Source organism: Lycium barbarum, chromosome 7, assembly GCF_019175385.1.
Source record: "Lycium barbarum isolate Lr01 chromosome 7, ASM1917538v2, whole genome shotgun sequence".
Taxonomy (NCBI): Eukaryota; Viridiplantae; Streptophyta; class Magnoliopsida; order Solanales; family Solanaceae; genus Lycium; species Lycium barbarum.
The window spans coordinates 3,513,960-3,586,048 of NC_083343.1; the positions used below are offsets into that span (position 1 = coordinate 3,513,960).

The 72,089-nt window shown below is 34.0% G+C and overlaps 5 protein-coding genes and 1 long non-coding RNA gene across 6 annotated transcripts; 4 read left to right on the plus strand and 2 right to left on the minus strand.

The window, feature by feature from the left end:
• The first annotated feature begins 3,102 nt into the window (after positions 1-3,102).
• On the plus strand, positions 3,103-6,159 carry LOC132602058 (uncharacterized). The gene is made up of 2 exons (XM_060315080.1): positions 3,103-3,215; positions 4,837-6,159. The coding sequence occupies exon 2, from the start codon at positions 4,839-4,841 to the stop codon at positions 6,027-6,029; it is 1,191 nt and encodes a 396-aa protein (XP_060171063.1). The 5' UTR covers positions 3,103-3,215; positions 4,837-4,838; the 3' UTR covers positions 6,030-6,159.
• Positions 6,160-8,427: 2,268 nt separating this feature from the next.
• Positions 8,428-13,006, plus strand: LOC132602925 (pentatricopeptide repeat-containing protein At4g30825, chloroplastic). Its single transcript, XM_060315741.1, has 3 exons — positions 8,428-10,305; positions 10,651-12,258; positions 12,615-13,006. The coding sequence occupies exons 1-2, from the start codon at positions 9,050-9,052 to the stop codon at positions 12,197-12,199; spliced, it is 2,805 nt and encodes a 934-aa protein (XP_060171724.1). The 5' UTR covers positions 8,428-9,049; the 3' UTR covers positions 12,200-12,258; positions 12,615-13,006.
• A 1,443-nt stretch (positions 13,007-14,449) lies between these two features.
• On the plus strand, positions 14,450-23,432 carry LOC132602926 (V-type proton ATPase subunit H-like). Its single transcript, XM_060315742.1, has 12 exons — positions 14,450-14,606; positions 17,346-17,458; positions 18,094-18,219; positions 19,151-19,253; positions 19,325-19,397; positions 19,672-19,737; positions 19,843-19,960; positions 20,789-20,950; positions 21,120-21,245; positions 21,384-21,509; positions 21,777-21,956; positions 22,852-23,432. Exons 2-12 carry the CDS (start codon positions 17,423-17,425, stop codon positions 23,098-23,100), a joined length of 1,365 nt encoding a protein of 454 aa, XP_060171725.1. The 5' UTR covers positions 14,450-14,606; positions 17,346-17,422; the 3' UTR covers positions 23,101-23,432.
• A 520-nt stretch (positions 23,433-23,952) lies between these two features.
• On the minus strand, positions 23,953-39,306 carry LOC132602927 (DNA-directed RNA polymerase 3, chloroplastic; the record flags this gene model as incomplete). The annotated part of the gene is made up of 20 exons (XM_060315743.1): positions 23,953-24,634; positions 24,754-24,857; positions 25,864-25,978; positions 26,076-26,123; positions 26,903-26,992; positions 27,679-27,753; positions 28,386-28,538; positions 29,005-29,089; positions 29,947-30,017; positions 30,189-30,239; positions 30,453-30,869; positions 31,555-31,683; positions 32,359-32,472; positions 33,645-33,762; positions 34,238-34,296; positions 34,634-34,703; positions 35,409-35,542; positions 35,643-35,846; positions 37,667-38,083; positions 38,959-39,306. Coding segments are annotated over 20 exons (2,913 nt in total), but the record flags the coding sequence as incomplete, so codon positions are not given.
• A 9,697-nt stretch (positions 39,307-49,003) lies between these two features.
• On the minus strand, positions 49,004-49,453 carry LOC132602060 (uncharacterized). The gene is made up of 3 exons (XR_009567584.1): positions 49,355-49,453; positions 49,151-49,249; positions 49,004-49,065 (listed from the first exon to the last, which is right to left on the minus strand). It is a non-coding gene; the product is annotated as an uncharacterized LOC132602060 (long non-coding RNA).
• Positions 49,454-64,854: 15,401 nt separating this feature from the next.
• Positions 64,855-68,323, plus strand: LOC132602061 (putative leucine-rich repeat receptor-like serine/threonine-protein kinase At2g24130). The gene is made up of 2 exons (XM_060315081.1): positions 64,855-67,420; positions 67,775-68,323. Exons 1-2 carry the CDS (start codon positions 64,870-64,872, stop codon positions 68,170-68,172), a joined length of 2,949 nt encoding a protein of 982 aa, XP_060171064.1. The 5' UTR covers positions 64,855-64,869; the 3' UTR covers positions 68,173-68,323.
• The last annotated feature ends 3,766 nt before the right edge of the window (positions 68,324-72,089 follow it).

Here is a 72,089-nt window from a genome sequence, read left to right on the forward strand (position 1 = left end):
AAATGTCCTCCATTCGGACAATTCTTGGTTTGACTACTAGTCTTGATTTGGAGATTGAGCAGATGGATATGAAGACTGCTTTTCTTCACTGTGACTTAGAAGAGGAGATTTATATGGAACAACCTGAGGGCTTCAAGGCAAAAGGTAAAGAAAATTTTGTATGCAAACTTAAGAAGAGTCTATATGGATTGAAAGCAAGCTCCCAGATAGTGGTACAAGAAGTTTGAATCTATTATGGGGGAGCAAGGCTATAAGAAGACTTCTTCAGATCACTGTGTGTTTGCACAAAAATTTTCTGATGATGACTTTATCATCCTCCTGCTATATGTCGATGATATGTTGATTGTAGGCAGGAATGCTTCCAAGATTGACGAGTTGAAGAAACAGTTGAGTAAGTCTTTTGCAATGAAAGACTTGGGTCATGCTAAGCAGATTTTGGGCATGAGAATTACTCATTCAAGAGATGAAAGGAAGCTTTATTTGTCACAGAAAAAGTACATAGAACGTGTACTGGAGCGTTTCAATATGAAGAGTGCTAAGTGGGTTAGCACACCTCTTCCCGGTCCTCTGAAATTGAGCAAGAAGATGTGTCCTACAACAACGGAGGAAAAAGAGAGAATGGCCAAGATTTATTATTCCTCTGTCGTCGGAAGTTTGATATATGCACTCGACCAGATATTGCTCATGCAATCAGTGTTGTTAGCAGATTTCTTAAAAATCCAGGAAAAAAGTATTGGGAAGCTGTGAAGTGGATACTCAGGTATCTAAGAGGAAGCTCAGATGAATGCTTGTGTTTTGGAGGATCAAATCCAATTTTGAAGGGCTATACAGATTTTGATATGGCGGGTGACCTTGATAACAGAAAATCCACTACTGGATATTTGTTTACTTTTTCAGAGGGAGCTATATCATGACAGTCGAAGTTGCAGAAGTGTGTCGCACTGTCTACAACTGAAGCAGAGTATATTGCAGCTACTGAAGCTGGCAAAGAGATGATATGGCTCAAGATATTTCTTTAAGAACTTGGATTGCAACAGATGGAGTATGTTGTCTATTGAGACAGTCAGAGTGTAATAGACCTGAGCAAGAACTCCATGTACCATGCGAGGACAAAACACATCGACGTCAGGTATCATTGGATTCGTGAACAAGTGGAGAGTGAATTTCTACAGGTCCAGAAAATTCACACGAGTGAAAATCCTGCAGATATGTTAACCAAGATGATTCCCAGAGACAAGTTCGAGTTATGCAAAGAACTTGTCGGCATTAACTCTAACTGAGAAGACGGAGATGCCTCCTTCAGTTGAATGGTTCTGGAGGGGGAGATTTGTGGGGTCCATCCCCATGATTTGATAAGGAAAAATCTGCAAAAAAAGAATTTAGCACCAGCCAAATTGCAACTTTTGTCAAAAATAGTTGCAAAGGGTTGAATTTGGTACCGGCCAAATTAAATGCAAGGATGAAAAATGGCACATTTCATCCCTATAAATAGGAAGCTCTCCATCATCTTTAAACACACCAGAAAAGAGAGGAAAATATATAGAGAGCAAGATATTCCATAGACTGTAAGAAAATAGTTTGTGAAGAAAAATAGAGTGTGAGAGATATTATAGTGAGGTGGAAAAACCAAAAGAGTGTTATTTCTTTTGAGTGTGTAGTGGTCTTTGGAGTATTTATACTCGTGACTCCACAGTGTAAAATTCCTTACTATAGTGATATCAGTTGCTCCCCTTGGCCGTGGTTTTTCTCTTATTCAGAAGGGTTTCCACATAAAATCTCGGTGTCATTATTGCTGCATTTCTATTCTTGCTAATTTAACAATAACTTAGTGTTCCACGTTTATCACTAATATCGTGAATATTATTTTTGCGGGTCTATTTTATTCCCAACATGAAGCTCAGTCAAAACCAAACTCAAAGCCCCTTAAAGCATGTAATTCACATAAAAGAAAGGACGACGCCAAAAGTAGTCAACATTGAAATATAAACCAAAAATCACAGTGCAATAACATAGTAACAGTTAGGATATACTATTAACCATGCAGTTTGATTATAGTATTATGTTTTATTCTTTATGGAACAATTGTTTCTTTATTTATTCAATTCAATAAAGTCTAATTTTAAATAGATCATTTGTTCATATGTGTGCCCTTCACTTATATAGTAGACGATTTGGTGTATGGAGCTTTAGCTCATGCACAGAAGATTGAATTGTCGGTTCTTAAAAGTTATAAAATTAATGTTCACAATCAAAGATGAAACTGGGAAAAGTATCTTGATGATTGTAGCATAAGATTAAAATATAATCTATCTTGATTATGGAAATTGTTTTATTCTAACTTCTTATGCTAGTACATTTTGTATGTATTGAACGGACCAAGTAGAGATAAGTGCTTTTGTACGAATATATAAAACAACCTCTCTAGCTAATTACATGTACTTATACTCTTAATCTTGATATGATTGTTATGATCAATGTGTTGTGTTAATTATTTTGATCCATTGAAAGGTACGACTAAACTGCGAGTCAATGTATTCCTGGTAAATTGGATAATGGCAAAGTGCATTTGTAAAATAACAATTAGTTGATAGAATTCATGTCTCGACCTTGAGATTGATGATACCTTTTTATGGATGCTTATAAGTTTTCATGTGAAAACCCTGCAGGTGGATTTTGTATCCGTCACATGAAATAAGTTAAGCAGAAGTATAAAGGATTAAATTACTCAATGAATTAAATTTCAGTAGTTTAATTTATTTGATTGGTATCTGTAATCTTAACATGGGGAGTTAAATAAGTTTTAATAAAAGATTTCGAAATTAAACAGAGGAGTGCAATTACAGTTTTTTAGTGGAATAAATTATAATTTATTGTGGTAGGATTAATTCACTCATATTCCGAATTAATACCGCAATAGGAAGCCTTGTTATTAAATCTGTGGTCCCTGTTGTGTTGGAATATTCTAGAACAAGAAAAATAAAAGGACAAATAATATCCTTGGTGGGTAAGGAAAGGGCTACACATTTTTTGCTAGGGTTTAACCCTAAAAACGTGTGTATATAAACAAAGTCATTTAACCCTAAGTGATATTTGTTCTTTAGCCGCACTACTTGCCACTCAAGTATTTCGTTCATAGAAATTTAGGATACACAGCAGAAGATCGTAGATCTGGAAAGCACAGCTGTTGTTGAAGATTTGTGTAATAGCTTCAAAAGGTTAGTGTTTCAATCTCGTGTTTGATTATGTTTGTCTAATTTATATGTAAAAATATGATCTTGATTGTTTGCTTCCGCTGTATATATATGCCTGTATTCCATCAGTAACAACAACATAAAGCTCACCTAGAAAAACTCAAGGTCACTTAAAGCATGTAGTTCACAGAAAATCGAAGAAAGAATGAAGCCGAAGTAATAAATCAATGAAGTGATAAGAATGATGATTCCCAACAACCAACCAAGAAACAAAGATTGACCAAAAAATCACCAAGAGAGTTATGGGTTGGATTTTAATTAATTAAGATATAATTTAAAATAGGTCAATAGGATGATGGCACTTGTCGCTCCGTTAAAATGAGGGGTACATTTTGGGTCAAAGTATAATGAGAAGGTTATATTTGGACCCAAAGTATAACGGCATGGGTATATTTTGACCCAAAATATAACGGCAGGGTTATATTTGGACTTTAAATATAACGAGGGGTATTTTTGGCCATTTTTCCAATAGTACAAGGTATTTTGGCCCTTCTATGGTGGATTTATCCTGAAATGAACTGATATAGATTGTTGAATGACCAATTTGGCCCTGTACAGGCTGCCAGGCAGGCATGTTGACCTTGAGTTGCCTGGTTATTCCACTTGTATATTAGCAATAGACATAGAAGTAGAAATAATAACTTCATTATTTGGTAAGTTCATAATAACTTCATTTTTTGGTAGGTTCATAGTTACATCATTCTTTGGTAAGTTCATAATTAGATTAATAAAGGAAAAAGTTCTCTAGAGAAAATAGGTAAGATCTTCAAGAATCGAAAGATTACGATAATTTTGTTTGGAAACACTATGATGGAATAATTTGGTAGGGTGAGAAAAATCTCATATGAGACTTTCCTATTTTCCACTCACCAAAACATCAATATCATATCAATGGAGTTACCTTAAAATTCTTTTGTTTTATTTTTATGTATTAATAGTGTGAGAAATTTATACAACACAAAAATGTTTTGAACAATGAAATGAGGATCAAAATAGCATTGGTCATATATCTATCGGAAAAGAAAAGAGTGCTCTATAGTATAAGATCTCATTATAAGAATATCAGAGAACTCAATTGTCCACGAAATGCACGTGTGACTCACGGAATGCACGTGCGACACACAGAATGCACGTGCATCACACACAAAAGTTTTTTAACGAAAATATATTTTTCAAAACTTTCATAAATTATTGTTATTTTGATGTAGAACGGTATGACTGACTCTAACTTTCACACATCGCATCACAGCTATATATATATATATATATATATATATATATATATATATATATATATATATATATATATATACATATATATATACATATTGAGATGAGGTATACGCGTAAAGTGCGTGCCCTAATACTCGTATCTAAATAATGTAAACATGTTACCTTAAGTATCATATTAATGGAGTTATGATAATTTTATTTTTGTGTATTAATAGTTTAGGGAATCTATACACTTTCCATAAATTTGATTTGCTCTAAAGTAATATAGATCTCTCACTTCTATATATTTGTCTTTCAACATTTGTTTTGTTTATTAGTTTTTTCTCTTTTAGTGAACTGAAATTCTCTGCAGAAATGGGGAAAATGGCATATCGAACTGAAAAAATAGAGGGAATAAAAATAAAGGTGTTCAAGTGGATACAAAGTATCATAAAAAATCATGTTCTTGATCATCATCACCAATTAGGCTCATCATCAAAATTTGGGTTTCTGGTTTTAAGGTTGAAAAACCAAATTAAGAGTGGAAGACCCAAAAATTGTTGCTCCAAGAATCATGAAGGACAGACAACAAAGACAACTTTCAAGACAAGTGTTCAGCCTTTCAAGATTTGTGAATCTCCATATGAGTTAGTTGAAAACATTGAATTAGCTTTGGGGTTATCAGATTTGTTCTTTAACGACACAATTCCTCATTTAGCTAACACAATTTTTGATTATTTGTCGAGTAGCTTTGAGATTTTTGGTAAAAAATTGGACTTGTTGGGTACTAATATGGATGATGATGAGTTCCACAAGATTGTTGTAGCTATAGATGTGGATATGCAGAGTGAACGATTTGAAATTAGGTCACAAAGTTCTAAGGATATTTGCAGTTTTAAATTAACCGATCTGCACGAAACGTTGGTGAATGATGGTGACAACTACGGTAGAAAGGGTGTATATTTTTTACAAGTTGTTGAGGTTCAAGAATCTTGTGGCGGGGTTAGTAAAAAGAAAAAAATTGATGTGAATATGCAAGGTGAAAAAATTGAAACCGAGTCACAATTATCTAATTATGTTTGTAGTCTTCAATCAACTGATCCATGCAAAACGTTGGCAAATTATGATGACAGCGAGGACATAGAGCGCGAATTTAATTTACAAGTTGATAGTGGGATTAATAAAAAGAGGGGAATTGGTGTACAAAAAATTCTTGTACTTGAATTAAAGTATAATTTTGATGATTCTGATATTCAAGAAATCTTGGATACTCTCTTTGATTTCTTGACCAAGAAGAGAGGATTTCGTAATAAAGTTGAGGTTTTTGATGGGAAAATTCAAAAATTTAGGGAAGTGAAAAGTGGATTGAAGATTGTCAATTTGAAAAAGGAGAATGTTGTGAGTTTTGAATTGGGAGATATATGCCCTGTTTGCTTTGAGATTTTTGAAGAAAAATCAGTTGTGGTGATCACACCTTGTTCACATCTATTTCATAGGAGATGCATATTTCCATGGCTTTCAGAGAACGACACTTGTCCTACATGTAGAGAAATTTGTGTTGTATGAGTAGCTTTTCATGCTTATATTTTTTTATGATCTTTTTCCAGCTATTAAGACAGATTTATGTACAACCAAAGTCATAACTTGTTTGGGATTGAGGCTAAATTATTGTTATTATTATTAATAATAATAATATTGTTGTTGTTGTTGTTATTTTTCTTCTTATTTGGTCTCCATTTCTTACGGTCTAATAGTATTAGAGCAGAGCAATAACGGGTGAAGGTGGTTAGTAAAATGTTATTTGTAAAAAATTGTATTGTATGTATAGATCGGATATTATTGTTCATCTATTTATATTAAGTCTTGAATATCCTTAATGAAATTTCTGCCTTCACCCTTAGACTGTACCGGTGAGAATCTCCACACAATGAATGTGTCACGACCAAAATCTGTTGGATCGGTTCCACCACAACATCTAATGAAATAAACAATAATTTGGTGCATTCAGGATGGTACTATGTATATATATTTTTTTGCATATGTATGCAAAGTTTTATTGAAATAAGAAATTTGGTTCAATTCACAGAATACGTCCTACATCCTTCTATGTGCATGAATAGTTCTTGAAGTTTATATAGTTATAATTTATTTATTTATTATGTAGGATCAATCCTATTAGTTTTCTAATTTTCTGTTCTAGTTTATTTACTTCTTGATTTATATTTTTCCCTTTTCCTATTTTTCTGTAAGTAGATTCATCAGTCTTTGACATAAGAAACAAAGTTGTTAAACATATTTATTATCAACTCTAAAAATAATTATTACGTAACATCTACAATTAGCAAAAACCTTTTTGGGGGATTAGATCACATTAAGTTCTAAATTATTCTATCTAATATTTTTGAACCATTTTAGAAGCTAGATGCACTAAAATATTAAAGTAAAACATTTTGCATTATATTTTAAGTGTTGCCTAAAGATAATGTTGAATGCATTTTAATACTGAAATAATAATATGGAAATAGCTTTATGTGATTAGGAATCTTTAAGAATTGAAAATCTATAGGAAATTAAGATAATATTGTTGGATATTTTAGAAAAATTATGGTGGATTAGTTGGGTAGGGTGAGGAAAAGCTCATGTTTGATTTTCCTATTTTCCACTCACCAAAATGTCAGTATTGATGGAGTTATTATGATATTATTTTGTTTTAGTTTTATGCATTAATGGGATAAAATTTTATACATTTGGTGTAATTGGATTTGTTCTGATGTAATGTATATTCTCTCTTTTCTTATCCCATTATAGATGTTTCATAAAAGCGACTGATGCAACTCATTCTCGTAAAATCAATAAGATTGCAATGGAGCCATAAGTACTCCACTTTAATTAGAGGACTTGGTTCGAGTTTTGGGTATGTAGTCACTGGTTACGAGCGCTTTTCCATTAATGTGGAATTTTCCGGCGCAGATCGAATTTAATCGAGCCTCAAATCTCAATGCAAGTATCGACGGATGGAAAGACAAAATAAGCTAGTCCAATCTGCCGTAGATGTGAAATTTGCTAATTTTCATTCTCACCTTTCTCATCACATGAATGAGAGGCTGAGAATGAAAATTAGCAAATTTCACATCTACGGCAAATTATGTGGCCCAAATCATTGATTCTTCGTTTGATTCAATTATTAAGACAATCAAAAAGGTGTTTTTTTGTTCTGGGATTACCTACTCTTCAATCCAAGTTTTTAATAATACTGGTAAGTATGATGATATTAGGCAATGCAACTCCCGTGACTTCTTATAACAACCACCACTAACTTAAATGTACAATTAGTAAAATAAGTAGTGGGTGATTATTGGTCGATATTTTGGGCGAAACCAATATTCAGGGTGGATGGGTGGTATCTACATGGCCCGTGCGCAACACGGGCATAGGTCGTCTAGTATATATATATTCCCGGCGCAAAAGCGGTGTGATGGGCAATGCACTTAGGGCCTAATTACATATTCACCGTGGCATATCGATTCACAATTACTAGCAATTTTAATGTCATGAATCAAATTTAAAAGAACAATTCGAACTGAGGCAATCTTTCCGCATTCGCTCGAGCCGGCGTTTAAATTTTCCCAATAAAAATAGAAAATTAAAACTCCATATACTACTTCCTCCGGGTCAAAAAAAGAGTTCACTTACCTTTTTTTCTTGGATAAAAAAAAGATTTCATTTAGCAAATTAAGAAAGAATTAACTCTTTTTTTTTTCATATTTGCCTCTATTAAGTGTTATATGATCAAATCACAATGCTTATTTAATTAGAGATAGTTTAGTTAAATTATCTATTTTTATTTAAAAGTTAGTATTTTTTAAGAGGTGTGCAAATGACTAAGTAAATATTTTTTTTTTTTTTTTTATGTAGAGGGAGTATAATACTAACAAGAAGACAAAAGGCAACTAGTTTCTGTGTCGTCTTCTAACAGCCACCACTAGCTAATCTACTCTCAAAATCAAAATCCCAAAATTCTCCACTCCACTGCTTCACTTGTTCAGTTTCCATTATCCTCTAAAAAAAGCTTCTCATTTTTTATTTTTTTCATTTTTTTGCTCCATCTTCAAGGCAAGCCCTCAAAAAAATCTAATCTTGATAAACCCCAACAATCCCGTTTAGCTAAATTTTCACCTTTTTTTTTTATTTATTTATAAAATTTTGAATCTTGATAACTCCCACCAATCCCTTTTAGCAAAATTTTCACTTTTTTTTATACATCAAATTTTGAATCTTGATAACTGCCCACCAACCCCTCTTAGCTAAAAAATTTCACTTTGTTTTCTAATAAATTTTGAATCTTGATAACTCCCCATCAATCTTTTTAGCTAAATTTTCACTTTGTTTTCTTATAAAATTTTAATCTTGATAACTCTCACCAATCTTTTTAGCTAAATTTTCACTTTGTTTTCTTATAAATTTTTAATCTTGATAACTTCCCACCAACCCCTTTTAGCTAAATTTTGATTGTGTTTTCTAATAAAGTTTTAATCTTGATGAATTAATGCTGAAGTTATCAACTTTTATTGAGGCCACCTTGTTTAATGGCCTCTTTAAAATTATCCCTTTATGTAGACAGCTCATGGGAATCCAAGAAACTTAATTGCACAGTGAAAGGTTTGAACTTTACTGATTCTAAGTGTTGGTTTCCTTCTATTTTGGGTAGTGGTGCATTTGTTGTTAGTCCATTTTGTATGTTGAAACACATTAGGGTGTCAAGATTAGAAACTGAGGAATTAGAGAGTTCTGAATTGAGTTTAAATGGTGATGGGGTTGATGGTTTTGAGGGTAATGTAGGAAATGAAAGTTTTGTTTCTGAAAGATCAAATCTTGGAAGAGATAAAGGGAAGTTTAATGTTTGGAAAAGATTTAGGAGAGTGAAGAGAGTGTCGAAAGACTCGAATTATAGGTCTAGTTTTAGAAAAGATAGGAAAAATGGGATGGAAGATAAAATGAAGATTGTGTTTGATGAAAATAGTGATGAGGATGTGATATATAGCGAAAACGGGGTTGATTTTCGGGCTGAGAATGTGGGGCCTGACTCGAGTTTGGATCAATGCAATGCAATATTGAAACAACTCGAAAAGGGTGATTACGATGGGAAAGCGTTGAGTTTTTTCCGATGGATGAGGAAAAATGGGAAGTTAAAGCGAAATGTTACTGCCTATAATTTGATACTCCGCGTCTTGGGGAGGAGAGGGGATTGGGATGGGGCGGAGAAAATGATTAAAGAAATGAGTTTTGAGTCGGGTTGTGAGCTTACGTATCAGGTTTTCAATACACTTATTTATGCTTGCCATAAGAAAGGGCTCGTGGAGTTGGGTGCTAAGTGGTTTAACATGATGTTGGAGAATAAAGTTCAGCCAAATATAGCTACTTTTGGAATGCTAATGGCTCTTTATCAGAAAGGATGGAATGTTGAGGAAGCAGAGTTTACGTTTTCAAAGATGAGGAATCTTAAAATTATGTGCCAGTCAGCGTATTCGTCTATGTTGACGATATATACACGAATGAGATTGTATGATAAAGCGGAAGAAATCATTGGCTTTTTGAGGGAAGATGAAGTAATTCTGAATCTTGAGAATTGGTTGGTTCTGCTTAATGCTTATTGTCAACAAGGCAAGTTACACGAGGCTGAACAGGTCTTAGCTTCCATGAAGCAATCTGGTTTTTCGCCAAATATAGTTGCATACAACACGTTGATCACCGGATACGGGAAGGTTTCCGATATGCGTGCTGCACAACGCTTGTTTGGTGACCTTAAAAGGGTTGGAGTGGAGCCTGATGAAACAACTTACAGGTAGGCGGGTCAAAGTTACTCGGGTTGGGCTGAATTTAGGTGGGTCAAAGTTATTTGGGTTGGGCTAAAAAGCGGGTCATAAACCAACCCGCCCAATTCTTACTAAGTTTTAATTTTGTTCTTCTATAATTTTAAGTATCTAGTAAAAAATAATAATATTATGGCTACATATAATATATCAAATAAAATAATGTCTGTTTGTAAATATTTTGACAAGGTTTCTATGGGTCAATTTGGGCTACATATCAGTTAGATGAGCTGAAACGGGTTGGGCTAAAATGGGCTGAGCTAATTGGGTTTGGCGGGTCATGTTTCCATGGGCTAATTTTGCGACCCTACTTACAGGTCTATGATTGAAGGGTGGGGTCGTGCGGACAATTATGATGAAGCAAGGAAATACTATGTGGAACTGAAAAGGCTTGGACACAAACCAAACTCGTCTAACTTGTACACATTGCTAAATTTACAAGTCAAGCATGGAGATGAAGAGGATGTTGTTAGAACTATTGAGGAAATGATGCAAACCGGGAGTGAAAAGTCGACCATCCTCGGCATTCTTTTGCAAGCATATGAGAAGCTTGAACTCATTCACAAAGTTCCTTCAATTTTAAGAGGTTCTTTATATGATCATGTTTTGAGAAACCAAATATCTTGTTCAAGTCTAGTAATGGCTTATGTGAAAAACAGCATGATAGATGATGCGCTACTAGTTTTACGGGAAAAAAAGTGGAAGGATGCTTTATTTGAGGACAACTTGTACCATTTGTTAATTTGCTCGTGCAAAGATATCGGACATCCGGAGAATGCAGTGAAAGTATTCACGTGTATGCCGAAATCTGATAAGCCTAACTTACATATAATATGCACTATGATAGACATTTACAGTTCAAACAATGATTTTGTTGAAGCTGAAAAGCGTTATCTAATGTTGAAGAATTCAAATGTCAAACTGGACATGATAACTTTCAGTGTTGTGGTAAGGATGTACGTGAAATTCGGAGCTGTAGAAGAAGCCTGCTCTGTTTTGGAAGCAATGGAAAAACAAAAAGACATTGTTCCGGACACATATTTGCTCCGTGATATGCTCCGAATCTACCAGCGAAGTGAGAAGAAGGACAAATTGGCGGATCTTTATTACAAACTCGTGAAACTAGGAGTCGTGTGGGACCAGGAAATGTACAGCTGTGTCATAAACTGTTGTGCCCGTGCGCTGCCCATTGATGAGCTTTCTAGGCTTTTTGATGAGATGCTTAAACATGGGTTTTTACCTAATACGGTCACGTTCAATGTTATGCTTGACGTATATGGAAAGTCCAGGCTCTTCAAAAGGGCAAGAGAAGTTTTTTCAATGGCCAAGAAGCGTGGTTTGGCTGATGTTATCTCTTACAACACTCTCGTAGCTGCGTACGGGAGAAGCAAAGACTTCAAGAATATGTCGTCAACCGTCAAAAAGATGCACTTCAACGGCTTTTCGGTTTCTCTTGAAGCCTATAATTGTATGTTAGATGCCTATGGGAAAGATGGACAAATGGAGAAATTCCGTAATATCTTGGAAAGACTGAAGGAATCTGGTCATTCTTCTGATCACTACACGTACAACATTATGATAAACATTTATGGTGAGCTTGGTTGGATTGAAGAAGTTGCAGATGTATTGGCAGAATTGAAAGAATCGGGAAATGGACCTGATTTGTGCAGCTATAACACATTAATAAAGGCATACGGAATTGCTGGTATGGTTGAAAGTGCAGTAGATTTGGTTAAGGAAATGCGCAAGAATGGAATTGAACCTGATCGTATAACTTACACTAACTTAATCAATGCCTTACGGAAAAATGATATGTTTCTCGAGGCTGTTAAGTGGTCTTTATGGATGAAGCAGATCGGATTATAAGATCCATTTTGGCAAATATTGTTATTATTCATCGTGGACCATTCATCTCCGGTTTAAAGGTAATACTACATGTTATATACGCACAAATGTTCATATTGATAGTCTTTAGATTGTTCTGTATAGTTTCTTGTTGATAGCTAGTGTACTGTCTGCTAATAGTTTGTTGCACTGAAACTGAGCCTTCCCCCTTCCCCATGAAGTAACAAACATGAACATATTTGGCATATTCAATGGCCGTATAATCTAGTCTACAGAACTTTTACCAGGTCATGCATATGTTAGTATCCAAAGTGAATCATCATAAAGGTTTTTTTGAACTTTCTTTCAACCTGATCTGCTATAACTCCTGTTACTGCACGTCTTTTATTGCAAAATTCGTTCTTTGTAACAGTGTGATTCATTTTGGCATTTTCAGGTCAAGGCTTGTATTCTTCTTGTATAGTTTGACACTAAACTTTCCAGCGGGGACTTTACTGAGTAAGCTAGAGCACGCATGTCACAGCAGGTCTATAGAAGATCACATATATGCCAGTCGTCTACTTGCGCGCCCGAGTTTGTGTAAAGTAATTCATAGACAACTGTGGTTTGATTGTCCATAATGCACCGGGTAGTGTATAGTCATAACTCTTTCAATAAGGAAGATAGCTTACTGTGATAGCTTTATCGATCATCTGTATCTCCAGGAAGTTGTCTCACTGTTGTAAAAATCAACATGGTAAAGGCTCTAAGCCTTTTTGAATGTTTTAGTTGCTATGTGGCTGAGCCATTTTGGGTATAGTTTCAATAAAATCTCTTGCCATTTTGTTATCTCCTTTTGAAATTCATATCTTTTTCTCGGATCAATAAAAGCGCACGTTTTTAGAAGCACTGTGAAATTAATCGAGGTGTGCATAAGCTGGCACAGACACCACAATTATTAAAAGAAATATACTCAGAATCAATAAAAGCACAAGTTTTCACTAACATGCAATCTTTTACTGCAATGTAATGGTACTGAATAGTCAAGTTGTATGGAATATGTTGAGAAGTACAACAGATGTGAGTGCATTCATGATTTAAGTGAATGTGGAGTGTAACTGCAACTATTACTCATTTGTGATACACATAGAAGTTTTTATTTCTTTTTTAATATTACATATAATCCGAGGAAAAAATAATGAGTATATTCACATCCATTACTAAAATAATACACACAGGTATATCTGAGGCGCGACAAGAAAAATATCACCATGACAATTGAAGTTTTCCACGAGGGAAATAGTGAAGGTTTGAAAGAATTAATGTGATAATGCTATCTGCAATTAGTTCTATTAAATTGAATTTTTCGTGCTTTAATCGATTGACTAATTTCATGTACCAATTAAATGCAACCTAGGTAACGTTGTTTAATTAGGCTGTCACTTGCGATAGCCATGTTTGTCACAATGAGTAGTGTCAAAATTGAATATTTTTTCTTATAACAAGGCTAAAAGTGTAAATTAAACTTCAAATCCAATAATGGAACAAAATGTATTTTTGAAAAATAAGGACAAATTTAAAGGATAATAGCACTTTTGGTCCCTATTAGTGATAACATTTTACTTTAGTCCTTGTCTTATTTGACTGTACATATTTAACTTTATTAAAACATGTGTTTTGGTCCCTTAGTATGTTATTATATATTTGAGATATTAGAATCATATTAGATGAATTGATTAAATGACCATCTACAAAATATACCAAATCGCTTTTGTGTTATAATGTCAGAATCGCTCATGTATATAGAGGGTCATATCTTTATTCATTTTGTAAAAACCCCTTCTTAACTAATTTCTTCTTTATTACTATCAAATATGGAACAACAATACAAGTTTAATATAACATATAAGTAATTAAATAGTGAAATAATTAATAATCATGGTAATTTTATAAATAATTGAAGGCCAAATATACTTAATCGGATACCACAAAAAATAAATCATAGTTTATTAATAATAGGGACAAAAAAAAACAATTAATCCTTATTTGAAACTGCAAAGAGGGGAATACATTTCACATGATGTATCTATTTGCCTTTCCTTTCTTTTCGTAATATTTAATTTAAGTCGAAAATTTATCGGAAACAGCCTCTTTTACCGGGAAAAGGTAACACTCTACAAGGGTATGTTGTTGTTTCTTTTTGTAATAAAATTATACACGTGGAAATTGGTCTCTAGCAATTTCTTGATTGTTTTGTCCCTTTATAATTTCCTTTTTTCTATGGTCCTCCTCATTCATAGAGTTTGATCTCACCTTCTTGACTACCCCCCCTACCCCACCCCACCCCACGCCCAAGATTTGTAGCCTACGTGACAACCTTATACTGAAGAGATCGCTTTTTTTTTCTGTTCTAAATCACATTTTGGTGTCACTCCCACGTGATAATAAGGTAATCTTTAAATCTATCTTTTCTCTCTTAATTTCACTGTAAATCTCTTCCTAATGGACAAAATAATTATGGGTTTATGTTTTAATTAACAATTATGGTCTTGGATCTTGGTTTTTCTCATGTTTATGGGTTAAAGTTTGAATCTTGAAGTGTTCTTGATAATGGTGTGATTGAAGTGATTCAATTAGTGATTTTTGTGCTTTTTTGGGTCTGTTAATGTATTGTATGCTTAGCCAAAATGGTAGAATTTTCTGGATTTGTTCTTTGATTGACTATTATGGTCTTTTTTATTTTGATAAGTAAAAGAAATAAAAAGTTGGTAAATTGAATATTTATGGTCTTGGATTAGACCTAAGTTTGAATCTTGAAGTGTTCTTGATAATGGTGTGATTGAAGTGATTTAATTAGTGATTTTTGTGCTTTTTTGGGTTTTTTAATGTATTGTATGCATTAAAAAAAAAAAAAAAAAAAAAAAAAAAATGTATTGTATGCTTAGCCAAAAAACTCGGAAACAGCCATCCTACCTTGGTAGGAGTAAGGTCTGCGTACACTCTACCCTCCCCAGACCCCACGTTGTGGGATTTCACTGGGTTGTTGTTGTTGTTGTTGTTGTATGCTTAGCCAAAATGGTAGAATTTTCTGGATTTGTTCTTTGATTGACCATTGTAGTTTTGGATCTTAGATTTTGGCTTTTGGGGGGGTGGATTGGGTATTTTGCTTATTTTTTGTTTGGTGAATGTTTAAAAATGTTTGAATCTTGAAGTAGTGAACTTAACTAGATTGGTTAGTGGAGAATGTCATGATGGAAGTGATTGTTATGCTTTTCTGGGTTTGTTTGGATCAATGATGTTTGACTTTTATGTACTCACTAAATAGTGGGATGAATGTTGAACCTGTAGCAATGAGATTTTGGGGTCAACCTTCTTAACACTTGTGTAACCTTGTGGTTTCTGTCAAAGCTATGACCTCCAATCTTTTGTCGTTCCTGAAATTTCTGTGACGATCTCCAAGATTGAAGTAGAAATTTATTCCCTGAACCTTTTTGATCTGTGCACTGTCACTCTCTTAATGCCTTATCTCTTTTTAAGTTTTTTTTTTTTTTTTGGGAGGAGAGCTAAGGTGTTTTATTAATAAAAGCGCCAATTAGGCACACAAGGGTTTGGCCTAGTGATGAATGGAGTGGTTTAGGAACTGAGAGGTCTCAGGTTCATCTTAGTGGAGGCAAAAACACTAGGTAATTTCTTCTCATCTGTCCAAGCCTTGGTGGATAGAGTTACCTGGTACATGTGCTGGTGGGAGGTAACAGGTACCCCGTGAACTTAGTCAAGGTGAGAGCAAGCTAGCCCGGACACCACGGATATCAAAAATAAATAAATTAAAAGCTCCAATTATTGCATTTTATAAGAAGAGATATGCAGAAATTATAGAAACCCTTTAGCCATGCAGGGAGCTCAAAAAGTCTTTAACATTTCTCATACATTGCTTACAACATCAGATTTACTCCAAAATAACAGAATATGAGACATAAGCCTTTCAGTTGCTAAATTATCCTCCAGGCGTTCTTAATCTTAAGTTCCTAACTAGTTGATATATCCTTTATGGATCTTTTCCTTTCTTTGTGCTCTATTTTTTACTAATTTTGTATATGAGAAAACCATACTATTTTTCTCTTCTTTTTCTTGATAACCGTGGTGTCCGGGCCAGCTTGCGGGCACCTCGACTAATTCCACGGGATACCTGTCACCTCCTACCAGCAACAGGTACCAGGTAACTCTGTCCACCAAACCGTCCACCAAACCTAGGACAGATGGAAAGAATCACCTAGTGTTTTTCTTAGGGACTTGAACCTGAGTTCTCATGGTTCTCAACCCACTTCATTGACCACTAGGCCACACTTTGAGTGCTTATGAGATAACCATACTATTATTAAATATCTTACGACATTCGGGAGACATCTTCTGCTCGATTGATCCTCAAGTATTTGGTTGATCTACTTCCTCAGGTGTAAACTTAAAGTACCGCCTAAAAACTGTGTTGAAGCTGGTGCAAGCCAGTTTCAAGTCTAAGGAGGTAGATTTGGTCATTATGTTGGTAATATGGAATTTATGTGGACTCAATATAGTGGGTCTAAACTCTCAAAAATAAATCAGTGTTTGGTTCATCAAAAAGTTAAGGACTAGCGACGTTCTTAAAAATCAACGGATTTGGTCTTATCCATACATGAGGAATATTATCAAGAAAAGAAATTAAATGGGTTCTTCTTTCTTTTATCACTTAGGCGCCATGTGAGATAAAAGTCTCATGCACGGTTTTGAATGAGAAAAGAAGTCAGGAAATGATTTTTTCGACTCTGACTCTCCCACCTTTCTTTCTATTACTCCGAAAGTAGTCGTTTCAGCTTTTAGCCACTCGAATTTTTTGATCTAGACCTAGGTGGAGGTCAGTTATATCATAGATAATCTCAGTTTTGTTTTGTTCCAAATACTGCTTAACTACCTTTTTGATAAACTAGAATTGTACTTTGATCAAATGTTCGAAATTAAATTTACCAGTTTCAAAAAAAAAAAAAAATGTTCGAAATTATGAATCCTTTCCTTCTAAAAATAGTAAGTTTAATAAGTGCTTTGGTGTTCTCTTTTCAGCTTCTTTCTGTATCTGTTGCCATATTCATTTTTACTTCTTAGGAAATATTTATTTATCCTGTTTTTAATTGAAATATTTCTTTGGGAATCTATACAGGATAGAGGAAGAACAATCCATATTCTGGTTGTTCGGTTAGAGGATAATAAATTTCAGATTTGAAGAGCACAGTCACAATGACAACGGAGAACGCCGAGCTCACTACAGAGCAGGTAAATATCATATGCATAAGTTATACATAAAGATATGAAATAACAAACAGTTTTGGAACTGATAACTAGCGTGGACTAGGCTCATAGTAAACATACAACGCAGGATCTAGGCTCTTCGGGGTTGTTTGGTTGCTGGTTAAAATTATGCAGGTATTAATAATTAGTCATGCAGGGTTTAGTTATTCCATCTTCTATGCTGCATAAAACAATGCATAAATTGACTCTTTAACTGATACATGTTTTAGTTATGTGGGTTTATAAACTGCTAACCAAACACCGTACTACGTGTGCTGAATTTTATACATAGCAACTAATGCTACCAAACATGGTATTAGTTATGCTGGTTTTAATACATGAATAATTCACTTCCAAACCAGCAATCAAATGACCCCTTAGTCTTTGCAGTTAGTTGCTTTACCTTGTTTCCATTTACTTTTTTAGAAAGTTAAGAATAGTATGTCAACATCAATAAACACTAACCGGAAAGAATTCATTACTGTCAGGATTTTCTTTTGTCGGCTGTCCTGGTTGAACAGTGGAACATCCTTTTCTTTATCTTTTCTCTGTTTTACTAACTACATCACTTATAAATAAACATAAAAGCAGTCTTATTTATTTTCCTTCTGCTTCTTAAGGTTTTGAGGAGGGATATCCCATGGGAGACATACATGACTACAAAGCTGATCACTGGAACAGGTTTTCAACTGTTGAGGCGCTATGACAAGAAGGCAGAAAGTTACAAAGCACAGTTGCTGGATGATGTAATGTTTCTAACTCGAGTTGTCTTTAGCTATGACTTACATTTTGGTTTCTTACAAATAGCCTGTTTGTTCAAGGTTCCAAAACCTGTTAATTTTTAAAAGTGCTTTTTGTCAAAAGTACTTTTAGAGTACCCGTTTGTGTTTGTTTAATCAATCTGAAAATCACTTTTGTCAATATTAGAGCAGTACTTTGTCCATGGCCAATGTTCCAGAAGTGCTTCTGCTACTACTTTTTTTAGCTTCTAAAATACTGCTTCTGCTCAAAAGCACTTATTTCTCCCCTAAAAGCTTGGCCAAACACCTAGAATAAGCACTTTTGGCTTCGCAGAAGCTTGGCCAAACACCTAGAATAAGCACTTTTGGCTTCGCAGAAGCTTGGCCAAACAGTTAATAGTCTAATTCATGCATCTTGTACTTCTGCTACTTCTTTCTGCCTATTTCCTCTTGTATTTTGGTAGAGTTCTTCTAAATAATGTTAGGAACAAGTCTAGATGTGGTAGTGTAAGTTTTGCTTTTTGCATGCCGGTGACTACAAGGAGTAGCTATTATTTGGGAAGTAAAGGTACAATTGTCATCACCAGCCTCTCCTTTATTAATGAAGTTTGGCATACACTATATAAATTGTCTGATTCTGTTGGACTTGTTATTGTGGTTGGTATCTTCATTTTCCAGAGTTCATTTATTACTTTGAAAGAGTCATGTATAATCAGCATATTCAAATTTTAGGATAAATGAGTTTTTAAACATTATTGAGATTTGAGATATTCCCAAGTTAAAGGCTAGTTCTTGCAACTGCTGATTTCTAAGCATTGCTAGTTCAGATTTCATTTTTGATTGTTCAATTTTTCTTTGATATAAGATATCAAGCCTTTGATCCTCGTATCACAGTTTAGTTTTGGATACTGTTATTAAATGGATACAATAATTACAGGATGGTCCAGGTTATGTCCGCGTCTTTGTTACCATTTTACGTGACATTTTCAAGGAAGAAACCGTGGAATATGTTTTGGCTTTGATTGATGAAATGCTTACAGGTAAATGGAGAAATTATAACTTTTAGAGTTCCTTTGGTAAGTGGACTGATGTAATGCTTATTTCTTGGCAGCAAACCCAAAAAGAGCAAGACTATTCCACCATGACAGTCTTGCAGACGAAGATACCTATGAACCTTTCCTCAGGCAATAGTCTTCAACCTTATTTCAACTGTTAGTCTGTCCTTTATTTATACTTGGCATGTAGATACTATTTTATTTCTCATCCTTTATTGCATAAGAATTGGCAATTTGCATGCACCCTCTTCCCCTGCCTTCATCTTATAACAACAGCAACAAACTCAGTGTGATCCCACAAGTGGTGTCCTGTCTCTTCCAAACTATTATCTTTATAAATCACTGAAGATTGTGTACTCTTTTCTCTTCTCTTTCTATTTAAAGATTGAGTTTTGTTTTCCAGATTGTTGTGGAAAGGTAATTGGTTCGTACAAGAGAAGAGCTGTAAGATTCTATCTTTGACAGTGAGGTAATTAGGTTTTGATCCCTCCCATGTCAATGATATCAAAGGACTTAGAATATTAGAATGACAAATGAACTTATAACTTTGCGGTCCTCTTAATGGCAACTCCAGTGCTAGGTCAAAGGTTCAGAATGGTGTTGATGCAAATGGAGATGCCTCAAGTTCAAAGAAGAAACACACTACCATTGACGATGTTCTGGCAGGCGTGGTGGAGTGGCTTTGTGCACAGGTTTGTCTATGCTCCTAGATTTTCCACTTCTATATTTTTCTTCCGTCCCACCCAAACCTGCAATTACTGGGTTTGCAAACATTTCAAGGGGGATTCAGTATAGATGTCAATGGGCAGTTGGACAAAATTTGGGCGGGTCAAAATGGGTTGAGTTAAAAAATTGGCGGGTTATTTCCAAAAGTTACTTGTGCTGAAATGGGCTAAAAAAGCGGATCATAACCCTACCCGCCCAATTCTTACTAAGTTTTAATTTCTTTGTTTGTTATTTTATAAATTTTTATCACCTAATAAAACTATTTTTTTTTCTTTATTATGGATTTATATAACATATCAAATAAGAAAATGACTTTTTGAAAATATTTTGACAAGATTTCTCATGGGTCAATTGGGCTATATCAGCCCAATATTTTGATGGGCTGACCTAATAGATGGGCGGGTCAATGACCAGCCTAAACATGGGCAAGTCATGTTTGCTTGGGCTAATTTTGCCACCTCTAGTCAGGGAAGGTTGTAGAGTAAAGAAGCAGTGAAACGAAGTGGATGGACGAAAAGGGCTTAGAAGCATGGGACCGTAGGTTGTGATGTATTAGCTTAATCAGTATGAAGCAGTGAAATAAAGCCGTTGAAAGGGATCAAAAAGCTCTTGTTTTCATCAAGATTTGTTTTGAGCCTCACAACTGGGCTTATGGCCTATTTATTTACTTTGAAGATAGGGGAAAGCAGTTCTAATGTGATGGGGGTTGGGGGTTTATGGATTTAATGCCACTTGTCGGTGTTATCATGTCTCAGTTAGCTGCTGTTGATCCTGATTTTTGACTATCTGTGCAGCTGAAAAAGCCTACTCATCCTACCCGCAGCATTCCTAGCACAATCAACTGCCTATCAACTCTGTTGAAAGAACCAGTGGTTCGATCTTCGTTTGTTCGAGCCGACGGAGTGAAGTTGCTTGTTCCTTTAATTTCACCAGCATCCACTCAGCAGTCTATCCAGGTTGTTCTTCACTCTATAATGCCACTTATTGCATTAACTGTATAAAATTATATACATGTCGTGCTAGTAAGTAGTGGTGGTTGAGACGGTTCTGTACTCAACATATCAGCCACCTCCGGAAGCTAGACGACAAAATAATCTTTTTCTTCTTTTTTCTTCCTTAAAACAGCTTCTCTATGAGACATGTCTTTGTGTCTGGCTTTTGTCTTACTATGAACCTGCAATTGAGTACTTAGCTACTTCAAGGGCCCTTCCTCGATTGATAGAAGTTGTTAAAGGTTCAACAAAGGAGAAGGTGAGCTACTTTGGCTGCTTTATGCATAATAACTGTTTATGCTCCCTCTTTTTAAAAAAATTAGATGCTGTGGTTTTTCTACCTTGGTTGTCCTTTTCTCATCTCTGTTCACGGTCTGAGGTGTTTGTATAACTATAGGTTGTACGGGTCGTCATCTTGACTCTTCGGAATTTGCATTCTAAAGGGACATTTAGTGCTCAGATGGTAGACTTGGGAGTGCTGCAAATTGTTCAGAGCTTGAAAGCACAGGCTTGGAGTGATGAGGTGAAGATCCTTAGTTATGGTTTTTCATCTGATATTGTATCTTAAATTTAGTCTCTCTCATTTGCAAACAGCGTAAAAAATGAATTAAGACAATTGAATTCCTCCACTAGTCCACTTATTACATAGAGGAATAGTCACTATTAGAGCTTCTTTTCGGTTCGTCTTAGTATTTGCTATGTTGGCAGTTAATCATGTTACTGCATCTGCTGAAGAATGAATTATTATTTTAACTTTTCCAGACTCATAAAGTTAATATCATCTCTGTAGGACCTTTTGGACGCTCTGAATCAACTAGAACAAGGATTGAAGGATAACATCAAAAAGCTGAGTTCGTTTGACAAGTACAAGCAGGAGGTCCTTCTTGGCCATCTTGATTGGTCCCCAATGCACAAAGATCCTATATTCTGGCGGGAGAACATAAATAACTTTGAGGAGAATGATTTCCAGGTAATCTTGTGGTTTACAAAATTTCCCGAGCTACATGTCTTTAGAGGCTGTAAAGTACGCGCTGCATAACAGCGTGAACATTACGCCATCTTGGTGCAACTTTAACAGCAGAACCAGATTTCTCTGCCGGGTCCGTTGTTGTTCGTTCGCATTTGCCTGGCCTTCAAATAAGTTTATCTGCTACTGAAATAAAAAAAGCTGCTTTTAAATGTTCATGTCTAAGTAGTAACTTCCATCAGTAGAGGTAGATTGTGGCCATAGTGGCAGACGTTCGGATGAAGGCGGACACACCGCAGCCTTAATTAATAATACTCCCTCCGGTCCAAAATAATTGAGGTTTTAGACTTGGGCACATGGATTAAGGAAGTCACCTACTCCTAATGATTAAGAGGTGTATGGACTAAAATACCCTTAATTAAGAGGGGCTTTGCAACTATAACAAGCATTAAACTTGTTCATTGGATTAAGAATGTGTCGAGGGTAAATCTGGAAAAAGAATAAAATACCTTCTTGATAGACTAAAACCTCAATTATTTTGGACCGGAGGGAGTAATATAGAAGGCCTTCTTACTTTTCTTTTATTATATTTTGCCTTCTATATCTTATATAGACTTTTAGTGTATCTATTGGCGTTCAACTGAAACTAGTATCTTCTAGATGTAACATAGGTATATATGTGAGAAACCACTAAAATTTCAACGAATGTTAAATTCTGAACCATAATTTTTAAAGCGCAAGGAGTTCTATGCTAAGAACCTTAAGGTTGAACGCATCAAGTTTAAACCTTGAATACAGAGGTGGTGATCTTCGTAGCATAAACTGTTTTTCTTCGAATCTGCACAAAAAAATTGTTTCTAGTACTAAGACTGATATCTTGTGTTGTGTGATGTTTCAGATCTTGAGGGTGCTCATTACAATTTTGGACACATCAAGTGATGCAAGGACACTTGCTGTTGCTTGCTATGATCTATCACAGTTCATTCAGTGCCATTCTGCAGGGCGAGTTATAGTGAATGACCTCAAAGCTAAGGAGCGCGTAATGAAACTGTTGAACCACGAGAATGCAGAGGTCACCAAAAACGCTTTGCTCTGTATCCAAAGGCTTTTCCTAGGTGCCAAGTATGCTAGCTTTTTGCAGGTTTAAGTCTCGTCGAATGGTTTCATTGTTCAGACGTCAAGAACTAGACTCGTCTTGCTATTTCATTTGGGACACGAGGAGTTTGGTTGCATTCTTGTTCATTTATTTGTTGTATCAGTATTCGAGTATTGTATCTAAGGCGTCCTCTTGGTGAGATTCTCATTCCAAATAATGTGTACGAGAGTTAATTTTGTTTTTCCCTCCAATAAAAGCCAGTTTGTATTGTGACTTGTTTATCGAACCAGGGAATTGTTTTGTGGTATATATTATCCGGAAATTGTCCGTCAAACAACTTATTAAAGCGACGATTTTATATGATCATATGGTTTATGTACCAAGGTTTTAGTCTTGTGATATCATTAAGAGTCTCCCACATATTATATGAGTTCAGTTTTTACTGTTTTTCCTTTCTTTATCCCTCGTGTAATAGACAAAGAAGAGTGTGTCGAACTTCATACAGAAAAAACTATTTGGTTCATTTTATTGCTTCATATTGTCAGTATATAAAAGTTAATCTATACTTGAAAATGCCCCAAACTCACATTCTTCTATATGGTGGAGCTATGTTCTTCAATCAAATTCAATGTTCATCGATCAGGTGGATCTATATTCTCCGGGATGGTGAGATGAGGTGCAACAAATGAAAACCTTATCATGTATACAGGTCTATATAGAAAAGAGTATTGAAGACTTGTAGATCGATCGCCAATAGACAAATTCTTTGTTGTCTTTTCCTCTAACCAAATTATCTGTGGTTGGCAATATTTCTTTTAGTAGAATGGAATTGATTAATTATATGTTAGTTTGAATTTCTCACATCTTTGATTATCTTAAGTTCCAGAAAATCTGTAATCATGATAGTGATAATACATCTTTCTTATATAGAAGATTGGAATTCAATTTGAAAAAGCACAAATATCTCTCTTTCCTGTGATAGATACAACAGTTTCCTAGTTTCTATGCCTATACATATTAAGAACACCATTAATTATCTCCATCCTAAACTAGAAAAGTTGCAATTTGCTCCAAGATATCTGTACAACACACCTACAAGAAACTGAACTAATATACATGGCTGTGTACTCTCAGCTCCAAAGCCTGCACAGATGGATGCCACATCTTCAATATTGCGCATGGCCTAGTCAGGATTTTCATTGCTGGAAGTTTGAAATCGTGCATGATCTCATGCAGTACGTGAAATGGTACTGCAAACCTCCTAAGCTGCTAACTGTTTCGCTTTGCTTTAGGCGCCTGGCCATGAAGAACATGGAATACTTGAGAAGGGTCAGTGCAAGAGCGAAATAAAGCTCTCATGTTTCATCCGAATACAGGTCTAGCAATCATCCTCGCATAAAAGCCTCATGCTTGTTTCAGAGGAAAAATGTAGCATTTTGACAGAAGGGTTGCATTGTTCCAATGCTATCAGTTCTCAATTAAAGAAGTAGGGTGACTCGAGAACTTCCCGTAAATCAAAATCACCTCTTTTTGGTAGAGGGGGAAATGTCAATGCTGGATATGATTCCTGGAAGCTTTCAAGCAACTGCAAACAAGATACAAGCTTTCATGTACACCATAATAAGAGCAGCTTGAGAAAGAGAAGCGGGGAGCTCTTGAAACACGTTTGTGCTAGAAAGGAAACTTCACTTTTAACATACTTACATCTTCAAGAATAGGCATACTGTACAGCTCCACAAACTTTTCCCTGAGTATCCTGTTCATCTGGTCAACATCGCAAGCATGAGTCCAGAAGGAATCATGTACCCCTACAACAGGTTAGGATTTTGATAAATATTCTCAATTTAAGAAAAATTGATATTAAACAAGACCAATGCTTTAAAAGAACAGCAAGTAAATGAACTTTAACGCAAGTTCTGCAAGTCCTAAAATTCGTCTTTATATTCGACAAATGACCTATCAACATAAATTTCAGCTAAGTTTGCCCATATGAGTTTGTTTTGCCTGGAGTGAGAATCCTACATCTAAATAACAAAAGAGAATCATTAAATATAGTATCATTTTTCACATACTGGTAGCATGTTATGTGGTAGCACCGTGATAGAAAGTGGACAATGGGTGGAACCAGCGGCGGAGGCAGGATTTTTACCAAGAGGATTCAAAAAAATTAATTACGCCTAAAGCTAAAAAGACTAGAAATGTGGTTAGCGAGAATTGAACCCGTCCTTGAACCCCCTTTACCGTTGAGCTAAGCTTTTGGCTAGTGCCAAGGGGATTCAACATTTAAAATATATATATATATATATATATATATATATATATATAACATAAATTTGACCCTATATACACACTGTAATTTTCCAACGAGGTTCGGATGAACCCTCTTCCTTCTACCTAGATCTGCCCATGGTGGGAGCATTACAGAGAGTACGGGGAACTGAAAAAAATTCCAACAAATGATGAACTTTTACGACTATCACGATACGTTCCTTCAGGCCAGATTATCTAATTCAGAAACTTGAGCGAGAAAGCACCCTATGTTAAAATTTACACATTTCTCTTTCAATTGGCAAAGCCAACTCAACATCAAGATATTCTGAAACAAAAGTCCGACATTACTGAAGTTTATTGACAACAAAACCTTTCTTCATTCAAAAAGGACTTAAATTTAGGAAACCGTTCCACAGTTGAGTTAAAAGAAACAATTTTCAACTTCTGTAAATTGTATGTAGTGATGCATACATGTGCATATAAGTGGTCAAAAGCTCAACTATGTAGTATCAGATATCATTAGAAAGAAAAGGGCAGGCAAACCTGCAAATTGTAGTCCAGTGTTCCTGCAAGCAACAGCAGTCATCATCATATGTGAACCATCCAGTGAGTGCACAAAATTTGGAGGAAAAGCAGTTCTCTGTTTCCTGACTTCAACCTAGGGTTCAACATTGCAATATAAAATAGGCATCACATTTAGAAATAAAATCTTAACAGGGAAAAAACAAAAGCATTCAAAAAAAAGTATTACTTACTGTGTCACCCTCACGCTGCAAAGCCAAAACTTGAAGAGAAGTTCTTATCTACAGATACATGGAATAAAGTATTAGCACAAAATAGATGTTGCATGAGTAACTTGAAATTCGTGGCAAATAGTTCTAAATAGGACTTCTGTGCTCAGGGAGAAACTTGAAAATACTTTCCCAGTCGAACAGAAAAATTTGACCTTCATTCAAGACATATCATGCAGTTGAAAAAAGATCATTATGTAAGACAATTTCTTAAAAGTGTCACATGAATTATTCAAGTCATGCCTCCTGAATGTATGCAAAATCCTATGAAGCAAAATCCTACCCTTCTAACTGTTAATTGGCAAGTTTATTATTGGTGATGATAACATGTAAAATCAACTTGCAAAACAATTTAAGAACCCCCTCGAATAAAAGGAAAACAACTTTTCAAGGAGCAGACTTATAGCCTGTTAGGCTGAGCTTCTGGGAAGCCAAAACCCAAAAGTACTTTTTTTTTCCTTCAGAAAGTGTTTATTTTAGAAAGTTGAGGTGTATGGCCAAAGCTTATAGGGAAAAATAAGTGCTTTTGAGTGGTAGCAGAAGCAGATTTTCAGAAGCTAGAGAAAGTATTTTTCCCAAAAAGCACTTTTGGACCAAGCACAAAGTACTGCTCTAACATCGGAAAAAGTGTTTTTCAAATTGATTAGCCAAACACAAACTGCAACTGTCCGAAAGTACTTTTTATAGAAGCACTTCTAACACAAAGCACCTTTCGAAATAAGCAAAGTTTGGAAGCTTGACAAAACAGGCTATTAATCAGATGGCTGTTACTTGATTATAATAGCACTTACAACATGCCGCTGAGTTTTAAAGTAAGGTTGTACAACAGGGAGCCCCAGTGGAGTCGTCCATCGTACTGGCTGATTTTCTGAAGCAATCACCTGTTAAATGTTAATAGTTAAACCATTGAAGTCCAAACAAGTTTCGAGATTACCCTATGTAACCACCAATTACAATTCCCCCTGCGGAAATTTCCAAGGGAACTAGCTTTTGTTTTTTCAAAAAATTTTGATATATGAAGTATGTTCGAGTGACAGTACATTCGATGTTACTCCGTTAGTTCTAAACTCACATCTTCCTTTTCATTGATTCACTACATATGGCTTCGCCATTTCGGGTTTACAGAATTTACAGACGGGACTATCCCATTTACGGTTTCACTTGGAACTTCAGATTTCTTAGCAATATCAGTGGACCGGCCCCAAAGGTGAGTCCCAATTTACCTTATGGCCATCGGAGGGCAATGGATAGGCTAACATTTTTTGCTTCGTCAGTGAACTTGTTTAAGGATTTATTATCCAACAAAAAACGTTCAAGAAAGAGAACTGGGGGTACATGTTAGCATCCTATACTCCAATAATAGCCAGCAAGTTTTATTTAAATTGAGTTGCATGTTGTTCAATCATTTTATCAACCTTTTTGCAATTAGAATTAGTACAGTATTTTGTAATTCAATAACATCAAATAGCTAATAAATTGAAAACAAGAAAGCTAGAAAGTCAAGAAAATCCTTATTAAAAACCATTAGGGGAGGGGGAGGGCCCATGGTAGGTGAAGTGGTATGGACCTTAGCACAGTCACCAAGCCAAGTCATTGTTCCACGTGCAGCTTGAAATAACTCCCCCAGAGCAGCTAATGTCACCTGACGGGAAATACAAGAACAGATATATAGTCAAAACATAAAGCTGAATCAGTTTAGTCTTCACAATGGCTAGTCAAAGGCCTTAGGGCAATTTTCCTCCTTTTTTTTTTCCTTTGATAAAGTAAGCTCTTAGGACAATTTTTTCTCGGTCTATGGTATGGGGGGAAAAAATAAAATACCAAGATTTCTTCAATCCCTCTTTTCCCAACCTTATCCCATTAATGAAGGCAAGACACTTTGGAAGAAAAGGTCCATCTCGCCTTACAGATCACGTCTTGTGAAAATTAGTGAATGCATGCATACTGAAAGAAATAATAGGCAATAGCCTGGTTAAAATAACTATGTCCTTTTAAAACTTTTAATTATGAAATCCTTCCGCATCTTGTCCATGCAGGTATGAGGTACGTGTTGGTTAAATCAAACAACAAGAACAACTACGCGTCAGTCCTAAACAAGTTTGGTCAGCTATATTACTCCTCACTGACCATGTTTCCTCATTTAAGCTCAACTCGTAGAGATTAATAGAAAAGCAGAACAAGTAGATTGAGTGACCTACGTTTAGAATATATGACTAGGTAATAGAAACCTGCGAGTAGCTTCCTATAATATTAGACTAGACTATCAGTACTTACTTTAGCAGCATAGCAAGATGCAGTAAATAGCAGCCTATCATCATCAATAAGACCCTTCTCCTCCAATCTTCTTTTGATTTGTTCACGTGCCCCGACATAGGTAACACCATATACTGAGGTCATTACTGTTTGCTTCACCAATTTCCTGTCAACCTGAAAGTTTCCACATCACCAAATGTTTTAATTGGTACAATTTCAAAAACTAGAAGCTACAATCGTAGATAACATTTTTGGTCTCTCAGTTATTGGTAAATTATGATTTTGGTCCTTGAGATATATGATCCAACACATTTAACCTCCAATTAACTAAAATGTGTGTTTTGGGTCCCTTTATGCAGGAAACATGTTGTATTTGGATTATTTTTAGAAGTCGATTATCCTAAAATACGAGATAACAATACAAGCTTAACATAACACATGAGTAATTAAATGGTGGAACAATTAGTAATTCCGGAAATTTGTGAATATTTTCAAGCAAAGGGATCAAAAGTGCACATATCAAGTAATTGAAGGTTAAATGTTCATAGATGGATATCACAAGGACTAAATTAGAATGTATCAATAATTGAGGGGCCAAAAGTGCTATTAGCTCTACTGATAAGATAGAAAGATAGATAACCTGGCCAATTAAGAGTTTGGCTAGTAAAGCATTGGGATCAGTTGCAGGGTCCTTGGTGCTATCTTCTCTGATAATATGATCAACCCTGCAATCAATAGTTGTCTTCAACAATCACTAGTGGAACCAAAATATAAAAGATTCTCACAAATATATTAGTGGTTTAAAAATTTGACAAGTTGACCAGAGAGGCATTAAGATGAATATGTTTACTGATTGTTTTTTTGATAAGTAGAACAGTGCATTTCACTCTACCCCACAAAGGTAAGGGTAAGGTTTGCATACATCCCACTTGTAAGACTACACTGGGTATGTTGTTGTTGAACAGTGCACTTGAATGTTGATTAATTTAGAAAGAAAATGCAGGTAGAACAAGATATCCTTGTCTCATAGTGAGCATCATATCCCTTACATCTAATGTCAGGTATGGACATTAATCACACATTTAGAACGGCAATATCCCATTCTCCTCCTGAAGTTCCATCTAACGTGAAGTAAACTTAGCAAATATTTTTCAGGACCAACTTCAATCTCACTGAGACTTCATATTTTCATTCATAAACATGGCCAAACTGGCTGTGTACCCGTACACATGGTAAAGAATCTACAAAAAGATATAATTCTTTACAAACTCCACCCAATCATCTATACAACAAGGAACTTTCTGTGTGCGCCAAAAGAAATCAAGGGGACGGAGACTACTCCAAAAAATATAAATACGTCCAGTTTGTTATACTTTAAGTTCTTTCTGGGGTAGATAACTTTTACACAGTTGATGTAGGTTATGACAATAAAAATATAAATAATGATCGCTAAAGATTTGTAGCCTTTCAAAAATGCAATGAGTAGGTTCATTGGTCAAAATATCAAAAACAATAGCTTAACCTAAATTCCACAAAAGGGAGCTTGGTTCTTTTTTTTTCTTTTTAATTTCAAAAAATATACCTCAAAGCAATTTCTGTATAAACATCAGCTGGTTTCTCTCCAGCAACTAAGTTGACTGCTGCTGCCTCCATCTGTTAAAGTTACACAACCTCAGAAGATGGCATAAAGAGTTTATCTAGCATATCAGAAAACTTGCACAGAAGATAAACATCATAGAACAAGCTAAAATTCACTAATCAGAAGAAATCAGAATCAAAACAAGGTTAAACAATCACAAAGATGAAATAGAAAAGCAAACATACACTATCTCTTCCCAGAGCTGCATAGTGCTGTAGGCCATTGCATGAACCATCCTACAATAGAATGAAGCGAAAATTGTTAACATGTCCAAGGCCTGCTATTTTTGTTTTTCGAGATTCAAGGGTTTCAATTTTTATTCTCTTGCAGTGGAACTTATCTTATTTTTATCTACAGATTAACTTTTTTACATTCTTTAACCAACACACCAAAACAGAAAAAAAGGGAACTGAACAGAAAATAAAAATGTAATGATGTAAGTACTCTACCTGATGAATAGGTAGATGGGAGATGACAGTATGTGGTGACGAGCTTTTCACAGCTTCTGATAGGTTCATGCAAGCTGCTAAGCACTGAAAAGGATCCTCAGCATTTAACCACCATCGATTTCCATTTAAAGGATTGTTTGCTGAATCTAATATGTCATCAAGGTGGTTTTCTACAAATGCAATGCGTGCATCATAGCAGAGCTTCTCTACTCCCCCTGCATAAAGACTTGCTAAATGTATTTTCAGCCAACGCAATCCTGATTTTCCTAATGGTCGCCCTTCAGCAAATTCAAGGATTCCTCGACAGAGATCAGAGCTTAGGTGATTCAAATGAGGATGCATAGGGTATGCACGTCCTCGAAAATCAAGATTGTGAGGATAATAAAATCCTTCCTCGTCTTTCAACTTCCGAGCAACCTAGTCCAAAGAAAGCTTGCTCAGAATTTACTCCTAAATAAACATGCAAAGCGTGCACATGTGGAAACTAATAGCCTGTTTCGCCAAGCTTCTAAAATCATAGTATTATTTTTAAAGTACTTTTTCCCAAAGTGTTTTTTTAAAAAGTACTTTTGGTGAGAAGCAGTTTGTGTTTGGCTAATCAATTTGAAAAATGCTTTTGAGCAGCAATTTGTGTTTGGCTAGGTTTTTAAAATGTGCTTCTAAGTGTATAGTGTATTTTTTTCAAAATTTGATTTTTGAAAAAATACTTTTGGGGAGAAGCTACTTTTTTCAGCTACTGCTTCTACTCAACAAACACTTTTTCCTCTCCTAAAAGCTTGACCAAACACCTCAACTTTGAAAAAGAAGCACTTCTTTTGGAAGGAAAAAAAAAAACACTTTTATCCTTGGAGAAGGTTGGCAAAACAGGCTATAAATGCTAAATCTAGTTTTAAATTGTTAAAACCCTCAAGAGTCCATTAAGTAATAAATGAGTTATGATTCTGTCAAGACGACAAAAACCTAGACCTAGGTGCAAAGGTTGAGCAGTTTGCGTTACTTTTTTAGGCAGCAGGATTCCCCCCCCCCCCCCCCCCCCCCTTAAAAACCAGTCCTAAACCCAAAAAGTAAAAAAAGGAAGAATAGTCCAAACAAGAAGACTAACTGAAAGCTTGAGCTCCGTGTCACATCGTTGGGAATGCAACTCTTGGTTGATCTTTTTGGATTTTCTCACCCTCCATTTCCACTTTTTCACTTCCATTATATCATCGGAGTGCAACTCTGGTATGGGAACCTAATAATAAACAATTTCTTGCAATCAAACACAGCCTATAGCAAGTATTTGAAATTTCATAGCCACCTGAATGTCTTTACAGAAATCTAAATAGGAGTTTGGCCATAGACCCCAAATATTATTCGCTTTATTTAGATTTTATGAAGTTGGAGTTTAAGATGGGGTTGTGTTTGGTTATACTTTTTGCAAAGGCGAGAACTGAGCACTTTATTTTGGGATTTATGAAGATGGATTTGGAAAACAGGTTTGGAGTCCAACTCCAAGTTGGATTTCGAAAATTTATAACCAAACATTGATTTGAAATAAAGTGAAAAATTATTCCGGAAAAAAGTGAATAGTTCTCATGGCCAAACGGCTCCTTAAGAGAACTGAAAATATTAAGCATAACAGATAACACACTAAGCATATGAACATATGAAGTATAGTGTAATTTTTTTGGACAATCATAGGGGGCAGAAACTTCAAGAAGAACTTTTAGGATCAGCCACGTAAGAAGATTAAATGGCATTTAAGCAGACTGGTATTGACAAAGATAATATTGAAATTCAGCTCCATCTCCACGTAACATGGTAAAAGAATTCAGATACCTATAAGTAGAAGCTGAACAGAAAAACAAAATTAGAACATCATTTTTTTTTCTCTTTTTGATAAGGAACATCAAAAGTATTTTCTTACATCTTTGCGATCCACTAGGCCAGCAATATTTCCTCCTCCAGCCCAAATACTCTCAACCACACTAAGTATCCTTTTATTCACTCTCCATTTAGTGCTTCCCAAGGTATCCAATGCCTGCATGAGTGCGGAAAAAATTAATATACAGGTAACCTCTTAGAGTATCTGCTGAGCTGTCTATTAGAGCACAATATGAAGCAAGTTAATTAGCAGCAGCCCCAAGATGGACATAGTGAATCGCTGTTGGTACTAAATGAGTTTTGGTAAAAGAATCTATGCAACATATTTACAGCCCATGTTGAGCAAATGCAGAAATCTAATATCATCTCAGATTTTGGAGATGGTTTACAAGTGTTTATGCTAATAACCCAATCTATGTTTTTGTAGGATCCATGAGTCATCTAAATATTACACACTTCCAATATTAGTGCATTGCAAATTTTATCAGCATCTCTTATGACCATTGAATTTTGCAGAGATTGCAAAACTAAGAATAATAGTTACATTACTCAAAGTACTTGTAAAAGTACTATGTTATGCACTTAATAAGAAAAATCAGCAAGCAATTACATGTTGGTGAACTGAAAGAGATAACAGTGATTAGCAGGTCTGTTTGGAGAGTTTATGTGACCTATCAATGACACTTTCACAAATATGATGTGAGTGTTACTGAGTCAAGATCAGAAATACTACAAAGATATTAGATAATCCCTCCGTCCCAATTTATGTGACACTATTTCCTTTTTAGTCACTCCCAAAAAGAATGACACCTCCCTATATTTAGTAACAATTTGACTTTAAACTTCCCATTTTACCCTTAACGAGAAAATTTATAGCCACACAAATATCCATGGCTTATTTTAGACTACAAGTTTCGAGACTCTTCCGTTCATTCTTAAACTCCGTACCCAATCAAACACCTTCAGATAAATTGGGATGGAGGGAGTAAAATCTTTGAGGATCAAAGAGAGTTAACTACAAACAAGCTATTACCTATCCCTTGGCATCTCATTTCCCAGCCAGAACTACTAGCTGAAGAATATAAACAGTTATATCCAGTAGATAGCAGAATTGATAAAATCAAACTTGTTAGGCAACCTGAAGCATTTGAAATCCTTCTAAATATTCAGCTCCGACACATCACAGGCAACAGATGAACATGAACTATGATAAACATTATCTTTACAACTAAATAAGACTGAAGGGTTTAGCACAACTCGCATTACGTTGCACAACTGGATTGGCTTCATACATTGAAAGAATTTGACGCATTAAGAATCAAACTTCACCTCATAAACTTGCTGCATTTGTTTCGTAGGAACACTTCTTACAGCATCTTGTTGCCTCCTAGATCCATGAGTTCGCATCAAATACGAAGGCAAGTACAAGTATCCGCCTTTGTCATACCTGAGATACAAATTGCCAGCCAGTTAAGTCCCAATAAAATTTCTCTTGACTGAAGACAGTGATCATGTTCTAACATAATTTTATTTTTTTGGGAAGGTAAAGTCATTTTATAGATAAACTAGCGCAAAAAGTGTGCTATCATAACAGTACAATATCCTCAGAAGCAACAACAACAACATACCCAGTTGAATCCCACAGTGTGGGGTCTGGGGAGGGTTAAATGTACGCAGACCTTACCCCCACCTTGGTAGGGAGGCTGTTTCCGAAAGACCCTCGGCTCAGAAGCAAAGCAGAAAAAAAGTATGCCCCTTTTAATCCTGTAGGGCTTCTAACATTTGTAACACTGATTCAGCGTTATTTACATTTTCCAATATACACCATGAGTTCTTGCACAAATTTAATCCTCTTAACTACTACCAAAACCTAACAAAGAATCGTGGAGACATTATCGCTAAAAGCTGAAAAAGAATTATACCCTCTCCATTTTTTGGGTGGCACCAACATAGGCACGTAAGGAATCATCATTTGTTTAACCTGCAATAAGTACAAATTAGAAACCTGAAGCACAATGTCACATCATCAACTGCATAATAGAGTCACTAAACAGTCAAGTAAGTCTCTGATATTTCTTTATTTTCTGATTCAAAACCTTTGACTGGCAGAGATAACATGCTATCCATTTTAACAAGTAAAAAAAAAAAAAAAATAGAATCCAGCAAGACCTACTAGCTTATATACAACAAAAAGGGTTGCAGTACATGTCCTCTTACTCAGGGTGGCTAAAGCTATATAAAATAAACTAAACTGAATACTTATACACTCATAGTGAAATATGGATATGATTAAAACAAAAGAAGTTTGAATAACATACTGTTCTGTCAACTCCCACAACTACCAAGGGATCACATTCTATGACACCATACTTCTTGACAATGCTCTTCCTGCAAGAACAACAAACAATTTTGTGAAAAGAAAAATAAGACATGAGCTATCTGGAAGGCAACACCTAGGAGCATGTTTTTTTATTACGTGGACTTCATCCTAGATAAATCAACGAGGTACTGCTGCTTTGGCATGTTTTCGTTTAAGGATCAGAGTTTACACACAGCTTATCACCAAAACAGTTTCTTTTGTTAGATTTTTAGCCTGTTTGGCCAAAGCTTCTGAGAAGCCAAAAGTGCTTATAATTATTTAAAAAAAAAAATTGATAACTGCAAAAAAGTGCTTATAATTTCAAAAAATGCTTATTTTAGAAAGGTGAGATGTTTGGTCAAGCTTTTAGGAAAAATTAAGTGTTTTTGAGTAGTAGCAGAAGCTGTTTTTCATGAGCTAAAAAGTAGGTTTTCCCTATAAGAGCTTTTGAAACATTAGCTAAGCACAAAGTACTGCTCTAATATTGATAAAAGTGTTTTTCAAATTGATTAGTCAAACACAAACTGTTACTCTCCTAAAGCACTTCTCACAAAAAGTACTTTTCAAAATAAGCAGATTTAAGCATGGCCAAACAGACTATGTGTTATGGCATGATATAGCAGTCTGGTACACTACTCTAGACTCCTCTTTTTTTTTTCTTTTTTTTTTTTAAGAAGAAGACAAACATTATGCTACTTTAGGATATGACTATTAGAAAAGGAAGATGCTCTGACCCTGGATCTCTTGTAGCAATTCTGAACATGTGTCTGAATGCAGGTCTAATATCAGGAGGAGTATCAGCAGACTGATCCACTGGAGGTTGCACATACGCTGTCTCTGTTAATAATTCTAAAAGACGGCATCCTAACTGCAGGAGATTCAGAAAAGCAGTCACTAAGATAAGATTTTTACTGAAAAAAGGTCAGCCAATAGTAGCTCTTAGAGAACAAAGTTGCTAAATAACAAACCTTAGCCTGCGTGTCCTTACCCCAAGACTCGGGTTCTTCACTTTTAATCAGCTTTCTCACCTCAAATACTCGATTCCTTTTAATTAAGCTTTTGACACGTTTTCTTAGAATCATTGTCTCCCTACTCATATCTTCTTGACTTTGAGCTCCAGTCATATGTTTCTGGTGCTTTTTTGTTTTCTCCATGAAATTATGAATCCTAACCTGAGAAATATCATTGATAAGGTCAATTTAAATATCTTTGACATACCATTGGGTTAAAGTGAAAATTACTGTTTACCCCCCGTAATAGCACTAGTACTCCAAACAACAGGACAATCCTTAGCTATGTAAGTTCCCTAAACAGGCAAATACTATTTAAAGAGGTTGCATGATAAGAAAACAGTTAATTGTACAAAACTAGCTAAATAAAAAAAGAAACAAATCAGGGAGTTAGAGGGAAGCACATACATTAAAAAGAAATGGTTTTGGCAGGATTCCTAGCATTGAGCAGCGCAACCTGAGCCACTCAACACCTTCATAACCAACTGAAAGGTGAATGAAGAGCCATTAAAGTAACAGGCTATAAATTATAATCAGAAATGACGGATACTTCCAGCTTTTCTTATTCATAATTACTGAAGAATGAAGCATTTAAGTTCTTATAAAAAGGAAACGAGCTAGCAGCTTTTACTTGCTATCAGAAACAATACGAGCTTGATGACAGATCTAATACAAATTCAACTAACTTCTCGGAGCACAGCGACATCTCATGCCTCATAGTTGTCAGTTAAACAATAACTTGCAAAGAGGTGAGGATTCATTATCTAGTCCCTTGGACAATTTGAAGAATTAGTCTCCTAAATGAAACCACATATATCTCTAGAGTCTAGAAATAATCTTTTCGATAAGTACAGAGTAGTTTGTCTTTCTTTTTTTTGAGTAGATATCATGCAAATAGTCCGTATTCAAATCTGTAGATCCTTGGTTAATAGTTATTTTTCTTTCACTTTTACTTCTTTTTGTTATTCATCCAGTGGCATCAAAGGCAAAAAGCGCAAAAAAGATCTTAGGTCTGTTAAGCGCAAAGCGCATATAGAGTGTGGTCTTTAATGAAGAAAGGCGCAAATGGAGAAAAAATACAAATACGTATGTGCCGTCCAAGACTAATAATAATAAGCATGAACAACAAATATATGGACAATGAAGTTGAAAAAAATTATGATAAAATGAGATATCAATTACTTAGTATCGCCTCTTCACAATTACACTCATTGGCAAGAAAAAGAATATCTTAGAGCCTTGATGACGACACTGAAGCATTCGCTAAGCCAAGCCAAGCGTTCAACATGTTTTGCAGCTCGCTTCAGTGCTTAAGTGTGCTTTAGGTGCGCCTTTGACAACACTGTATTCATCGAGATTGGAAATTTCATATGTAATTATACCTTATACATTCCAAACGTTTAATGTAACATGCAAAAGCATCTCTTTAGTTACTATTGTAGCATACTTCATTACAAAACATTCTTCAAGAAACATAATTCGGATGCATAATTTATATAACACAAAGTCAGATGCATAATATAACACAAAGTCACAAGCGGGCAACAAACAGGACCAACATTTAAAAAAGAGAAATTGACATAAATAGCCGCTCACCAAAATAACAGCCAGTAAATGTATACTTTTTGCATATTAATGTATAATATACAAAAGATATACATTTGTGATACATAATAGTGTAATCACTCCATTTCACTTTGATTGTCTTACTTTCCTTTTTAGTCATTTCAGAAAAGAATGTCTCTTTAATCTTTCCCAATTTGGCAACTCTTTAATTACAACATCCCACATGGCATATTTAAGGTCACAAGATTAAAGGGCATTTTGGTTCATTCTACATATCATCAATTTAAGATCACAAGATTCAAAACTCGTTCTTTACTTTCTTAAACTCTGTGCAACAATCAAACTAAGACAAACAAAGGGGGCAAAAAACATGCCCAACATTTAATTAAAAAAAAAAAAAAAAATGCAGCACTCACTTCATTCTCAACTGCCATGCCAATCTGAACTGCAGCTTGAACCACCTGAACACACCTCTCTTCTTTACCACCCATCATCAACAATCCCATCAACTTATGCATCACAATCACAGCCATTTTATCAGCAGGCAAAGTATCAATATGCGGTGCATAAGCCGCTCTATGTTTCTGAGTCATCTCAGCATTTTGCTCCTTTTCTATAGCTTGTCTCAACGGCTCAAACCAACCTAACAACAATTTCTTAACATAAGGCAAATTGGGTGCTAATTTCTTCTCACACATTTCCCTTTCCAATTCCCTATATTCCTCTACCATTTGCTCCCACGCCTCGGTTTCCGCCTTAATTTGCCTCCTCCTTAACATAGCATACCTTCTCCTCCTCTCGATTTCCCTAAACTCCCTTCTCACCCCTTGTACCTGATGGAAATCATATACTATATAAGTAAAAGTACACACAAACAAATCAATGATATATTCAATGCAAATCTTCATTAAATTGAATAAAGAATCATTTTAGAATAAACACTACTCCATATATCCCTTTTTATGCGATGCACTTTGACTTTTGAAACTTGCAGACTAAAATAAGTCATAGTTAATTGTCTGGCTATAAATCATCTCCCTACGTCACAATTTAAGTGTTTTACTTTTCTTTTTGGTTTGTCTCATAAAGAGTGTCTCTTTCTATATTTAATAAGTTGACAATTATTTATAACCACAAGACTCAAAAGACTTTTGAGTACGTTGTATATATCATTAATTTAGGACAACAAGAGTCAAAGTCTCTCTTTATTTCTTAAACTCCATGCCTAGTCAAACTAAAACGCTTAAATTGAGACGGAAGGAGTATCTAAATACAGAAATATATCATTCTTTTTTGGCATAATACATAAACAGACCCTCTAACTTAGCCGCAGCTGGCAAGTATGCCCTCCAACTTTAGTCTACTCTCCACTTTGTCAGTTAAACACTCCAACTTACAAAATAATCATCTAGACACCTCCAGAATTTATGTGTCACGACAGGTGTTCGAAGTTGAGGTGTCTACCTGCGCACACCCAAAGCTGAAGAGCACACTTGTCGGCTGCGGCCAAGTTTGAGGTCCTGTTTATGTATTATGCCTTCTTTTTTAACATACTAAAAAGGAAAGTACATCCCACGCTTCTTTTTTAACATACTAAAAAGGAAAGTACATCACATGCCTTCTTTTTTAACATACTAAAAAGGAAAATACATCACATAAATATATCTAAATGCACAACTAATAATAATACTATATATCTCAACAGTACCTGTTTAGCTCTAACAAACAAACTATTCATAAAAAGAGAAGAAACCCAAGTTGGGTCTTGAATAAAAACTCTTTTATTAGCAACCCCATTTGGTATTTTCTTCAAACTCACTAATTCTTCAAGATTTTCAGTTAAATTATCATCAGTGGATACAGTTACTGCTTCAGAATGAACAGTAATTGGTGGTTGAATAGAAGGTAATTTCAGAGTTCTTGGAAATGAACAAGTTTGAGATAATTTCAAGAATTCTTGATTGTGAATGTGATTAAACTTGTGGCTGTTTTGGGATTTTTGGTTTCTCCATTGAGATGTTGGAGTTGGAGAATATGAAGCTGAAGAAGCCAGTTTTTAATGGTGGGGATGAAAAAAGAGAAGAAAATGAGGATAAGGTAAACTAAAATGGAAGAAATGTTTGAAGTGAAGTTTACAAAAACATATAAAACCTCTCTAAAACCTTGAGGAATAGATATTTCTTGCAATTTGTAATTGCTCTTTTTGTCTTTTTACACATGTATGTGGACAGCAAAAAAATAAAAGTAGTTTGATATCCTTGTGCATAAACGGTTAAATTAAAACATTAGGGCTAGTTTGGGCAGAAGGATAAATAATCTCATCATTAAATTTAAAATGAGTTTATTCCATATTTGGTTGGAATAAAATTGCGATATAATTAATTCCGAAATTTTATTCCGAGATTATAGTATTATTTTATCTTTGTGGGAGGGTGGATAAATAATCGTGGGATAACTTGTTTTCCCAACTGAGGGTGTATAAGAGTAGTATTGAATATGGTGTATTAGTAACGTTAGAATTAGTAATGTAGGGATAAGTTATGCTGACATTATTTATGGTTTGGTGTATTAAGAAGAGTTATGTCTTTAACAATGTTTCTTCATGTATTAATAACCCTTATATTATTAATACCATGGTTTGCTATGTACTATTTACTCTAATACATCCTACCAAACAACCATAATAAACTTAAACTAAATATTAATAGGGATAATAATACTTTTAGTCTCTCAATTATTGGAAAATTCTAATTTTGGTCCTTCTAATGTCCTGCTAAGCACATTTACTCCTCAATTGTGAATAACGTGAAAATTGGGCTCTTTTGGGGGGGTTTTTGGGTTCTCCATTGAGATGTTGGGCTTGGAGAATATGAAGTTGAGGAAGCCAGCCTTTAATGGTGGATGAAAGAGGATAAGGTATAAACTTAAATGGAAGAAAGTTTGAAGTGAGTGAAGTTTATAGAAACTAAAACCTTTGCTAAAACCCTGTGAGGTTCAATGGGCATTTGCCAAGTTGCCATTAGCAAATAGATATTTTCTTGCAATTTGTATTGATTTTTGTCTTCTTTCTCATGTATGTGGACAGCAAAAAATAACTACTAGGCTTTGGGATTCATATATCATTTGCAAATAATTACTATTCCCTCCGTCTCAATTTATGTGATACAATTTGACGAGATACGAAATAAATAAAAAAGTAAGACTTTTGAAATTTATAGTCTACAACATGTTATAAATATTTGTGTGGCTCTAAACCATTGAGTATAAAATGAGAAGTTTCAAGTTAGATCATTTTTAAATATGTAAATGTATCATTCTTTTTGGGACAGACTGAAAAAGAAAGTGTACCATATAAATTGGGACAGATGCGCTCTGAGGCTTAGTTAATTCGTATTCGCACTTAAGGAATCCAGGATCAAATTTGAGTTTAATGTATACTCTGTTTGGTAGAAGGTATGAGATTTATACTCTGTTTGGTAGAAGGTATGAGTTTATCCAATGATAAATTAATACCTTTTACCAAACAAAGTATAAAATGAAACTCAAACTTAATTTTGGGATATCCGACCTCATCCCATCAAGAATGGGATTATTTTATCCAACCTTCCAAATAAGATAAATTAATCCTAGAAGTATAATTTCGGGATAATTTAGTTTGTGTACCAAACGATCCCTAAAAGTCTCATTACCTAGCTCCCATTTGGTAATAGAATTTGAAGTTGAAATTTGAAAATTTTGAGTTTTTGAAATTGTGATTTTTGGAAGTTGAAGTTGTGTTTAAACATGCATTTTACCGGGAAAAATTTAAAGTTTGTGAATGAAAATGAAATTTCTTCCAAAAGTTGGTCTGAGCCAGTTTTTGAAAATTGAAAATATTTTGAAGATACAATTTGATCAAATTTTATGGCCAAACAAATGTATAAAGGTAAATTGTCAAAATCTGATTCAAGATCTATGGTGATACGCTAGCTTATGGACGATGTCATTTCCATAACTTAGGAGCACTTATTATCTGACTACAGTCTTTGGCAGTTCAAATTATCAACTATTACTTGTATATTAATATATTTGTTTTTATAAGTTTAGTCATTATTCCAACTTCAACTTGTAATAAAAAAATTAAGGTTAGAAAACTGATTTTTTGAAGAATATCAAGTGGAATAATGATTTTCATTCCGTCACAACTCACAAACTAACTTTTTATCTGAGTGAACTTCAAGATCAAACAATTTGAGTTTAAAGAAAATTCTTCAACTTTTCAAATATACTTTGACATATTTATAGATATATAATCTCAAGATTAAACTTCATATTAAGTTTATATAATTCTTAGATTCAAGAAATGTCAATTCCATATTGATAGCAAGATGAATTGCCTAAATACAAAATGATTTAAAATTCAACTTTATATTTTTTGTGTGGATTGTGCTTCTTCTGGGTGGTCTTTAATTTTTGTCCCTCAAGTTGCTGGTCTTTAATTTTAGCCTTTCGCTTAAAAAAGCGGCAGAAAATACCCTGAGATTTTGGGTTCGAACTCCCGCTCAGTCAAAAAAAAATATTCGCAAGGCAAGGGTTTTGCAAAAAGTCTACCTTATGCGGTAAACTTTTCCTTAAGGCATAACTAAAAGTCTGCCTTACAAGATAAAGTATGCCGCCTCCGGCATAGGTTTTATGTAACTTCGCCCGAATAGGCATAGATTTTACTCTACTCAGTTTCAAACCCAAAATCTTAGGATATTTTCGATCACCTTTTAAAGTGAAGGACAAAAATTAAAGACCAGCGAATTGTGGCGATAAAATTTAAAGACCTGTCTGTATGAAGAACAATCGTCCAAATTGGCCATTCAGCTTTAGTTGGGCTGTCTATTGAGCTGACTTCCAAAAATTGAGCCCATTCACTAGCCCAAAACTCAAATGGCTAATAGTCTATCTTAATTCTTAAAGCATAAGCCAATTCCACCTATTAAATTACACAAAGCAGCCAATGGTATCATCCCATGTATCAGACTAGGGGTATGATTAGTCAACATTAATTTGTCAATACGAGCGTGCTAAGTGTACAAGATAAGCGAGATTGGCTTGTAATTCAAACAACCCAATCAAATCAGCAGCAAATGAGTTTGACATTATTAACACTCCACTTGTTTCATCACTATGCCCAAAAACAAAAACAAAAAAAAATTCACTTAGCCCCAATTTATATGACACTCTTTTTTTTTAATCGATATAAAAAAATAACACATTTCTATATTTATGAAAAATTCAACTTTAAAATTACTCCCTCCAACCCATATTAGCCGTCCACATTACTAAAACTATCCGTCCCAAAATACTTGTCCATTTACAAACCAAAATACAATTAATTAAAGTTTTCCTATTTTAACCTTAACATTAATTATTTTTAAAAGTAACCAATATCAATTAGAGTATATTTTATTGGAGAGACATAAGGATAATTTTGTAAAAGTACATATTTATTTATGATTTTTTAAAGACCATGTAAAAGGAAGTGGACAAGAATATGGGATGGACGGAGTATTTTTTTTTTTACCTTTAGTGAAATGATTTTTAGTCACACAAAAATATCTATGATTTATTTTAGACCACAAGTTTTAAAAGTCTTCCTTTATTTCTGAAGCTCTCATATTGTATGGCGTTTGCAAATCCTCGTGAAAATATTTACGTTTGATCTCATGGACTTTCCCTTCAATATATATTCCTTGTTATCCCTTAAGACTCTCTCTTCCATTATGTAGGAAATCCCACTATTAATTTGCCCACTAGCTTGATCGCATCTAGTTTTAATTTGTGACTAACCTAATGATTAACTTGTCATTGCATTAATTCCATAAGAAGAATGATACTGTGTTATCTTCCAAATTTTACATGCTGCAATTGACCACGTGAACTTTGCAACAGGCTTACTATTCGATATGTATTTTTTCTCCAAACTTATTACATGTGTAACTCTTGAAAGTAGAATGACAATAAATAAAGTAATTGAGTATATATCAGCTCACCAAGATATCTTCATCTTCATTATATATAAGTGCTGTGGCGGTACGAACACAGCTATCCCCACTTGCACAGTGAGCTTCACAAATTATACACGCAGTGAATACTTGTATCATGAGTTATATAACTTGTATACTTTATTCAACTATTTTTATATCCCACGTAGAAATATGTCATAGTACTTAATATTTATTCCCTTCTCATGTATAGACGTATGCACTTCAAATTTAATTCTCCAACACATTTATTTCCTCCATGCACTTTTACTTGTTCACTTTTGACTTTTCGTGTTCTAGCTGAATATTTATTCTCTTCTCATGTATAGACATATGCAGTTCAATTTTAATTCTCCTACACAAATTTATTTCGTCCGTGCAATTTAATATGTTCACTTTTGACTTTTCACATTCTTTAAGAATTAATAAATTCCACGTGGATATATGTCATAGTATTGAATATTTATTCTCTTATCATGTATACACATGTACACTTCTATTTTAATTTTCCGACACATATTTATTTCCTCCGTGCACTTTTACTTGTTAACTTTTGACTTTTCACGTTTTTGCTGAATATTTATTTTCTTCCCATGAGCTTCACAAATTGTACACGCAATGAATGCTTGTACCATGAGTTATATAACTTGTACACTTTATCCAACTATTTTTATATCCCACGTAGACATATGTCATAGTACTTCATATTTATTTCCTTCTCATGTATAGACGTATGCACTTCAAATTTAATTCTCCAACACATTTATTTCCTCCATGCACTTTTACTTGTTCACTTTTGACTTTTCGTGTTCTAGCTGAATATTTATTCTCTTCTCATGTATAGACATATGCAGTTCAATTTTAATTCTCCTACACAAATTTATTTCGTCCGTGCACTTTTGACTTTTCACATTCTTTCAGAATTAATAAATCCCACGTGGATATATGTCATAGTACTGAATATTTATTCTCTTCTCATGTATACACGTGTGCAATTCTATTTTAATACTCCAACACATATTTATTTCCTCCGTGCACTTTTACTTATTCACTTTTGACTTTTTCACGTTTTTGCTGAATATTTATTTTCTTCCCATGTTTCTAATATATATAAGTGGCTTGGGGGTACGAACACAGCTGCCCAAACTTGTACCAAAAGCTTCACAAATTGTACACGCAATGAATGCCTGTACCATAAGCTATATAACTTGTACACTTTACCAAACTATTTTTTAATCACACGTGGACATTTCTAATATGTCATAGTACTTAATATTTATTCCATAGACGTATCCACTACAATTTTAATTCTCCTACACATTTATTTCCTCCGTACACTTTTACTTGTTCACTCTTGACTTTTCGCGTTCTTGAAAAATATAATATGTGTGTGTCCAAATTACTTGTTCATTTATAAAATCAAAATAAAATTAACCCTTTCTAATAAATGTTCTTGAAAATAGTCTATTGGAGAGAGACTATGACAAATGTCTAAATGGGATAAAAACTAGTTGATTAAAGTGTGCAATTTATATAACTTTTGGTACAAATTTGCATTGCTATTGTTCGTTCTCTTTTCACGTTTAAAGTATTAAGAAAGAAGAAAAACGGGGATAATAGTCACTCCCTCTTATCACGTTCTTTAAGACTTAATAAATGAAGTATATATTTTATCATAATATCCATATTTATTGGTGTATAGTCTCAATAGCATTAGAAAATGAATTGAAAATAAGTAATTAATGTGAAGAGTAAAATAAGACGAAAAATTCCTTTCTCTTCATATGTTAACGTAGACAATTGCTTTTATCCCCGTTTTCCTTCTTTGTCAATACTTTGCTTATCTTACTCTCCTTTGCATTCTCTGATTATTGTTTCTTTACATTTATAAAATGTATTACTTTATATTTTCATTTCAGAATTAAAATTTGGTGTTTTACGATATAACATATCACATTTCTAACATGTCATAGTACTTAATATTTATTCCATAGAAGTATGCACTTCAATTTTAATTATCCGACACATTTATTTCCTCATATTTTTTAATTAATTTAATAAAAATATTTTATTAGTTTTGCTTTTTAAAAAATCCAACATATACAACAATGGTTCTTACATTTGAATCTGAACAATTAATTGATTGAGATGGATATCAACTTGTCGGTATACATATAAGATATTAAACAATTTAAAAGAAAAAAATCTAAAATCTAAATATTAATTTTCCCCCACCTTCTTACTAATTTTCTTTTTCACATTGATGAAAAACTTTTATTGTCATGACTATGACAAATTTTTAAAAGTTATTTATAAAATACAAATCTTAAAGACTGACTAATTAAAGTGAATAAATATATTCGGCTTGTGCATCGCACGGCAATATATGGCTAGTCTATAGATAAGTGATAACCGTCCATAGAATATGTGATTTATAATTTCGAAAATAAGGAGATTGCATATTACAATAAATAAAATTATGTTGTTAATAGTGTAACATTTCTATAGACCATCTTATCTGTACTATACGTTAAACTCTTGTTTTCTAGGTCTCAACAACCTCAACCTAGTTGCAATTTTGTAGTTCAAGTTGGTAATGTTCACGGCAAATAATATAGATATGTAGTTTCTTTTTCTTCGTGTAATTTCTTCTTTGATAGTTAGGCAAAATATCACCTGAAGCTCACATTTTAGACTTTTGTTATTTGATTGTGTCACGGCAAGATAAACCTCAATATAATCAGCCAAAGATTGGTTTTAAACATACACCTTAACATCTTAATTAAATTATCTGTAAAATAATGGGACTAATATGGTAAATAATAGTGCAACGCCCTAAACCTTAACCAATCAAAATTCTTCATTTTTTTCAACAAGAAAGTATATATCTAAAGTATAAATATTAGATAAAAAAAGATTTCCTATTATAACTAAAATGTATTACTCAACTTGATCATTTTTGTTTGCAAGACGTTAGCGAATTAATTATTTTATTAACGATTAAATTATACGAAATAACATTATTCTGAAGCTATTTCGATAACTTCACACAATCCAGCTATAACTTCACACGAGCCACCTTATTTGAAAAACCATTAAGAGAAATAAGATTTATTGCTAGTGAACAATTTTAACAGGACATTCTAATATTCATGGAAAATAGAACTTGAATTACGTATTAAAATTCTTTGATAACACAATAATAACATCAGTCATTAAAGAGTCTTATTTAGGAAGAGATTATTCTCTGAATAGGTTTTATGCTTTTTTCTATATTAATTTCATATGCAGGTCAATTGACCAAACCAAATATCTTAAAATATTATGTTTCTTTTAGTATAAGAAAAAACACTCTTTGACGAGCATTGACATGTCAAATGAGAGAATTGAATCTCACAGACTTCTACCCTCAATTTTTTTTTTCTTTCACAATTCACAAGTTCATATGAAAAATAAAATAATATACTCATACTTTATAAATTTGAACATATTTTAGCTATCTTGCAACCTCAAAAATACCTAACAACACCTGAAATTCAAAAGCGATATATATATATATATATATATCTTATGACACGCTCCGTATGACGTTTTTTAGAAAGTCCTTATGATAGTATAGAACCTATGTTAAGTTGTTAACTAGATAATCTTTTTCCATAGGATCAATTTGACTACAAAACTCATTTAGACATTAATTAAGAAAATTAGCAAACATCCAATTCTAAACTTTTATTGAAACACTTGTCACCAATATCTTTTATTAATTTTTCTGAAGCACTTCTCTCCAATTTTTAGAAAAGAGTTTTTTCCTCTTTTGCCGTATTTAATTTGCTCCCTTTCAAACCATTTTTTTTTTTTTTGCTCATATCCAAATCTTTTTCGATACCTGATTTTACCTTTATGCCAGTACAGTGGCCTGATGATTTTTCTTTGTTAAGTTTTGTGCCATATTTGTTTGCATTATTTTTCTCTTAAAATTTTGTTTCCAAATGAGAGGCACAATTGCGTGCACTATTCCTAACGGATTATTATTATATTATACTCTTTATGCGCGGCGAATAGACCAAGTCAGTGAGCATGTAATTAACTTTTTCACTTTTATACTTTCTTGCGACTTTTTCTAATAAATAAATACTCCCTTCTTTTATTTTTAATTATCCACTATTTCAAAAATAGATTTTCACTTTTACTTGTGCACTTTCGCATATCAAGAGAAAAATAATTTTTTCTTCTGTTTTGCCCTTAGCATTAATTACTCATTCCAAATCATTTTTCAAATCCAATACAATTATACGCCAATTAATATGAGTATCATGATAAAATATGCAGTTTATTTATTATTTCTTAAGTAGTGTGCAAAGTTCATAGTGGATGAACCGAGGGAGTAAATATTAGCATACTCACATTTTAAGACATGAGATTAAAACAACGGTCAACTAAATTAACTTACCTTTTAGTTAAATTAAATTATCAAAATGACCCCCTTAATTCATACTGTTGACCAGTTAGTCATTGGATTGATCGACCACAGCTCTAATATCTAAAAGATGCAGACACATTTTCATATAACATCTAATTAACATGGACTTAAATCTGTACTTTTGCTTAAAGAGATTATGTCAAATTATACTATACTTTAGAAAAGTTAAAGTGGTGATGAAAGTCAGCTTAGGAAATCTAAAGTGCGATGGAAAAATAGTAGTGGGTCCGGAATCAAAATGACTCCAAAAAAAAACATTTTGAACCAAAATGCCCCAACAAAAAAAAAGTTACTGAAGTACCTATAGCGCAGTATTTTACTGCGCTATAGTACTAACGGAGACGGCCCCGTTAAGTCCTATAACGCAGTAAAATACTGCGCTATACGGAATACGCATCAACGTATAACGCATGATTTTACTGCGTTATAGGACACCACATAACCACAAATTCTCCTTTCCATTCTTCCCTTATTACGTAATAAAAACTTTTTTACGTAGTTTAGCCGTATATTAATCATGCTTTAAGACTCCGAAACTTCAATATTTTATATAGAACTCTAGTTATATTTGTACAATTAATAAAATAGATTCAACACATCAAGAATACGTGATACTTTGAATTGTCGTTTTAATAGTTGAAAAGTGCTCGAAGTCCTTTTTTGTTTGAAGACTTGTAGTCATTAGCTTTAAGTTATTTATCTTTTAGGGTTTCGTCTTATTTTTAAATTAATGCTTAACTTTATTTCGAATGTGTCACGTTTTTTTTTTATTATCAATAATAAAGACTAATGATAATATTTATAAATATGCAAAAAATGTATAATATTTACGATAAATTGTACAACACTAATGTATATACACTATCGAGGATGGGTCCCATATGTAGTATGACGGAGACTATCCCTAGGCCTAAGGCTCATACCATCCCCACCGCCCTCGCCATCGTCTCCGTCGCCCCTTTTCCTCTTAATAACCGGGCGCTCCAAGTCATGATCATCTCCTCTTCCCCTAGCCCTTGCGCCCTTAACTAGAACGTGCTTCTTCTTGGGATCTTGTCCCGCTGGCACGCTCAGAACCTCAGGCTGAGCTGGGTCTGGAAACTGGACCTCTTCCTCGTCGGGAGTCGCCACCGCAGGCGCCGAAAGATGAACCTGAAAAATATATAAATATTAGTATCATTTCTTATTTATGTTGAATACATTACCGTTATTTATTTAATCAAACCTGTGTGTCAACGGGCGCTTGAGAAGGCTCCTGAGATGGGTCTGTAGCCTCCTGAGATGGGTGTGATGGTGAATATGAGGTAGTCTCCTGGACGAGATGCTGTTCGAAGTCCAAGTAAAGGTTATAAAAATTAAATAAACATTTACCTTATATTGAATAAAATTAGTTTAAGTAAAAAACTTACATGCGCCTCGGTAGTCTCATGAGAAGACACCTCTGCCTCGGCAGGCTGATGAGAATGCTCCGGAATGGGCAGCTCCTGTGGACCCACTGGCGCCGAATCCTAAAATATGAAAAAAAATGAAATAATAAGTACTTTAAATGATCAAATATGTATATTAAATATTGACCTTATATTGAATAAAATAAATTTTAATAAAAAGCTTACCTGTGGCTCGGTAGTCATATGGGAAGACACTGCTGGCTCGGCAGACCCATGAGAAAACGCCTGACTGGGTGGCTCTGATGGACCCGCTGGCGCCGAATCCTAAAATATGAAAAAAATGAAATAATAAGTACTTTAAATGATCAAATATGTATATTAAATATTGACCTTATATTGAATAAAATTAGTTTTAAGTAAAAAACTTACATGCGCCTCGGTAGTCTCATGAGAAGACACCTCTGCCTCGGCAGGCTGAGTGGGTGGCTCTGATGGACCCCGCTGGCGCCGAATCCAAAAATATAAAATATTACTAAATAATGAATAACATATATATATATATATATATATATATTTAAAATAAATAATTTAAATGAACAAATATGTATTTTAAATACTAACCGGGATCAAAAACTCATCAAAGTCAAGAATCCGGGCTCCCTCTGAATTCCTCACAGGCCGCTCATCGGCTAATGAAGCGCGTAACGCCGCCCAATCAACGTTATCACGCTCCTCCATGTATGCATTATGGCTCGGCTGTGATGAAGACCCGGGTATCTCAGCAAGTAAGAGCGCCGGCGTAAACGTAGGTGAGTCTCCAGGTGAGCTGCCACCGGCCTGGAAGGGCTGCGGATAGACTAGACCGTGAACGCCCTCTGGAATGGGATCGGCCTCATCCGCCTCATCTACCAGTCCTCCACCACCAGGTCCTCCGGCAGCAGCGCCGCGTCCTCTACGTGCACGGCGTCCTCCGGCAACACGGCGTCCTATGCCAGCACGGCCTCCGCCTCTGGGAGCCCCCGGTGTTGCCTGATACTCAGCCTCCGGAACAGGCTCCGCCATGCGCCTAATCTCGCCTACCTGGCGGATACCATCCTTGGAAATCCTAACCATCTCCGCGGCAAGCCCCGCAAGCCCAGGGTAAGGCATATGCTCTAACCCCAAGATGCGTAAACGCTGTATGGCCACCAGCTGCATTTGTGTTTAACAGAAATAAAAAAAGTTTATTTTTAAAACGTAACAATTAATGAAATTAGATAAATCTAAATACGATCAACTCACCAATGCCTCGTACTGCCCCGCGAGTGCTGAATATCCTACATCCCTAGGGGGACGCAAAGCTGGGTTGCCGATCAATCGGCGTGTGATCTGATGGTACCAGCGCATGTAATGCTCAACGGGAGTCAAATGGCCGACCACCGCTAAGGTGCCCAACCTGTTCTCCCAACGGTGGAGCTGGACATCCATGAAAGCCAAAAAATTATCATCAATGGCAGCCCGATCGTCTCGCTGGTAGTGTCGAAGCTCATGACGGACATCAGGGGGTATACTCTGTGTATGCCCAAACTGTCGTAAGACACGCTCGGGCATGTGATCCTCTACGATGTCCAGGTGTATCAATGGACACCGCGACCTCCAAACCCCCTGACCTGCCCTACAGAAGGGGGGCAAACCATCTAATATAGCAACGTACGACGTCCATATAAATAGCTGCAGAACATATAAATACAAATCAGTGATCACCATGTAGAAAAGACGTTTAATTAAATTATTAATGTAAATTTAAATAGTTTTACCGCATCATCCGTCATGTGATCAAGCTGGTCCCGGAATGGAAGAATGCTGTGGTGCGTATCCACATCCCGGTCAAAACCCGCTGTCCACCTCCTCGCATAAGGCATGTCAATCTCGAGGTGATGTCTAGGTACGGGCTGAAAAGGCAGCATCCTCTCCCACGCCCATAACTGTAAGCGATATTAGAAAATATGATTTTTTAGTCGCCCTTCCTTTCAAGAGGTTTGTTGACATTACAGGAACGCAACTTAAATATTACCTGGAGAAGAGCAAAAAATCCACACACATCTCTGACAGCACCAATAGACGCTCGGCACAGGCATCTGTAAAGATACGCCAAAACAGCACCGCCCCAGCTGTAGTCTCCCAAGCGATCCAGATGCTCCAAAAAAATCAAGTAACGTAAACTGACAAAGGCACCCGATGAATTCGGGAACAAGATGCCCCCGAATATAATAAGCAGGTACAAACGGGCATGACGATCAACATCGTCCTGCGGGGTGCCGTTACCAACCGGATCCAGACCCTCCAAATAAGTGCAGAGTGCACTAAGCTGAACCCGACTCTGTCCGGATATCTGGGCCGCGGCATCAGGCACGAAGTGGGTGAGCCTAGTAAACTCTGTCACCCACGTCCGACCAGGAGGAGGCTCGTACCGAGTGTACAATGGCTCTCCATCAACCCGCAATCCAAAGAGGACCTCTACATCCTCAAGTGTAATCGTGGCCTCACCAGTGCGAAGATGGAAGGTATGTGTCTCTGGCCTCCACCGCTCAACCATGGCCGTGATAAGCGCCCAATCATGCTGTACCCGACCAACGGACACGCAACGGTAGATGCCGCCCCAAAACAATATCTCCAACACGCGAGGATGTGGGGGGTGCTCGCGTAAAAGAGTCCACGCTCTCTGCAGCCTACGGGGACGGAGCCTAGTAGATATCCCTATACTACCGGCCCATAATAACTCTGACCTATGATTGTCTTGTAAAGACAATACTGATCTATCAGCGGGCCCCGGGTGAACAGCGGCCCCAGGGGGAACATTCGGATCCATGAAAGAGTCCGGTCTGTACAAACTAAATTAGTCATTATTCTTGAAATGAAAGATAAATTATATTAACTAATCGAAATTTAGCAGTAATATTTGTTTGGAACTATATTTTGAATATGTGATATATTTTTAGTTGACCAAATAGCCAACACAACTACGATAAAATTAAACTAAGAGTTCATATTCGTCGACCACATTTTCCTATAAACTTTATATTTTTTTCATTAGCTTATGTATTTATGAAAAGAAGAACTTTAACTATTCTTTTTAAGATATATTTTTTTTAATTTAACATGTATATTCATGCTTATAAAATTGTATAGATTAACATTTCATAATCGTTTACAACTTGTTTGGATGGTTGTTACCTATTGTATTATATTATGTTGTTAGTATAAATAAAATGTTTGCTTTGATTGCTACTTTAATTTTATTGTTATGTAACGATAATTTTATTAGTATAAATAATAATTCATTAACAATTCATAAATAATTAACCAAATTCAACTCATAAACATATAACAAATTAACAATGTTAACAATTCATAAATAATTAATCAAATTAACAACTCATAAACATATAACGAATTAACAATGCATAAACATTTAACAAATAATGAATTTAATCATCATTAATAATAATAAAAAAAAAACGGACAGTGGCCTAAGCCACTGCTCCCAGCCGATCAAACACAAAAAAAAAAAAATTGTTTTTTTTTTTTTATTAATGATGATTAAATGTTAAACATGCATGCAATATAATGTATATAACAAAATAATAACAAAAGTTCATAGTAGAAAACCTTAATCGAAGATTTTTTGTAGATATTTTAATCGAGTTGTACGCCGCTTTTTCTCAAAATTCAAACTTAGAATCTTGCTCCTTGACTTGAATATACCGAGAATCTAAACTTTCCGGATGAAATTTACTAGAAAACGACGTTTTTATTTGGTGGGGACCACGGAAATCTGCCCTCCAATGGAGTTTTTGAAAAAAAAACTGCCACTGGAGGGGGCAGTGGTGGAACCCGATCGGTTATAGTGGAGACTATAACGCATGATTTTACTGCGTTATAGGAGAGAGGCAAAGTCCTATAACGCAGTAAAATCATGCGTTATACGTTGATGCGTATTCCGTATAGCGCAGTATTTTACTGCGTTATAGGACTTAACGGGGCCGTCTCCGTTAGTACTATAGCGCAGTAAAATACTGCGCTATAGGTACTTCAGTAACTTTTTTTTTTGTTGGGGCATTTTGGTTCAAAATGTTTTTTTTTGAGCTATTTTGGTTCCGGACTCAATAGTAGTAACTATCGGTGCTTTAAAAGACACCAGACGTCAAACGATGTGATTTTTTTCACATACGGCGAGACGTAAGTCTTATGGATATTTATTTTTAATATTTTAAAAATAAAAAAGATAAGCATATTGATTATAGATATTGTGAGTAATATATATATATATATAATATAATGCTAGACATAGACAAGGTGATGTGGCACCTCTCTATGACCTAGAAAACTATTTATCTCTTTTCTCTTTTTTTTTTTTAATTTTTCCTCATTTTAAAAGTAACATGTTACATATTAAAAAGCCAAAAATGCACTCTTAAATGTATTAATTACCCCTCTTACCCGATCCTCTTACGTCTTCTTTCTCATTATAAAAAAATCAGTTACACTTTAATTCTATTGCCACCGCTTAAAGAAATGAATATCCTTAACGCCTAATCAATTTTTCTTAATACAACTTTCTTACAATTAATGACTTAATGCAAATTAAATGACAATATTCATTGTATATATCTTACATTATTTTAGCTGCATCACTTTGGTCACTCAAGCGGTTGTGGTTTATGCATGATAGTTGGATATATGATGATTCATTTCCTTTGAATTTATACAGTATACGTTTATGTTCTCTTGGACAAAGATATATTTACTAGCCAAGGCAAAAGTCGCCAGATAAACTATATCTCAAGTACAAAATAGAAGATCACTTATGTGAATTGCCCAAGAGTGTATCATCAACATTTAGGTACATAATCTCATTTTACTTGCGCTAACAACCCCTAGCTTAATGTTTTTTTTTTTTTTTTTTTTGCCGTCTCTCTTTGAACTTTTTTTTTTTTGGACAGATTTGATTTTCCGAAGAGGGTGACGCGGAAGAAGTAATGTTCGTCGGAAAACCTGAGCTAAGGTACAAATTAGATTTTTCATGTTTTTGCTTAGTTGTTTCTCTATTTGAATATGTTTACTCTATAATTGTTTGTTATTGGACATTTGCCATTTAAATTGAACATAATTTTCATTCAAATTTATTTTGATTACAGTTTAACACCTTTATAACTGCTTAAACCAAATTGAAACAGTGACAAGAGTTTTGATAAGGATATTTGAATTTTACAACTGTTGATATCTCTATGATCTTCTTGGCCTTCCATTATGTGTTCATCCAATGCGATGACATGAATTTAGGGGCGCAAAATTTCTTGGCCGTGGATTTCTCAATAAAAATGTATCGTTAGTTAGGGCCGCTCGACTGTACAAAGAAGGGGGATAAGAAGGACAATAGGAAGATATAGGTGGAAAAATTCTTAAGAACCCAAATGGCCAAATATATGTATTATAAACGTATGAATTAACTCTACATGCATGTTATTTATGTATTTTTCTTACTCATAGAAAAGAATAATTGTATTTGAATTCATCGTTAAACTAATATGTCTAATATAATACACACCAGAATAGATGAAATGAAAACAATCGATAATAGGGACTATATATGTGGACTTATTGCTTAAAATTGCATTATTTCTCATTTGTTCGATATAGAATGGGCTGGGTTGATTTTCTTTTCTCATTTGATATCAATCATCAAAATATTATTAGAATTTAGAAAAATTGATAGTGTTTTGATTGGAGTGTAGAGAAAAGAAAAAATTAATCACCGAGTAAAAATTATTTTTTTATTACAAATATTATAATTTATCCTTATTTTAAGTTGTTTTAACTTTTGCGCGAAGCTCGGACAAATTCACTAGTTTTTCATAAAATTTGAAAAAAAAATCAGAAATTAGTGGGAAATGCATATATGTATGTAACGCTTACTATTTAAGCATACTTAATTACATATGCATAAGCGTTACAATAGAATATTTTTCATGCTTGAAAAAGTGAAAGACGACGAAAAAATGCATTACACCAGGCTAATTACTAGCATATTAGAAGCACCAGTTTGGGCACTTCGTCGTCCGTTTGTGGGCCAGTATATTAGAAGCACCAGTTTGGGCACTTCATCGTCCGTTTGTGGCCTAAAAAAAATAAATTGTGACCCACATATTTTAAACAACTATTAATATTTTTTAAAAAAATTATGAGCCCATATATTTTAAACAACTACTAATATTTAAAAAAAAAATGTGACCCACATATTTTAAACAACTACTAATATTTTTTTTTAAATTGTGGGCCCCATATTAAACACCAACCAGTAATAAAAAAAAAGAAAAAAAAGTAGAACCCACCACATCCAAACTCACGGGAAAAAAAAGGTGGATCCCATATTAAACACCAACCAGTAATAAAAAAAAAAGAGAAGAAAAAAAAGTGGAACCCACCACATCCAAACTAACTGGAAAAAAAAAGTGGATCTCATATTAACAAAATCAAGCAATATTAAAAAAAAAGAAGTGAATCTCATATTAAAAAAACAAACAATGTTAAAAAAAAATGCTTAGAAAATTAAACAATTATATCAATAATGATGGATTCATCGCCACATGCGTATCAACCCATTAGAGGGAGCAAATGAAATTATTGTACAGCAACATACTTAAAATACAAAAATGCTTAGAAAATCAAACAATTAAATCAATAATGATGAATTTATTGCCACATGCGTATCAACCCATTAGTGGGAGCAAATGAAATTATTGTACATCAACATACTTAAAATACTTATATATATATATATATATATATATATATATATATATATATATATCTGTTTTCCAATTTTTGAAAAAAAAAAATTGTGGGCCCATATAGCCTGATGGATTCATTGCCACATGCGTATCAACCCATTAGAGGGAGCAAATAGAATTATTGTACAACAACATACTTAAAATACAAAAGTGCTTAGAAAATCAAACAATTAAATCAATAATGATGGATTTATTGCCACATGCGTATCAACCCATTAATGGGAGCAAATGAAATTATTGTACAACAACATACTTAAAATACTTTTAAAAAAAAAGTGTGGTCTCCATATTAAACACCAACCAATATTAAGAAATTCAAAAAAACACCAACCAATTAAACACTTAAAAAAAAAAAGTGTGGTCCCCATATTAAACACCAACCAATATTAAAAAAAAAAACACCAACCAATATTAAAAAAAAAAAAACACCAACCAATATTTTAAAAAAAAAAGTAAATAAAGTGGAACCCACCATCTCCAAACTCACGGGAAAAAACAAAAGGTGGACTCCATATTAACAAAATCAAGCAATATAAAAAAAAAGTGAATCCCATATTAAAAAAACAAACAATGTCAAAAAAAAGAGTGCAAACTTTGTATTCGTAGCTAACACTAATATAATAAAGTTTTAGATACGGAGCACAAACTACAATGTTATATTAATCGTGCTTTGAACATAATATCCCATATTGACAAAATCAAGCAATATAAAAAAAAAGTGAATCCCATATTAAAAAAACAAACAATGTCAAAAAAAAAAAGTGCAGACTTTGTATTCATAGCAAACACTAATATAATAAAGTTTTAGATACGGAGCACGAACTATAATGTTATATTAATCGTGTTTTGAACATAGTATATATATATATATATATATATATATATATATATATATATATATATATATATATATATATATATATATATATATATTATATGCATAAAAATAGTGCAAACTAATAATGTACAAAAGGGAAATGGAACTCACCATCTCCAAACTCATGGGAAAAAATAAAGTGGACCCCATATTATCAAAATCAAGCAATATAAAAAAAAAAAAAAAGTGAACCCCATACTAAAAAAAATATAACGTTTAAAAAAAAAGTGCAGACTTTATATTCGTAGCAAACACTAATATAATAAAGTTTTAGATACGGAGCACAAACTACAATGTTATAGTAATCATGTTTTGAACATAGTATATGTATATATATTATATGCATAAAAATAGTACAAACTAATAATGTCAAAAAAAAAGTGCACCCCATACTAAACGACATCCAGCAGTATAAAAAAAAAAAAAGTGAACCCCATATTAAAAAACAAATAATGTAAAAAAAAAAGTGCAGACTTTGTATTCGTAGTAAGCACTAATATAATAAAGTTTTAGATACGGAGTATAAACTATAATGTTATATTAATCGTGTTTTGAACATAATATATATATATATATATATATATATATGCATAAAAATAGTGCAAATTAATAATGTCAGTCAAACCATACAATTTTTTTTTATATTAGCCTGAGATCTAATCTAGATATTAAACTGTTGTATTTGCTATTCCGCCATGTCATTTAGTTGTTATATTTACTAAAATAAATATACTTAAAATATTTATATTTTAAAATAAGATAGAATTTAATTACTTTTTTATTTTTATTCTTACTCTAATAAATGTGAAAATAAATTAATGTCGTAAAAAAATATATATCAAATGCAGATCAAATAATGAATAAGGTAAATTAGTCAAATTATAATTCTAATCGACGTTTTCTTAAAAAACCATGCAAAAGACAACATGACAAGTAAAATGAGCTAAACCGAGAATATTTACTAAAAATTAAAAAATAGTATTTCTTCGTTTAAATAAAAATCAATTTCTACTTTGTTTCATTTTAAACATGTAAAATTAATTTAATAATTTGAATTAGAATTGTCCAAATCAAAATTTGATAAAAAATAATAAGTATTTTACACCTTTAAATTAATCGAATTAAAATTGAAAGTATCAATTGATGCTTAAATATTGCTATTGTTTTATCTCAAAGAGAAGAAAATTGTTTCCTTTTAAACAAGTCTTCTCTTTTAAAAAATATTAATAAATTTGCCGATTTTGTGTTCATAGCAAACATTAATATGATAAAATTTTAGATACGGAGCACAAACTATAATGTTCTATTAATCGTATTTTGAACATAATATATATATATATATATATATATATATATATATATTATCACTATTCAAAAACAACTACATACACATAAATGCACTATAATCTAAAGTGTTGGGCCCGTGCGCAGCACGGGCATAGGGCGTCTAGTAGTTAAAAGAAACCAGACTTTTGAATTCTTTTTGGTTTGAATATACAATGAGATAAATTTTGAGCATTTAAGTATTACCAAAGACTTATTTAGCAATATTGATATCTATTTGAGAAAGTCATTTGGACTTGCACCTCAAATGAATGTTCGGAAGGTTATGCCTTAAGTCCCACAATACTTATGACAAACTAGTCTGGCCACCTTGGTGCGTTTTGATCTTGAGTTCGTTTTGAGACTCGTTCAGAAAACGCCTTTGAAAATATTAGTTGTAACTATGATGAGGTTTTAATTTGGACGGTAATTTGCTCTTAAGATATCATTAGTACAATTTGTCAACGATAAGATCATTTCTAATTAATTATGTAGTTTTGGTGTTATATCTTTTATGATCTTATGATTTGACTTCGATTGGTGTAAGAACTAATCTCTTGTTCCTCGTTGTCATTCCAAAAGGACACGAGGCAAATTGCAAGATAATGTTCAGTCATGAATGTCTGTGACTTTATTACAGTCAACCTAATCTTTACCAAAACTTTTAGTTAATTTTGAGTTTCTTTCAGCAATACTAGAAAAACGAACATGACTTTTAATTTATCTTTTTTATTAAAAAATCATTTGGTATCTAAAATATAATGACCGATTAATTTGAATTTGCACCTTCTATGTGTTATGCATTAAAGAAGGAAATGCAATTTCTCCATTCCTAAGATTCTAGGTCAAGATAGGGTGTTAATAATTTCGCGGGACATCCATTTTTACAGCGCCATTTAAGGCGCAACTACTTTTTATTATAGGCAAACTTCGGAAACATTGCAAATTACCTTTGTTGCAATGAAGAAATGAGTCATGAATTTCGAATACAAAGTTGAGTTTAAATTAAGTGTGTGTGGTTGGAAAAGCTTAAAAATATTGATAGGGATGAAAATTGATAGTTCAAACTTCAAAAAAAATTACTTTCAGTTTCAAAATATATGTCTAAAACTTCAGACATGCATATAATTTGTTGAAGTTTGACCCTGGCAAGTTAAACTTATGATGTGATTGTCGGAAGTTTGGCCTAGACAAATATAAGACAAAAATGTCAGGAATAATTTAGCCTTGGCAAGCCAAACTTCAGATAAAAATATTGAAAGTTCGGCTTTGGCAAGCAAATCAATATGCCGAACTTCAATGCCTATTTTGTGTTTTTATAGTTCAATATGCCTGAAATTGTTCTAAATTTATAAATTTCGATTATGACTTAAATGATGATCCAAAAATTAGCTATTTATGCACTTCCTCCAACCAAGAATAGAGGGATCTCATCCATTACTCTATATAGTTGGCCGTCATAAAGTAATTAAATTGGTAGCTCAAATACGTTGCATCAATTAATCCAACTTCAACTTGGGGCTAAATTTTGATTTCAAACTTCAAAATCAATAATATATGTTAATGTGTATGGTGCACTATTCTAAAATTGTGTTCTTTTGATTCAAGTTTTAGTGCCTCAAAATGTTTTGTCCTAATTATTCTCACTTTAAACAAAGGTTGTATATATAATTTACTTAATCATATAGCCTCCTGTGAGAATAACTTTATCTGGATTTACACATAACTCTGAATTTGGCTTTCCTTGCAATATCTCACATGTGTTTTACAAATCAAAAAAGAAGAAGAAGAAGTTACAGTTGCACCATAGACGTGCCAATTATGAATAAAAACCCATGAATCATGAGGAAATGTACTTTTAAATTTCTTAGTAACAAGTAGCCATTCTATAATATAGCACATATTCAATATATGTACACTTTTTACATTTTCTTAGTAAAAAGCAGCCATTCTAATCTCTATAACAAGTTAAATAAATATCACAAAATAATGATGAAATGTACTTTACGTTTTTCTAGTAACAACTAGCCAACATATTCTAAAATATACCTCAAACTCAAATGTGATCCTTTGCGAGATAAGCCTAGCTAATAAGTGGCAATTCAACAAGCCAATGGGAAAAGAAACTATAAAAACACACAATTTCCACTATTATTTCTTTTAAAAAGAAAATTATAGCAGGTGACCTATATTTATCTTTTCCCCCCATCTTTTCTTTCTGCAGCACTAAGAATTATTGTTAATCACTTATACAGCCAAATTTTTCAACGTGTCATTTGTCCAAATATTTTTTTGATTGCTATAACAAAATGTTCTTGTAAAAAACACATGACATAACATAATATGAAAGAACAGTTCCCAAAAAAATTATCGTTCCAGTGAAATGTTATTGTATAGGATGAATTGTCATAGAGATAGGTCTGAGGGTTGTGGTGAGATGGATAGAATCCTTTCCCCTTAATTAAGAATATTGGGTTCAAACTTTGGAAAAAGTTTCTGGTAGGAACGCTTCTCCTTTTAATGAGTCTTACATGACATGAATTTGAATTAGTCGGACCAGTAAATTTCGGACCGAACTATTATACCAAAAAAATATTACAGTATATCTTTTATTCTAATTAGTGGAAAGATGATAACTCTGAAAGATACAACCATTCTTGTGTTCCTTGCATATAGTCATTTCCTTCGTTGGTCCCTTCGAGCACTATGCCTTATATAACGCTAAAAATTTAGGTACACTTTTCTCTTATAAAAATGATTATTTTAAATTATGTGAGGCTGGTAGTTATTATTATCATATTTTACTAGGTATTGTAGATAAACTACGTAGCATTCTTTTAATCGAAATTCTTGAATATTTGTTAATTTATGTTTTATAGGTAGATAAAAAACACAGTTAATTGAAGATGACCTCTACTTAAGATAATTAAGAGGCCAAAAGTAAGAATCTTGGGGTCATTATTTACTCACCAAATTAGCTTTTCCATTGCATAGTTATATCAATCATTACTTATTAAATCATTTTTCACTCCCAAATTAGTGTTTTTTTTATTGCCTATCAATATCAATCATTACTTATGAAATGTGCCCCACCATTGCCCACGTTTCAATATGTTATATAGCTCAAGCTTTTATCTAGCGAACTTCATCTTCATCTATGTTTAATTTTATTGGTTTTCTTCAAGTAGAAATTTGTCCCTTGTATTACTCCCTAGTCACGTTAATTACTAGTTATTCTCGCAAAATACCTTAATATATTATTAATAAATGCAGAATCATAACATACGTGAGATGCAAAAATTCAACGGAACTAATTTTGCAATGTCGACTAATACGAATGTCGTTGGGTAATTAACTAGCTATCACTCAAAGGCATGTAGAGCGTTAGGGATGAGTTTATCCGAACCCATTATTTTTAACCCAGACTTTATATATGTATTAAATTCACTAAATAAACACAAATAATTGTTTTTGAATCAAATTATATATATATATATATATATATATATATATATATATATATATATATATATATATATATATATGGTATAATCACAAAGTCAAACCATAAAGTTCACATCCTAATTGGATACGCCTCTGCTGTCACTCTGATGCACATAGTACTCCACGAACCACATGAAAACCCCCTATTTTCCGCTATTGCATCATAAGTATTAATCAATATTAAATTTATTCAAGATCTTAAAAATAGAAGCTAGGGTTCTTCCCATGATATACCATGTAATTAGCATTTGGCACCAAGGATTATGGGTTGGGATGGATATATAGAATCTCTTGATGCTTAATTAAAAGATATCTCGAGTTCGACCCTTGGATTTAAATAAAAAAAATTTGGTAGGAAACAAAGGATTATTGAACTCATTGTACTGATAAACATATGAGTTTGATATTTGACACAAATATCTAAGTTTCGTATCACTTTCCCTCTAAATCTTAATACTTTACTTGCTTTCTTGATGAAGAAATCGTTGTATCCAGGCTTATGTTGTTATATTTGTGTGATTAGGTGCAACGGGGCTATTTGGATGAAAACCGGGAAGTTTTGGTAGACTTTGGGAAGCTTTTGCATTTGAATGTGGCGACGTGAGAAGTGTGAAACAGTAGAGAAGAAATAAAGAATTGAAGACCCCGCTTTTCATCCGCATCGAGTGAAGAAAGCGGAAGAAACAACTCTCCGACTAATTGCATTCTCAGACTATGCATCCGCATCACGTGAAGAAAGTGGGAGAACAACTCTGTAACCAAATTGCACAATCAGGTGATCCACGCGCACCGCCCAAGAATCGCGCACAAGGATCTCACGCCATCCTTTCGCTTCACGCCTAGTTTTCCTATTTTGATTGGGATTTGGCCAACTTATTTTAACTTTTAACGTAGACTATAAATAGATGTTTATTTGATTGTAAATGGTCTGCTGGATATATTCTAAGACTTGTAAGCCGTTGTTCTACTTTCTCTCTCTAGGTTTATTTTATTTTCTTCTTTTCAGCCCTAGATTATTAATGAATTCTTGTTCTTCATCTAGAATCATGAGTAGCTAAACTTCTTAATTCTAGGATTGTGGCGAAAGACATGATAGTTGGTTTGGCGACAATTTCTATCAATTGAATTTCCAATTTGGGTTGCTTATTTATTCTTGTGCTTAATTGTTTAATTACTTGATCACTAATTAGACACTATTTGTGCTGCGTGAGTTGGACTTGAAAGAGGGAATTCTCGTACGTAATAAGAATAAATAGAATTTGTTCGATTTAATCGTTTCGCTATTGAGGATAGAAATATACCCTTTAGCCCTACTTAATTGGTTACGGAAAAGTAAATGCGTTCTTGTTATCTCTGGCGACCATAGAAATATAGGCGTTATAGTAGCATCTACAGGCTTGTGAGTAGTTTAAAAGAATATCATAAAGTTATAATTAACCCGTCAACTAGTAACCCAGGAAATAAGATAGGTAGAATTGTCAGAAGATCAACTGGATTGTCGAAAGCCATGACCCTGGAACTTTCTCTCATCTGATAAACCTTACAGTCTTCGCCACAAGTTTCTCAATCACAAAAACTCTCATATTTAATTGTTTGCTTTCAGTTTTAGTTTAGTCACAACCAAATTTGAATTAGTTGAACAGTATAAAATCTAAGTCTCTATTGGTACAATATCTAGATTTTAAAATCCTATATTACTTGTACGACTACGTATACTTGCGTTTGCGTTTGGGAGCAACATAGTTCAAATGTAATATTTATCGAGAGTTAATTTCTTTTACTTATTCAATTATATTTTGAGTCAAACGTTATGAGTTCAAATGAACCCGTTGCCAAAAGGCTACCTCCGTATCGAGTAGGGAGTCTTTCCCCTTTAATGGTTCTTACGTGATAAACCCAGATAGGAACCCGAATTAGTTGAAATTGATCCGAAATGGATAACAAAATACCTGGTGAAAGAAAAAACACATGTAACTAATTGTTTTGTTCCATGGTGCCTCAGCAACTAATAGTTTTGTTCCATGGTGCCTCAGCAAAGTACTTCAGATAAGAAACATAATTAACAAAAAGGACAGAACTGAAACTTACCAACCAAAAAGGAATATTACTGCATTAACAGACCAAAAAAATGACCTCCATCTTTTAAAGCATGATCACTTGAGCCGACAAATATACCAAAAAAAAAAAATAAAAAAATTTGTCAACTTGCAAGAATATCCTAATCCTTAAACCCTGTCTTAACCTAAGCGTGTTTATAACCAAGATTATCTTCAACTTCACACCTCATCCTCCACTAATTGATACACTGATCCCACAAGTAATTCCAAGACCTTCTCATGTTAGGCCTAATGACATGTAAACCATCACTGAGATTTAAGCTATATGCATTGACAGTGTATAAAGCTTTAAATCATCCGGTAAAGTTTTCTACAATAACGTATTACTCGTTATAGTGAACTTGATATGGTAAGCAAAGGCGGATCCAGGATTTGAAATTTATGGGTTCCTACCGCGATCTCAAGTTAATACTACAATATAACTGGATTAGCACGAAATAGTTAGTAGATTTTGTAACTAAAAAATGAGAATTTCCGACGGAATTGGTTGAAAATATTACCAATGATCCAAATTTCTATGAATTTCCGATTGAACATCCATTGGAAATTCCTGTATGTTCAGTAGTGATATATACAAGATTTGGAAGAAAACTACTAGTTTCACATGAACCGTAACAAACATTGTAGATTCGCTCCCAATGTTAAGCTGCGGAATAGGTATTAACCTGTTATAACAGATTAAATTACAATAACAGTGTACTAGTATTTATACTGATGATGTATATAACTTAAATCTATCGTCAAATGTACGGCGTATTATTTCAACAATGCACAAGTGGCATTCAGACATGTTCCTACGTGTTCAATGTAGCTATTTTACGATTTTTTCAAGTCAAAAATCTTTGGCGCCAAACGGAACGTTCCGTTCTTCAACGGCAGTTAGGCACAAATAAAACCGATTTCAACTCTTGGAAGTGAACAACTGTAATTCTCAAGTTTTCATCAACTTATTATAATTCTATCTTAGGACAAGCCAAGTCCAAATATATATATATATATATATATATATATATATATATAGACCTAGCTAGAGCCATTAATTTCATCACTATTCAAATTCTCATGATTGGTGCAATAGTACTAATAAAAATGGGCTACTCCAAGTTTTCCATGTACAATTTCTTCTTCCTGATTATGGTTTTCTCTATGGTCTTAGGCCAAAAAAATGATCATCAAATAATGTTAAATGATCGCGATTCTCTTCTTTCGTTCATGTCCGGGATTGTTTCTGATCCTCACCATGTACTAGAAAGTTGGAATTCTTCCAACATTCATCTATGCAATTGGACAGGAATTCGATGTGACAATAAAATCAAGAGAGTTATAGAGCTTGACCTTAGTCACCATTCGTTACGAGGGACAATTTCTCCATCTCTCTCTGGCCTCTCGTTCTTGCAAATTCTTGATTTATCCGGGAATTTTTTTGAAGGCAAAATTCCGGCTGAATTAGGCTATCTTTTAAAGCTTAATCAGCTTAGTTTATCTTCTAATCTCCTCGAAGGTAAAATCCCGAATGAGTTAGGATTTCTTCATGAATTGAAGTATCTTGATTTGGGAAGTAACACTCTTTCTGGTGAAATTCCTCAGCCTTTATTCTGTAATTGCTCTACTTCTTTACAATATATGGACCTTTCTAACAATTCTCTTAGTGGTGAAATTGCTATAGATAATCAATGTGAGATTAAAGAGTTGAGGTTTCTTCTTCTTTGGTCTAATAATCTTGTTGGTGAAGTCCCTAAAGCTCTTTCCAATTCTTCAAAGCTCGAATGGCTTGATCTTGAGTCTAATTCGTTAAGTGGAGAACTCCCTTTTGATATTGTAAATAAAATGCCAAAGTTACAGTTTTTGTACTTGTCCTATAACAACTTCGTTAGCCAAAGTGATAACACTGACCTGACGCCTTTTTTCGCGTCCTTAGTTAATTCTTCTAACTTGCAAGAACTTGAGTTAGCTGGAAATAATCTTGGTGGGGAATTACCTCCTATTGTCGGTAATATCTCCAAGAATCTTGCACAGATTCATCTTGACGATAATCTTATTTATGGTCCTATCCCTACACAAATTTCCAATCTTGGAAACATCACTCTTTTGAACCTTTCTAGTAATCATCTCAATGGTACAATTCCTCTTGAGTTATGCCAAATGGGGAAACTCGAGAGGCTTTATCTGTCGGATAACTCTATCTCGGGTGTTATTCCTTCAGATTTTGGGAATGTTTCTCATTTAGGCCTTCTTGATTTGTCGAAAAACATGCTATCTGGATTGATCCCCGATACTTTTGCTAATCTTCCACAACTGAGAAGACTTTTGTTGCACGACAATCAGCTCTCTGGAATGATACCCCCGAACCTAGGAGAATGTGTTAACTTGGAAATACTTGATATTTCTAACAACAGAATCTCGGGCACGATTCCAAGTGAAGTTGCTGGATTAAGTAGCTTGAAGCTGTATCTTAACTTGTCTAGTAATCACTTACACGGTCCTATTCCCTTAGAGCTTAGCAAAATGGATATGGTGCTGGCAATTGATTTGTCGTCAAATAATCTCTCAGCTAATGTCCCGTCCCAGCTTGGAAGCTGCATTGCTCTCGAATACTTGAATCTATCGCGTAATGCTTTAGAAGGACCTATTCCATCGTCGATAGGGAGATTGCCTTACCTTAAGGAAATTGACGTTTCGTTCAATGTATTGAGTGGAGAGATACCGGAAACATTTCAAGCATCGTCTACTTTGCAAAAGGTCAATTTTTCCTACAACCATTTCTCGGGAAACGTGACCAATACTGGTGCATTTACATCACTAACCATTAGCTCCTTCTTGGGAAATTTTCAACTTTGTGGCTCAGTACAAGGCATGAAAAGTTGCCACAAAAAGAGAGGTCGTGGTCATTTTATAATCACAATCCTCCTTTCATTGCTTATAACTCCCATTTTTTGCGTAGTTGGGTACTCTCTCGTACTAAGGTCCAAATTCAGGGCTGGTTTTAACAGTAAGGTAATTGAAGATACGGAACAAGGTGGTGGAAGGAAAGAGCAAAAGTACCCGAGAATTTCACATATGCAGCTGATTGAAGCGACAAGAGGTTTTAGCAGCTCGAACGTAATAGGAGAAGGACGGTATGGGCGGGTTTATAAGGGAGTGCTAAAAAACAACATGAGCATAGCTGTTAAAGTAATTGATACAACAGGAGGAGGAGAGATTTCAGGGAGCTTTAAAAGGGAATGTCAAATCTTGAAAAGGACTAGGCACAGGAATTTGATTAGGATCATAACGACGTGTAGCAAGCCAGATTTTAAAGCTCTTGTCTTCCCATTGATGCCAAACGGAAGCTTAGAAAACCATCTGTACCCGAGCCACGGGCTCGGGCATCAGCTGGACTTGGCTCAATTGGTTAGCATTTGTAGTGACGTGGCAGAAGGGGTGGCCTATTTACACCATTATTCACCCGTTAAAGTCGTGCATTGTGACCTAAAGCCAAGCAACATTCTTCTTGATTTTAACATGACAGCTTTAGTCACAGATTTTGGGATTTCAAGATTAGTAAAAGCTGTTGAGCAAAATACTAATCCCGTCGACGAATCGGTTTCTTACAATTCCACAGATGGATTACTTTGTGGATCAATTGGTTACATTGCTCCTGGTTAGTAGAATGAATTAATGATGTATCATTGGTAACTACTCCCTTTGTTTCAATTTGTTTGTCTTACTTTCTTTTTTAGTCTGTTTAAAAAAGAATGACACATTTTATATTTGGCAACTCTTTAATTTCAACATTCCATATGGCATGTTTAAGATCACAAGATTAAAGAGCATTCTGATACATTATATATATCTTTAGTTTAAGACTTCAAGATTCCAAAGTTTTTTTTACTTTCTTAAATTATGTTCCGAATCAAACAAACTGAAACGGAGGGAGTAATATCTGTGTTCATTTGACTATTCATTTCAATTATATTTATGCCGAAGTTTCTTTTCTCTGCTTTGTCAATTGCAGAATATGGAATGGGAAGGATGGCTTCAACAAAAGGAGATGTATTTAGCTTTGGAGTTCTGTTACTTGAGATTGTGACAGGGAAACGTCCCACCGACATTCTTTTTCAACAAGGCTCGAGCTTGCACGAATGGGTGAAGAGTCAGTATCCACATAAACTCGAGCCAATGATCGAAGAAACGCTACGAAGATGTGCAACTTGTACCACAGTTCCATCTGACCATAGCAATATATGGCACGATATCGTGTTGGAGCTGACAGAACTTGGCCTAATGTGCACTCAGTACAATCCTTCGACTAGGCCAACAATGTTGGATGTTGCACTTGAATTTGGCAGGCTAAAACAGTTTCTTTCAAGTCCTTCTAACATTGTTGCTGAAGATGTCACAACAAAATGTTAACATTTTTTTATCTCACAAACATCAGCAGAGAAACTCTGCCACTGTACCTTTTAACTTTATTCATTGTTTACTTCTATGTTCTTCTTTTTCCTCTTTTATTTATCCCTTCTTGGTTACGGCCCTTCCCCGGACTCTGCGTGAATGCTTGCTTTTAAAGAAACCTTTTTGTTTGTTCAATTCAGATCCATTTTCTTAGCTCTGATCCTGAAAAAAATGTTCAGATGAGCTACATGAGGGTTCTTTTTGTTTAAAGTATTAGTAATCTTTTGTTACCCTATGGAATTTATTGCAATATATGTCATGATCCAGCCCATGATACATACTATTGTCCACTTTGGCCCAGTAGACCTCACATATTTGTCCTTCGGGCTACACCATCATCGAGCCCAAAAGCGTGCATATCATGTGAACTTGTGATATGCCTTATAAAGTTCTTCATTTTCCTCTTTTATTCCGATGTATGAGTTACCTAAGATGTCATGTGCAACCCTTCTTTGGAAGCTTACCAATCTAATAGCTTGCTATTGAAAGATCCGGAAAAATAGAACATGCTCTACCCCTTCCTTCGATTGTTTTCATTTTTGGCCCCATCAGGCTTCATCTTCTTCTTTTTGACGTGAAATTATCCTTTTACGGCTCTCTTCTAACAAAAAGAGACTTTAATGCAATTTTGGACATGCAACCAACCAAATGTAGCCTTTTTGGTGTAAAGAAAGATACGCACAAGTGTTTAAAGTGCTCTTTAATTCCATTAAGTTCTTTGCAATTTAATTAGCATAACATTATTTTAATAGTAAAAAAAAAAAATCTCCCCTAACATAATATTGTTGGTGTTATCTCATAAATCATGTTTTGCATAGTCAAAATGCACTTATAGGATCTTTTCAGCCTACCATTAATATTAAATGTTAGAATTTTATAGCTATTCCCATAAGTGGAAAGTTGGTATTTTACCAAACTCACTAAATAAAAAATAATCAATGAAGTTCACCAATAACTTGTATGATTGCAAAACCATATCATCGGTATATAGATTATGTATATTTTTATATATCTATATAAAAACCTTACATATACTATGTATATATAATGTACATGCTTTGTATAATCATGTATACAAGCAGGAAATCAGCTCAAATTGCAGTGTATAAATAATGTATCTGTTCTGAAAAGCTATATATGCGTTGCACAATTTCTTTTATGACTTTACATATACATCCTTATACACTATTATACATATATGAGAAAAATGTCTGCAAACTCAACATGTTAGTTTATCTTGCGTCTGCCATCACTACTTGTTTTGATGCACACTCAAGCCATCACCAAGGAGTGTCTCAAGTTCGAATTGCGTAAATGGAATGGTTCTTGGTAGGAAACCCTTTATTCCTTATTATGGCTATTTGATGTGAATCTGAATTAGTTGGAACAATATGTTTTGACTAGAGTTTCTTTCATAAATACCAATGTTACTGGTCCATTAATATAATTTAAAAACAGTAACTAGGGGGGAACTAGTGAATAAGGGGCAAGTACACATATAGGTGATTAGGGGACCATTATTTTAGGCATAGCCGAAAGTTGCAAAATATTTATTGTTTAGTCACTTCAGACCTACAGACTAAAGTTGAAAATTCGGATATGAAGTTACAAACTTCATGACCACAATGTTAGGTTTTTGGGTTTTTCCCTATGTGGAATTAGATTAATAAAACCCAATCCAATTAGGTTTTTGGATTTTCCCTTCCTATGTGGAATTGGATTCTTCCCAACACACAAGGGGTTGCTCAGATGGTAAGTATCCTCCACCTCCAACCCGAAGGTTGTGTGTTCGAGTCACCAAGGAAGCAAAAAGGAGAAGCATGTGAGGGAGGGCTAAAAAACAAAAAACAAAAAACAAAAAGTTACAAACTTCATAACTACAAGTCTGAAGTTGGGAACTGTCAATAGCTTGTGCAGTTCAACCTTGGGACAATTACAATTCAAGTTAAGCTTGACAACTCCAACTTTAAATTAAACTATGTCATATCTTAGATTGGGTAGCACCAAGTCACATATCTTTAAAACTTGACAATTACATTTTTGTAGAATTTACGCGAACCTAGCTTATTTATCGAGTTTCTTTCTAATATTTGATTTTCAGTAGAGAATGGCCGCATAAATTTATTTATCAAGTTAATATTATTTCATAGAAAGCCTAAAGTATGTTTGGATCTTTCTCGAGATAGAAATGACATAAATATCGAAATAAGATATTTAAGTAGTGAAGGTTTCTTTTGAGTTCATTGTAGTTGGATACATATGCACTTAAGGATACTTACTTATAAAATCTTATTTATTTAATATTTTTTTTCATAAATGTTCAGATTTTATTTTGAGCTTTGTTTTTAAATTGAGATATCATGTATGTACTATCAAATTGTAGAGACTTAAGGTGAACACTTAGATTGATGTGTGCAAAAGAAAATCTATTTTAATTGTTAGTTCTTCATTTTCTGTTACATTAAGATTTGGCTTGTTAGTGTTCTTTCATACATGACTAAGTTCTGGACCATACTATAATTCTATTTTAGATTATATGCACAGATTACACTTGTCGGATTTTGAATTTAATTTACTATTTAGATTTAATCAAAATTTCGTTATTGCCATATGTTTTTTCACCACATTTATGCGCTTATGAAATTAATTTGATTTTTTTTTTAAAATTTACAAGAGTTGAAAACTCAAAGAACAAAGATATTGAAGAATTAAAACACAAGGAATTTGGGAAGGGGAAGGGAAAATGGGAATTGAATACACAATTATTTTATGGGAAACATTCACTGATACGACAAAACTATAAACATCAATTGTAATGGGTATACTTTTCATTAATGGGATATTTTAGGTTTTTTTTTAGTTGGTTAACTATAAAATTTTAGTAGACTTTGATATAGAAATATGACAGAATTATTACAACATTTGAATTCTTTTATATGATATAATCTAAACACCACATAACCTCTACATAAAAATATAAACCTAAATATTTTAAATATAAACCTAAACATTTTACAAAGTCAAATATGTTCTTTAAAACTTTATAGAAAAAAGGACTATCATATGTCTAAATGGACATAATTGACACAAAAAATAAACCTTAGAAATATTATTGTTGAAAGTTCCAGTAAGTAAAAGAAAATCTAGTTAGATTAAGTTTATAACGATCAGTTTATTGATCGTTGTGAAAGTTAAAAGACAATTAATAAATGTGAAAGTTAAAAGACAATTAATAAATGAAAAATTATTTTTCAATTTTTGCTGATTTTATGATGAGTGATAAACCTATCAATCGGGCCTATATGGGCCCATCCCGGCCACCTAAGGGGTTGATTTGTGGGGCATCATCAAGCCTGTCTGATTTACCACGTAAATGCGTTTAGTCTAAGTTCGATCCATTTTTGGAACATTTGGACCGATCCGTCCCCCTAACACTTGACCCCTTAAACAACACACAAATAGACCGAGTAACTGAAGAGATATTGTTTCCAATATTTTATGTGTTGTACTATATATATATATAGTGAATTGATTAAATAAAAACATACATTTAACAAAGATATAAATAAAAGAATAAAAGGAAAAAGAATTTCTTATTCTATTAATTTTTAAATCTGAAAACTTTTCTGTTTTAAATGAAATGATTAATGAAAAATTTACATTCTTGAAATACATAAAAAAATTATTCCAAACTAAAGAAAGAAACAAATATGTTGTGGATCATTGTGGTAATGACGATAATGAAGACGATGATGATGTTGTTGTGTATCAGACTATGGTTCCCTATACCTCATCTATTGTATTGATTTCCAAGTTGAAATTGTTGATATGGATATGCAACTTAGATATAACTTCAAACCAGAGAAGTGTTATGT

Excerpts from the sequence above, each read along its gene's own strand:
- LOC132602926 (XM_060315742.1), top strand. The coding sequence starts at position 17,423 with ATGACAACGGAGAACGCCGAGCTCACTACAGAGCAG. Across the intron at positions 19,961-20,788 it reads TGGAGTGGCTTTGTGCACAG|CTGAAAAAGCCTACTCATCC; the intron begins GTTTGTCTATGC and ends CTATCTGTGCAG. Across the intron at positions 21,246-21,383 it reads AAGGTTCAACAAAGGAGAAG|GTTGTACGGGTCGTCATCTT; the intron begins GTGAGCTACTTT and ends GTATAACTATAG.
- LOC132602925 (XM_060315741.1), top strand. The coding sequence starts at position 9,050 with ATGGCCTCTTTAAAATTATCCCTTTATGTAGACAGCTCATGGGAATCC. Across the intron at positions 10,306-10,650 it reads CCTGATGAAACAACTTACAG|GTCTATGATTGAAGGGTGGG; the intron begins GTAGGCGGGTCA and ends CCCTACTTACAG.
- LOC132602061 (XM_060315081.1), top strand. The coding sequence starts at position 64,870 with ATGGGCTACTCCAAGTTTTCCATGTACAATTTCTTCTTCCTGATTATG. Across the intron at positions 67,421-67,774 it reads AATTGGTTACATTGCTCCTG|AATATGGAATGGGAAGGATG; the intron begins GTTAGTAGAATG and ends TGTCAATTGCAG.
- LOC132602058 (XM_060315080.1), top strand. The coding sequence starts at position 4,839 with ATGGGGAAAATGGCATATCGAACTGAAAAAATAGAGGGAATAAAAATA.